Genomic DNA, 72089 nt, shown 5'->3' with positions numbered 1-72089 from the left:
AGCCACCTAAATACCTTTAAAAATCTGGCCCTAAGAAACTACCAGGAGAGGTGCCAATATACAATGCTAAACAAGAAGACAAAAAGAGAATCCAGCAGTTTCCATCTCTTCTTTGTCTTCTCTCTATCCTAAATAATCCTAATTTTTTAAGTGTCTCCCCTATATCATGGTCTTTCCATGCCTTATTATTACTGTTATCCTTCTCAGCATCTTTTACATTTATACTATATCAGTTTTGAGACAGTGACCAGACCTGAACAGAGTACTCATTAATTTATATAATGGCATTGTAATATTTACAATAGTATTCTCTATCCTGCTGTAATATAAGCAATGTTCTGTTTGTTTGTTTGTTTATGCTGCACATTAATATTAAATAGATGTTAAAACCCACAGAGAAAGGTTTACTCTCCTCTTCTACTCATTTAAAAACAAATCGTCAGTGATCCTTATTAACTTAAGTCGGGGTTTTATTGGGTGATTGGGGTTTTGTTTTACTGGTTGGTTATCTATTGATTATTTTCCTCAATTTTTGGTTATTAAAAATGTAGCACTCTCGTATAGGCTGGCAATTTATGATGAAGGAATTAATGTCTGTGTGATGTGCTAGCAAATTTTGGCTCTCATTTGTTGTGCGCACAAAAAAATGTGTCAAACTAACAGCAACCAGTCACTTGAATCAAGGTCTCTGCAAAGAGTATGGGTGGTGCTAGCAGAGCCTCGGGGCACAGGCTGCGTGACAGGGATGCAAGATGGAGAACAAAGCAGGGACTGGAACTGAATAGCCCACTGGAGAAACAAAGCTTGAGGCAACTGCAGAGAATCTCCAGCAAAGCAAGGTCTTCCCCTGAGCAGAGGAACATGAGTGCTGAATATTCCAGCCTCAGAGCCCTGAGAGGTGGGGGTGCTTCCAGCTGTTGTAGTCACACGCTCCGAGGGCTTGTCTACACAGTGGGGTAATGCTTACAAGGGGTATGTGATTTCTAAAGCACACTAAATATGTGCATAAAATATGTGTGCATAATGTGTGCATAAAATATGTGTGCACTAAATATGTGGTGCATAAATTGGTCCTTGTAGACTCTGCTCGAATTCACTAACGGTTCCTTAGTGCACTTCACACATTAGGGAACCTTTAGTCTCACCAGCAGGACCAATTAATGCAAAACACGTTAGTGCGCTTTAGAAATCACACCCCACAGTGAGCATTACCCCCACTGTGTGGACAAGCCTGGATTCTATTCTGGAAGCAGAAGACTCACTAGCAGCAACCGCCTCTGCTGCCCACACTCTCTCCCTCTGTTCTTTTCTCTTCCTTTTCTTGATTTCTGAGCTAAGAAGGGAGGGAAGAGGAGAAATTAGGAACAAGCAGCTGGGCCGGAGGTACGGGCTCCATTTTTCCCAGAACAGGATGCAAAGAAAGTCTAGAGGGAAGTGAATCAAATGGGACTTTCTACACAGGGCTTGACTGAAATATTCTTTGATTTGCTTCCAAATAGGTGGCATCTTTTCTGTCTCTATTGGTAGAGAGAGAAAAAAGGGATGGTCAACAAAATCACGTTGGGACAAATTTTTTAAAAATGCTCATCACCACAGCTGAGGCCATATTTTCCATGGGAGCTATTAGATACTGAACAGTTTTAAAAATCTGGCCTTTTTGTTTAGCTGTCTAAATGAGAGCCACTGGGTACTTCTGAAGGCCATTCAAATGCCAAAAGTGCCATTTTCAGATGTTGATTTGTTATGAAGTTAAAATATATCACTTTTGAGAAGTAATGCAACGTTTAAAACTAAAAACAGAAACAACTGCAAGATTTCAAAAGTTGTTTTTGTTTAAAAAAAAAAACACCTACTAATGGGATATTTGCCACATTTTGGTTGATGTTTTTAAGTGGGGGAAAAAGTCATACAAATTCAGAAGATTTTTCTATTCATTTTTATAAAGCAATCAGTTAGTTCTGTGCAGCTATATTCCTTAAAATACTATATGTGTAGGTCCTTAAAGTGCTATGTGCCATAGATCCTTGTGTACACTGGATAGTTCATTGTTATTCCTGCATGAATTTGTTACTGCTTTATCATTTAAGTGTAAAATTCAAAAGCAGGTGGTGGGGGAGGAAAGACTTCAATGGGATTTTTGTATGATAAAAAAAGACTACAGAATTTGACCCAAAATAAGGAAAGAACGTATATCTCCCAGTAAAATAAGTCATGTTGTTCAGACCATTGTTTGATTAAGAAAGGAACAAGAAGACAATATCTAGAATTAAAAGCAAGTTTGTTGAATTCACCAAGAAATTTAGGCCCAACGTTTCAGTAGGGCTCTGTTGAAGCACCTGCAAATTTTGTGGACACAGCCATTGGCACGTATGGACACCAACATTTGAGCGCAAATCTGGGAAGTGAGCACCAAACTACACAATTTAGAGTTATGATCTGTGAATGATTGAACATTACAAAAAAGGCCTACAGAAAACTTGCGAATACGAAGTTCCATCTATAAAGGATACAGCAAAGCATCATTTGCAGGAGACAGAATTTGGCCCAGTTATCTGCTCTCCGTTATATCCCTGTTGTGTCCTTCCTTTGAGACAGTTTTGGAAAGTTGTTTCTGCTCTAAAAAATAGCCTGTATGGAATCTCACAAGGTTTAGTCACGTTCTTATTCAATATCCATATTAAACAGTTAGGGAAGATTTTAACATGTTGTGTGCTATTAACTAATAATAACGTGCTGTTATTATTATGTTGCGTGCTCATTAATTTAACTTTCATTCCCACTAGCCTTTGTGGAAAGGGAAGAGCACACCGAGGTGGCACAGAAAGCAGTGACTGAATGACACTGGAGGCAGGAGTCCCTCTTCTTCCCCCCGCAGCATGTACATCCTTACAGTTAGTATTGGCACTCCTCATAGATCATGGGGATCCATAGGTTTTGCAGATGTCACCCTCTTCATGGGGAGTGAAGAATGCAAAGGAATTTCCATGAGAAGAATTTCACAAGGATTCTAGGGGAGTTTTTTCTCCTCCCATAAATTTTTGCATGACAGAAGAACATCTGGCCCTATGTGAGATTCCTCACTAGATGTACTATTACAAAGTTTTCCAAGCTTTAATTCTTCTATCCCTTTTCTATTATGCACAGCAGAAAGAAATGATGGACCCCTAATGCCAAACAGAGGGAAATACAGCATTAAACTGGCAGCAATAGCCTATGCCTTGGCAGACTAGTTAACACTGTTAGAGCTTTGGAGTTGCCTATAACTTGTGTCAGTGTGTTTTAAGTTGATTAGCTTCCTGGGTTGCTTTGGCTTCTGAGACAAGATTTTATTTTGACAACATGCTGAGGGTACAGCTGTCTGGGCAAGAGTTATTTGCAACAAAAAATTCTTAACTTACTTCTCTTCCAGTATTCCTCTAAATGAAGTATAACTGAAGCCTGCAGCTTTTGTTTAGCTATAAACATTACATTTGTTTAGAAGCTCTTCAGGGCAGGGACCTTGTCTGCTTATTGTCTGTAGAGTGCCTAGGATGCTTTTGGGTGCTACATATAACTATAATGATATGAGAGCAGTGTAACTTTTGCAAATGCACACTAGCATTGTGGGATTGTTTGTGCAGTAGGCCTGTGTTCTGATATCCCCTGGACCCCCAGAGCTCAGTCATCTTTCAGTGACATGTGGCATTGTATGTGGACTCTGTGTTATTTCCACACCACAAAATCACTGCATATTTCACTATGCTCAAGAATGACCCAGGCATGGAAATGCCAGGAGGAAGGAGATTTGGGTTTTAGGTTTGTCACACGCTTCTTATGAGATCTTTAATGAGTGACCTATGGCCAGATTTTTAAAAGTGGACTGTAACTTCAATTTTTAGATGCCAAATTTTAGATAAAGCAACCAAAAGCTGAGGCACTCCAAATTAACGGACACTTTGGAACATGTTGGCTTTAATCTTTCTATGCCTCTAGGTATTCATCTGTAAAATGGAGACAACAACCTACTGACAGGGTTGTTGTGAGGTTTAGCTCATTCATATTGATAAAGTGCTTCAGCATTCTCAGATGGAAATATCATTATTGCAGTTAGGTTCAATTTGCTATCTCTGCTCAAAAGTAGAGCTCAAATCTGGTTCTGGGCCCTAACTTCTCCAAAGTCTGGAAAGAAGAATGAGGGGAGGGGGGCTATAGATGGTGGATTTAGTTATGGTCAGTACCTAAGGAAGAACAGGATACTAAAGACTGGAAGCACAGGAGTGTTTCAAATCAAGAATAAAGTGCATTAAAAGTGATCGCCACGTTTTTGCCAGTTTCTCACACTTTTTTGACAATGATTAAAACAAAGGCCCTTTATCATTACTGATATTTTCAGCTTGACTATCCCAACCCTGGGCTCAGCAATCTAAAAGACACGCAAGCAACTTCTTATGAAGTGGCAGAATTGTTTAGAACTGGGATCCTTTCCCGTTATATGGGAGCTGCGTGACACTCGGGAGCTTTGGGGCCTGATCTTCAGCTGACGTAAATCAGTGTCTCTTAGCTTAGCTGAGGCTATGCCAATTTACACCAGCTGAAGATCTGGCCTGTGATTCAGAAGGCTTGAGTGAAAACCTTTTTGCCATTCCAGTTCTTGTAGGATTGTGTATCAAAAGACAAAGCAAAATTCAACCAAAACCTCAGCTTCATTTGGTTTCCACTTGAAATTATAGCTAGCCCAGTACTAACGTTCTCTTTTTAAATAATAGAATCATTATAGAACAACTACATCTAACAGTAGTACACACCCCATAGAAATCTTTCTGACCACAGCCTTATGCTGTGTTAAGTTTTTAAGTTTGCCAAGTTAAAGGCTTTACTGTATTGTCTAGAGTATACTGCACTCCCAATGCTAATACCACTTCCCAATATATATATCTGTCAACTAGGAAGGTACCTTTGTAATTAATTTATATGCTGCACATGAGATATAATTACTAACTGAGTCTCTCTCTGCCCCAACCCTTCCCCTCTCACATACACACAGGGAGTCAGAACTAGAAACCTGGTTCTTCATCTTAAAAAAGGCTTGAGGTAAAGGAATGAGAAATCTCTTACCTGGTCATTTTCTTTGGATTAGCAGCTTCTCTCCAAATTCATCGCTAATAGGTTAGTGCCTCCTACCTACAGAATTTGAAAGCGGTCCAATGTTGTTGCTGAAGCTCCAGGACTAAGGCCTCCACCTTTCAGCTCAGATCACCAGAAGAGTTCTTCTACAGCTGTAGAAACATCCAGCAACTGATTAGTAGCATTAAGACAACCACTTGATGTAATATATTAATTAACCTGACAACAATTCCAAATCCAAGTCACCCTTTTGAGAAAAATTTTCATTTGTATTCTGGTCATTTACCAGAATACCAGGGTAGATTAAATAAGGAGAGATGCTGCTAACAGAAAGCAAATCATCAGGCAAGAAATTTCTCATTCTAGTGCACAGCTTCTCTCCTCATTCATTAGTCATGGGAAGTAGTGAGCAGCGCATCACACAAGTAGGGGAGAAAGGATAAGCAGTGCTTTAATTATTACTATTGTAGAATAATAGGCTGGAATAGAAGTTCACCCACATATAAAGCAAGAGCTTTGTAAAATAATGAATTATGCGGGAACCAACCCATGAGCACCTTTCTACCAAATACTTTTCTTGCAGAGGACTGGTGTGGGAGTGTATTATTTGTACCCTGACCTGATGGCTACCTAAGTGGACACTTACAGCAGGCCTGGTGCTGGACACCGGGTCAAGTGAGGCTGCCTACAGGGAGCTGGAAGGTGGCCACTTTCACTCAGGCGCCTCACTGGCGGCGAGTTCCCGGGACTTGGCCGCCATCCACTAGATAGTAGAAAGTATTCAAGGTCGTAAACAAGATAGTTGTGTGAGCTAAGATGCTACCAGTAATATGTAAGCTGTTCCCGTGTGAAGTAGGTGAAATCATATAATAGCCAATCAGCAATTGTGTGACCATTGTATGCAAAGATGATAAAAAGGTATATAAGCTGGAGAACAAGATGGAATAAACGATTCTGCTTGCAATCATATTGGTTGTTGTGCTTTATCCGTCCTGCATCCTCTGTCATCAGCAGTGGAACTCTCCCTCATCCTCTGCTATCAGCATTGAAACCCGACAGACTGGAAACTCACTTTTGCAAATCATCGTCCGATAAGGCTCAGACACATTTTTCCCAATGTCCCTAAGGACTTCTGAGAATGACTTCCCAGATGCCCTGCATGCCAACTGGTGCAGGATTTTAAACTGTTACCTGCAGTAGATTTGAGTCTCTAAGATTGATATTTTGGATGAAAAGAGATGAACAGGGTACAACTAGTGTGTGTACTCAATATACTTGAAATACATCTTTAGAGCAATAGGAGTGCAGAAGAGTGTAAGAGTTGGAACAAAAGTAATGGGGGAACTATTTCCCAGGAATTATGGAAAGAGGAACTTACCATGAGCAGAAAGGTTTCTGGAGCTATCAGAATAACGTTTTCCTCCTGACAAAATCAATGTGTTTATTTTAGAGAGAGGTTTTGGATTTAGTACACTTGTCTTTTGGTGGTAATGGTGGCTAGAAAGGCCAGCCCAGGCAGGGTTGACTTTCAGCACGGTTGCACTTACCTGTCCATGAAGGGACATTTGGCTGTGATCTGAGAAGGACACTGCATCAGGTGTGTGGTTCCATGTCCACAGAAGGAATCTCTTTAGGTGCCTTTTGAGAAACCCAGTCAGGGAATGAAACCAACGCATGGCAGCAGCAATCCCAGTCACTAGAGACAACTGTCTGTGGATGACCACTGCTAGGAAGTGACTGATCCCATGAAGTTTAGGATCTTTGCAAATGTTTACCCGTGGTGGTAACACGATGGCCAGAACCATGTCTGTTTGACCCCTTGAGACACAGTTCTGTGCAATGAATTCACAAGCTCTTGTTGATTGTGAAGGACTGGCAGGTATGAATCCTTTCCAGTGGTTATCCAGTTATGAATGGGTCTGTTTCCCTGGATAGGGCACTGATTGGCATATTGTCTATGCATGGGCATACGTGTGCAACTTGCAACCTGAGCCTTACCTGAGCCTACCAGCCATTTCTTAAGACTCTAGCTGAGGAGGGTGGATCAGAAGGAAGAGGCTTGGACAGGAACTGTCAACTCTTGTACATAAATCCTCATTTTGTCTTTAGTTTTGCTGAAGATTTTGTTGGTTTGGAGTAAATTTTCTCTAGGCTTCTTTGGAAGCTTCTGCTCCAGATTTTTCCCCAGTTAAGGGAAAAGTCACTTCTTGAATATGCTTGATATATATATATATATCAACCAATGGATTGCTATGCTGGCTTTGACAGTGAGGGTTAAGGCCTCTCTGCTATCAATTTCTCCAATGTTTCCACAGCTCCTCTTCTATAAATTTGGATGCCATAAGTATCTGTTTAGGAAAATTGATTGCTGTTCATGGGAATAACATGGATTCCTTGTAGTCACTGAGTTAGAAGCTGTTGCTCGTCACAAATCACATCCAGGACCTGACCAGGACTGAAAAGAATCAGACATCTCACTCCAAGCAAGGATCGGACCCGTAGTGATAAGCTACGTGTTCGCCACCACATAGACTTTTCTACATAGATGAAAAAACTTTCGGTCTAATTAGCTGTAGCTGAGACTTTGAAGTTGCTGTGCAGTATATCTTTGGTTCTATGTGGCGTTTGGGAAGGAAATCACCTTCTGAAGGTCTGATTGTCTTTCATTGGTGGAGCTACTGCTGCTCCAACCTTAGGCTCCCAAAACATGAGATTTCTTTATGTTTTTCGATAACATTTTAGTTTAGCAGTTGGTTTTAATTAAAAAGCCTCCTTTGGAGCTTGTGCGGGCCTCAAAGGAGGTGTCTGCAGGAAACTGTGTCTCTGTCTTAATGCTTGAAAAGAAAAACATTTTGTTAATATTAATGAATACCGTGCAAGTTACTGGCATCCTGGAAAATCCTTCAGATTTTTTTGGTTGGTGTTTTTTGGTTGGTTTTTTTTTTTTTGCAGGGGGGCAGGTTGGAGGGTGCAGGGTGCCTTATGCTTTAACATGGAGCATACTGAGCCCCTTTCCTTGACTGAGCAAGGTTTATGGCTGATGATCAGAAGGCACAATTCCCATTTTGCTGCTGCCTGAAATGTGAGTCCTTTTCCCTGGCAGAACAAGGGGACGTGGCTGAAAGCCACACAGGCACAAGTCCCATTACACTGCAAACTGAGGCAGGGCTGTGCTGGAGGAACAGGCTTCTCTGCATGCCCAGAGATGCTGCTAGGTGGGAGAAGATACAGAGCTTTTGTGTAGAAGAAAAGCCCCAGCAAACACTATTGTGGGGGAGAGGCAAACGAGCAGGGGGTTAAGCTCCTGATTTTCACCCCTTTATTGTTTATGTTACCTTTTGACCTAGGAGCCCCACTCATGGACCAGAACCCCATTGGTCCAGGTTCTGAACAAACAGAACAAAAAGCTGGTAGATTTCCATTTCATTTGGCTAAATTCAGTGCCTTGCATGTTGATGAGTTCCAGAGGGGTAGCCGTGTTAGTCTGTTTTTAGCAAAACAGAGAGAGTCCTATGGCACCTTAAAGACTAACAAATTAATTTGGGCATAAGCTTATACCCAAATACATTTGTTAGCTTTAAGGTGCCACAGGACATTCGCTGTTTTACAGAACAAAAAGACAGTCTCTCTCTCTCCTCAAAACCTTCCAAGCAGTGTATAACAGAAGACACACAAATGGAGATAGACAGGGAAACACAAGGAAACCATGAGACAATCTGATCAGCAGTGGTCTCAGCACTTCAGCAGACCAGCCATTGTCAAGTGGTTCATTAACAATAATAATTGCTGCCTTGTGAAGATGATGTTTGCTTGGGCCTTTTTGGGACCCAGAGTCTCTAAGATTTGCAAGGCTTACCCTTGAGCAACATGAGAATCCCCTGCTTCACAGTGGGAGGAAGGTGAGCTATGTAGGAGGCTACTTCTTTTCCCCAGAAGTTGAGAACCCATTTCAACATCTTGGGGGCCGCATGTGGATCCTTTCAGGGTTTGGTTTCACCCCACTCCAGTCTGGGTCTGTCTTGGGACATTCCCCTGGCACTGGCCTTCATCCTTAGATTTTCTCCCTGAAATGCTCAGAAGCTCCTCATCTTTTTTTTTTTTTTTTTTGGCATTGGAGATGGGGGCAGAAGTCCCAGCATACCAGTTCCACTCTCAGCCCCTTACCACGGCAGTGCGAGCGTTACTGGCTGTGAAAATGCATGGCATAATTCATCCATAATTCATGGAGCCTGTAAATGCTGCCTCACATAGGGAACACCGCATAGATTTAGCCCACGGTTTGTGACTGTTCTGTCATTTCTGGGGGTAGGGAGGGGAGAAAGGGGTGCTGCAGTGATTGATCCAGGTGAAACCACCATGCTGCCAAATACCCAATTCAGGGGAGGAGGAGAACAGATTATAAATCTCTATTGCACAAAAACAACAAAAAATAAAGTTATGAAATGAAATGGCCAAGAGAAAGTGAAGTGCCTACTTCCGCTACTGCCAGAGGCAGAAAAATCTGGTTGCCTAAGTGGAAGGGCAGGGCTTAGCCCTGGAGCTCCCACTAACGAGACGGGACTGCCTCCCAATTCCACAGGTGAGGGGCTATGATTGTTCTTGGGGCACCCAGGAGTGTGAGCTGCCTTGTTACCCCATCTCCATTGTGAGGGAGTCTGCCTGTGCCTGGCTGAGTTTCAGCTCCCCACCACCACCAGCCTTTCAGCCACTCAAGCACTCTCTTCTGGGCTATGCCAACCCTGTCTCTGCCTCGCAGGCTAACAATAGGTACACCCCAGTCCCTGAGTCCCTTTGAAGAATTCCCCTGCACTATCCAACCCCTGACACTGGCAACTCCCAGAAATTCCAAATACTCTGCACCCAAAGGAGCAATGTACCTCAGTTTTATCTTAAACCACCATGCCTGTAAACTACACTTTAGTTGGGAGCACTTATAAGACAATAAAAGTAGGTTGATTTAAGAAAGGGTAGGATTTAACCAGAAAGTAATGGAAACAAGTGGTTTCAGTACACAACAAAATAAAAAATTGTGAAACTAGGTTACAGTTACTTTTCCAACCTGATAAAGTAGGTCCCCTGCCCCCAAACTTTAGTCCATTGCAGAGCTGACTGATGTCACAAGAATCTGGAGGATCCCAATGTCCATGAAAACACCCCACCACCACCAGCAGTGCTTTTTCTCAGTGAATAGATGTACAGTGCTTCTCCCTCCTTTGTGTTATAATGAAAACAGCCTTTTGTTTCTATTCACAGACAGGGCAAACTCCTGTCTTCTTATAAAGTTCCTTTTTCTTTTTTTTCTTTTTTTTTTTTAACCTTTAAGTAGTTTCAGTTGTTTGCAGTTGCCTCTGATGGTTTTCCACGGAAAGTCTTAGTATTGCTCAACACTAAACAATTGATCTTTGCATTGCATTACTGGCTAGACAGGGTGGGGTGATGGCCATCACCGAGCCACATTATTTCCTGGAGACTAATTTTTACTTCAGTTCCATAAAGCATACTTTCAATATAAATATATTGTTCCTTAAATATTATCCATGTATACATCTTGCAATGATTATGAATCTTGACACGTTACAAGTTTCATGTAGATACATGTTACCTAAAACACAGTTGTTTGATGTAATGAGTTTGTCAGGTCTGCAGTGACAGTTGTTTGCAAAGAATAGGGGACCCTTTGCCCAAGGGGGTATCTGTGTCACAGGGGCTTTAACCCATTAGTGATAAATGAAAAGAGAAGCTGGGCAACAGAAAACTAGATCCTTTGGTGACAGAAGTAATAATAGGTCTTTTATTCTTTGTGTGGGGAAACATCTTACATTAACAAAAAACTGCACCTGGAGGGATCTAGATAGTGTTAGTTAAAATAAAAGTGGATTGACATGAGCCTATTTATTTTGATACCCATTCATGACCAGTAATGCTACAAGGAGACTTGGAAGACTTATAAAGTTTTAATATTAAACACTGTCCAGATAGATCTTGAAAATGTAGCACTAATAAGGCACTACTGAGATATTAAAATGTTGTCCTATTAAGTTGCATTGAGTAAAATCATCATAAGCTTTCCAAAAATTCTAATGCTGAATATACTCAGATAGGAAAAAATGCATGCAAATTATGCTCTGGGAAAGTTATTTTGACTTTTAAAACAGACCCATTTCATACAGCATATGAAATGTAAGTTGGTGATGCTTATCTGAGACAGTTAAGAGAAGTTAATTTGCACTGCAGAATGAAATTGCATATACTATACAGGGTTGCCGTTTGAAGTCTTATAAGTGTCTTAAATTGTCAAAGATACTGCATGTTGCCAGTGTAGTACAGAAAATGAAGTGCAATGAGGACATTTGTATATTAGTTTTTGATGAAGTTAACAGTATTTTACATAGTAAATTCCTCAGGACAGTGACCTTGTGTTTCTCCTTAAGGGGTTTACAGCATCGTGTTCACTATTAGCATTGTGAGACAACAATAATATATGTTTTTTTCAAAATTAGTCAGTCTTAATGAAAATACTTAACTGCTGATAAGACCTAAAAATTTCCTGGTAGAGTTAAGGCTTAGTCAGCAACTAGAAAATAACTAAGGTTACCATTTAACATTTTCTCTGGTTACGCAGATAAATGTTTTGACCTTGGTTGCTATCGTGATTCCGAAAAACCTACCTAAGGGTTTGATGCTTTAACTAGCTCTTTTCAGTAGCAAGGATATTTAACATAATTAGCATATTCTGACAATTATCTAAAAGTCTTTTTATAATTATGATCGTTAAAGGCCATACTATAAAAACACTCCATACACAGCTGCAGATGTCACTGCCTATAGCTGTATCACTTTTCTTATAAATAAAGCAATTCCTAATTTTATTTGGACTTTAAATATATTTATAACTTAACAATGTACCTACGTCTTTGGTATGCGGTGATAAAACAAGTGTGTAGCAAGAAGGCAATCTAAGGAGAAGTCCATTAATTAGCTTACTTAATCCGTACATGAAAATAGACGTTTTCTGCCACATCATGTCAGGATGGCAACTGGGTTTTCCGATTCCAGAATGGCAAACAGGTACAAGTTTGCAGTTTCCAAACGTTCAGCAAAAAGTGGCTTAAAAAACTGAATTGCAACAATCTGGCCAGCACCTAGGATTGTGCCTAACCAACTAGTTCTCCCAACTCTTGGCAATACAACAGGAATGGGAGGCAGGATTGAAAGACTAATTTATACTAGAAACCTCGTTAAATTCTGCCATAATTTTTGACCATGTCTAGGTACCGCATACAAGGTGTAGGTACCCACCTGCCCACAGCTGGGGTAAACATTTTACTTTCTTGTGCACTATTCTTCCACCCACCTGAGGCTGTTTAGTTTAGAGCATCGGGTGAGAGAAATTCTTCCTGTGTCACATCACAGGAGGACTCCAAAGGCTCTCATTCCCCCTCGTTCCAGGCCCTCTTGCCTGGTGAGTCACTTAATCTATTCTGACTTCAGTGACTTCCTAGCATGGTTATGTGCTCTTACTTAGTAGTTTGATTCCAAGACAGGCAATAGCCCAACAGGCAAAAACAACCCTAACTGATAATGAACTATCAGGTATCTTACTGAATTACTTTAGAACAGGTGGTGAAATATCATGCCTATTCAATATGGTAGAGGTGGGGTTACAAGCTTTCCACAAGTGTTTTATGATTGCAGTCCTGTTATATATTCTTACAGTAAGGTAGATAGCAGCTGATTATGTCTGGCACAAAACAGTTACTCGAAGCTGGAACACTTCCGTTTTTTGAACAATTGCTTTATTTGTAAATCTAGCTGGAAATCCATGAGCCTGGATTTATATTTGGATCCACGAGTTTGAGTTTATATTTGTTTACAGAGTTCTAAACATTGGAAATCATCTACTGGAGCTGTGTCACAATAATAAGGACGAGTAAGTAAGGGGAGCTTATTTGAGCACCAAAAATCTTTGCCACTGAGCCGTAAGGTGTGTTCAATCCTATCCAGATGAATGGAATGCCTGCATAAAAGTTAATCTACACATAGAAGACAACGATTAACACAGCTGCTGTGATTTTGCTGTCCATTAAAAGTAATGAGAAGTATATTGCATTTATATAGTGCCATTGATGAAAATGGATTCTAAAGCACTTAAACTAGAGGCAATAATATGACTAAAAAACCTAGCATTTATGTGGTTTGTTGGGGTTTTTTTTTTTTTTTTTTACAGTAGACAATGGATGAAAGCAAAAGATTAGATTATTAAAACCTAACGAAGAACTATTAGTGAGAACTTCCATTGGTTTCAATGAGGGCAGAATTAGGCTAACCCTGCATGATTTTGAAAATCCCACCCTTAAAGTTGTGTTTGTGTAATTTGTGCCTGTAACAAGGCAGTCAGCCCCTTTAAGGGTGTAGAGGGGCCAGGAACAGCAGTCTGGAAGAAAGCCCAGCAGGCAGATGCTGAGAATCATTTGACCCAGCTGAACAGCATTTAGTGAATGGAGCTGATGATTCCCAGCCAGGGGATATAAACGAGAGTACCAGTTCTGTGACAGCAGGGGAGGACTAGAAAAGTACTTTTCCGTAGCTGGCTATGAGGGGACAGAAAAGCCCTGTAGAACCTCTAAGCTGGGGGAAGGTTCCAGGACCTTCCAGAAAGTACTGGAGGCCTGAGGAATCCACAATCTTAACTGAAGTTGTGAGGGCAAGAAACTGAACTAGTTTCAAGACTGATCTTGGTAAGTGTATGGAGGGGATGCTGTGATGAAATTGCTTACAGTGGTATATTGTCCATCTGCAACTGCTAGCAGCAAATATCTCTAATGGGCAGAGACAGGGCACTAGATGGGGAGGGCTCTGAATTTCTTTCCTGGGTGTCTTGCTGGTGGGTCTTGCCCACGAGCTTAGAGTTTAACTGATCACCATGGTTAAGGTTGGGAAGGCATTTTCCCCAGGTCAGATTGGCAGAGACCTTGGGTGTTTTTTTGCCTTCCTCTGCAGCATGGGGCAAGGATCACTTGCTACTATGAACTAGAGTAAATGGTGGATTCCTTGTAACTAGAAGTCTTTAAATCATGATTTGAGGACTTCAGTAACTCAGCCAGAGGTTATGGGTCTAAATTCAGAAGTGCATGGGTGAGGTTATGTGGCCTGCAATGGGCAGAAAGTCAGACTAGATGATCATGATGGTCCTCTCTGGCCTTAGTGTCTATGAGTCTGAGAGATTGGTGCTGTCGTCATTGTTCCAGTTTCTTTTCTTCTTATGTTAAAGAAAGGGGTACAACGGGAACTAGGAGTGACCAATTGTTTATCCCAAATTTGTGATCGGGTCCACCAGCCTACAGTATCAAAATGAAGTCCTGGATGTGTTTGGTGCTCAACTCACTCAGTAGCACACGATCAGATTTTGCTTAAACCCCAGCCCCCAAAAAAGCACCTTTAACCTAAAACCAACTTTGGAAAGTCTCTGCTTTAAAGAAAGACTTTATTTTTCCTTAAAAAGTTAGGAATAAGTAAAAACAAGGGATGATAATGAATTGAGTTCCAGCCATAACTGTAGCTGTTACCATGAAAACCTGTATCATAATCCTTCACTGGGTCTTCTGCCCTTACGGTGGGTCCTGAGCTGTGAGTCAGTCACCTCACCCTCTCTGCTCATCTCGTTCCACGGAATGGCACTGCTGCTTTAATACTACTCCAGCCAACCCAGGGAGTGCTTTCGCTTGCTGTATCAAGATGTCAATCAAAGTGACATTTGAACTTGTCTTTGAGGCTATAGATTCACACACCTGCTCTAGTTCTTATTTTGCTGGGTTTTGTCTCTTTTTTTTTGTCTTGTTCAGAAGATGAGGTGACATGCCATGTATCTTTCATTTACAAGCCTGCAAATAGTTCATCAGGCAAAAGACAATTTTCACAGGATGAGAAAAAATGTTTTGAAATCTCTTGCTGGCTTGCTGGAGCCAGTGAACAGTGGCAAATACCAGTTTTCCTAGCTACCATGCTCTAGGTCACAATATTGAATGCTCTTTTTCTTATGCCATGCCAAACAAAGAGTAAGAGTCACATTTCTGGTAACATAGGCAGAGCCCAACGCTAAAAAAAATGGAAGGTGAAATCCTGGCCCCATTGACATCGAGGCCCAGATTTCAGAGAGCTGTTACAAAACCTTTTAGTCTTGGTGAACTTTGGATCTTGGCTGGAGCCATCCTTGCAAACAAACCTAAACTTGGACTTCCACTTCTAGGCTTTTAGGTGCCAACCACTCAGTTCTGCCACTGACTTTTCTTTTTGGCAAGAAACTAACCTCTCTTTGACTCAGTTTCCTCATTAATAAAATAGGAATAGGTGTTGTCAATTTAAGCCACAGGTAAAGCTGCTAGCTATGGACAAAGACACAAAAATGAGCAGCACTAACAACTACTGAATAAAAGGAACCCAGCTAAAAATCACAGTTTTAATCAAAATTCATCAAAACCATGCTCTCATTTGGTATCAGCAAAAATATCTTTCCTTGAACAGAAAGGTTAGACAGGGACAGCAACAACATTAAGGGTATGTCTACACTCCACAGTAAACCTGGCCTAAGACTCCCGTTTAAGCCAAGCGTCTCCTCCTACTGTCCACACGCAAATCATTCTGACTCAGGCCAAAAAGCCCTCAGGACTCAGGCCTGACGTCATGGCCAGGATACGTGTCTGAGCCCAAGTCCTCCTGTGACGCAGGTCCAAGCACAGGCATTTAGTAGTGTGGTTACAACTCAGGTCAAGTCACCAGCCAACGCTGTCCCCTAGCCCTGTGTTTCCTAGCCCTTCTGTCCCAAAACTTCTTACTCAATACACAGGAACCAGAAGCAAACTCCTGTTCAAATACAGCTGTTTGTTGTTTAACCCTTTATTTTCATATGGATGCCTCAACTGGAAACACGGTTAACCTTCATGTCCTTTAGCTATAGCTGACACTAACAAGAAATCAAGCCCAAGCACAGTTAGCTGTCAGAGGAACACAAAGATTCTGGTGCAAGGTGAGCAAGACATTTCACTTCAGGAAGAGCACAAGAAATGACCACGTCTACAAGCAATACCTGAGTGGCTTGCCGCCTTGGGGATTGACTGGACTGGCAATCAATGCAGAGAACAAATCAAGTGGCTCAAGACTGACTATGCAAAACCAAAGATGCTAATGGCACCTCTGGCAACCTCTTCCTTCCTCCTTTACAAGTAATTCCACCAGGTTGAGGGAACTTCAGCGAGCTCTGAACTCACAATAGTGCATGACACTCTGCTGTACAGAGATGGCACCTTTATAACCTCCCAATCACTGGCACCTCAGAAGGAGAGCCAGCAGCTGCCAGGTGAAGGGCAAGAAGCGAACCTGATGCTCAGGCCAGTCACCAAGGAGGCTGTGCTGCCAGAGCAGCTGCAGCATATCCACGATCAAAATCCAGGAGAGCTGTCTGGGTGCAGCCCAGGGGAGCAGTCCACAGCGGGACTGGCAGAGGAACCAACAGGGCCAGAGCCTGGTCAGTTTCTGCCAACATGTTTGTTATTAATTTATGAATGTGAGGGGTCTCCAGCATATGGACCTATTCAGTTATTAATACAAGCCAAGGTTGTAATATGCTTCCACACAGGGAGGATCTCACACCACTTTCCTAGCACCCTCTTCCTTCCCCCTGAAACTATGTGGGATTCAAAATAGATACTGGGAAATGAGGGGGGGGAGGGTGGAATTAAACAAGCAGTTATGAATTTTTTTTACTAATTATTCATAGATGGTTGGAAATAGGGATTGGGGTACTACAATTAGTATTGTATTGGAGAATTTCAATTAATCATAACCTCACATACCCCTCACTGCTAATACAGCGCACCTTTATAAATCAGCCACACCGGCACTCTCTCTGACCACACATACAATAAATCAAATATTAGGGTTGAAAGGGACCTCAGGAGGTCATCTAGTCCAATCCCAACTAAATCATCCCAGCCAGGGCTTTGTCAAGTCGCAGCTTAAAAACCTTTAAAGATGGAGATTCCACCACCTCCCTAGGTAACCCATTCCAGTGCTTCACCACCTCCTAGTGAAAAACTTTTTCCTAATATCCAACCTAGACCTCCCCCACTGCAACTTGAGACCATTACTCCTAGTTCTGTCATCTACTACCATTGAGAACAGCCTAGCTCCATCCTCCCTGGAAACCCCCTTCAGGTAGTTGAAGGCTGCTATCATTTCATTGCTCTCTGCTGGTCTCTCTCCAGTTTATCCATGTTCTTTCTGTAGTGGGGGGCCCAAAACTGGACACAATACTCCAGATGTGGCCTGACTAGTGCTGAATAGAAGGGAATAATCACTTCCGTTGATCTCCTGACAATACTCCTACTAATGCAGCCCAATATGTCATTAGCTTCTTGGCAACAAGGGCACACTGTTGACTCATGTCCAACTTCTTGTCCACTCTAACCCCCAGGTCCTTTTCTGCAGAACTGCTGCTTGGTTGGTCCCTAGTCTGTAGCTGTGCATGGGATTCTTCTGTCCTAAGTGGAGGACTCTATACTTGTCCTTGTTGAACCTCATCAGATTTCTTTTGGACCAATTTTCCAATTTGTCTAGGTCACTCTGTATCCTAACCCTACTCTCCAGCGTATCTATCACTTAGAGTCATCCGCAAATTTGCTGAAGGTGCAGTCTAGTCCATCCTCCAAATCCTTAATGAAGATGTTGAACAAACCCAGCCCCAGGACCGACCCCTGGGGCACTCTGCTTTACAAGTAGCTGCCTACTAGACATCGAGCCATTGATCACTGAGTAAAAAACAAAAATAAACCTGGAGTGTATATTTGGTCCATAGCTGGCTGTAATAAGTCCAAACAAAACTAGACTGTGTATTTAGATGAGTCCAAACAGTACCAAACAACAAAGGCCCTCCAAAGTGTTTGAGCACCTAATTCCCATTGAAACCAATGAAAGTAGGTACTAGCCTCCACACTCTCCAGATATCTCTACAGTTCCTTGTGATAAAATTGCCCTCTTGCTTGAAAACTTACTTTTAAACTGAGGCCTGGTCTACATTTTAAAATTAGATCAACCTACCTACTCATGGCTTGCTCATGGCTGTGAAAAATTTTGCACCCTGAGCACCGTAGTTAGGTCGACTTAACACCAAGTCGAGATGCAGATAGGTAGAAAGAAGGATTCTTCTGTCAACCTAGCCGCTATCTCTCAGGCTATGTCTACACTGACGGTGGCAAATTCACCGCCGTCAGATCGATTTATGAGTGGAAGAGAATTCACCGCCGTCAGATCGATTTATGAGTGGAAGAGAAGACCCGCTGAATCAATCTGGAAGTTGATTTAAAAAACACACCTCTGGAAAAAGAGTAGCGCTACATCAACGGGTACGCATTACCTTTCGGCGCAGTGTAGTGGAGACAGCGCGCACAAGAGAATTTTGGAAGTTGTCATAAGTCACATGAGCTACTCTACATAGCTTGCGTAACTCCTGTCGACTGCCACTGAATTTGCCGGTAAGTGTACACCAGGCTTCAAAGAGAATTAACTACTTCAATAGAAAAATCTCTTCTGTTGATTGTAGGAATTGTCAACACTATGGCACTATAGCAGCTGTAGTGACATAGTTGTGCCGCTGTCATGGCTGTAGCGTATACATACCCAGAATCACTTGTCACCTTTTTAATCAAGTGGAGAAACTGCAACTGTCTGAGCCATGTACTTAACCCAGAGGAATTGGAGCCATGTCCCCTTTTTCCCAGACAGGCTTTTGTGAAGAGAATCCATTCAAAGTCAAAGGCCTATGTGGAAGAAACCCCCACAATTCAATGAGAGGAGAACCCTTGACTGTTCTCTCTCAGCTTTCCAGACATAGCCCTGGTCTACACTAGAGTTACGTTGACGAAAGGCTGCTTATGTCTTAATGTCTCCACCTGCACGAGAGGCATAGCGCTTAGGTCGATGTAGTTAGGTCAACGCAGTGTCAGTGTAGACACTGCATTGCTTACATCGATTGTTGCGGCTTTTCAGAAGCTGTCCCACACTGCCCCACACTAACAGTTACATCGGTGCAAGTGCTCCTAGTCAGGACACACACCACCGACACAAGGATCATCATGTGAATGTGCGAAAGTGATTTAATTACTGTGGTGGCTGTATGTCGACATAACTTAGGTTGACTTAATTTTGTAGTTTAGACTTTCCCATAGTCTTCCCACTATGCATCAAGTTCCTGCAAAAAAAAAAAAAAAAAAAAAAAAATGGTCTAAATTGACAGTAAAGGTTAAAATTACAAATCACATTCATAAAACCAAATGGAATGGATGGTCTAAATTGACAGTAAAGGTTAAAATTACAAATCACATTCATAAAACCAAATGGAATTCATACCTGGAGATAGGCATATCCTCTAAACTGTCAAAATAACCACCTTCACTTTCTTAATAGCTAAATGGGAGGGATCCTGGCTTTGTTTTCTTTGTAACATGCAGTCATGGAATGGAAATCTTCAGGAGCATGGAATGGTCTCCCTAGAGAAGTGGTGAAAGCCCCACAGCTTGGAACTTTTAATGTAGGTTGGATACAGCTGTAGTAAATTCATTGTGTGAAACATTCATGTCAGACTGGCAAGTGGATGGAGTATATGAACTAATAGGTCTTTTTTATTTCTACAATTGTTTAAATCTGTTAAATTGAAAGTGCAATAGATTCAACACATTCTCATTTGATTTCAGATGTTCAGAAAAGTGTAAGCCAACAATGTAGATCCTGATATTCCCTTAGACCTTATTAGTGGAAAGAAATTTGGTCTTCCTTTTAAGTTACCATTATATTCAGTTGAGACCAATTATTTATTTACATGTTGGGCAAACTCTGCAGTTACTACTCAGTGGGAGTTTGCATGACTCATGAGCGAATAGAGAGTACAGGATTTGTCTAGTTCAATATTTCCATTGGAAACAAATACAAAGTAATTCATTTCTACCTCAGTCAAGACATTACATTTGAAATTTGTCATTGATTGCCTGTTAACAACTATCGTTTGTTCTTTTACTATGGTGAGCTTGTAACATTAGCAATTATTATTCAAAAGAGAATGTGGAATGACCAGTTCATGCAGACTTTAAGAAGCTAATCCTCTGCTCCTAAAAAAGCCTATGCCATTAAGTAATTGCAGGTAGGGTGTCAGAAAACTACAAGTAAAACAAAGGAGTAGGAAAAGGTGTACAACTTATTATATCTTTTTAAGAGCTTGTCTACACCAACAACAGATAGCAAGCTGCTGTATGAATCAACCTTGCACCAGACTTCCATGCTCTAACCATCCACGTGCATCCTGCTGCCATACATTCAGTTTTGTTAACACACTCTGAAGTGGTCCTATTTCCGAGGCCTAGATCAAAGCAGACAGTTCGATGCAAAGGGTCAGCACAGAGCAGTCTCCAACTTGCCACGGACTAATTGTTTGTGTAGAAAAGCCCTTAGTAAATATTTGTTAGTTCTTTCTGAAGTCAGTGGGTAATATCCCGGCCCTATTGAAGTCAAAAAGAGTTTTGCCATTGACTTATATAGCACCAGGATTTCACTCCTAAATGCAACATGGGTTTGGTTTGGTTTTTTGGAGGATTCCATTTCTTGGGTCTGTTAACTGATCTACAATTTTAATATCAGTTTCTTCTTTAATATCATTCCTCCCTGCCTTACATTGCATAAGCATTTTCAGCAATCTAATCCTAGGTAAACAGTTGGAAAGCCATGGAAAACTTCTCATTACCTAACTAATTTTAAATGCCCTTGCGTTGATTGTTTGCAATTAGTCAAATTCATCAATCAATGAAAAGACAGATGTATTTTTTCACCAATCGAAAGAGGTTGGATGAATTAAAACTAACTGGTTTTATATGTTACTGATTGAATGAGAAACTTATAAGGCAAATTACAATGGAAGAGAGACAATATGCAGTGTTGTTGAAGTTCCCAGGATATTAGAGACACAAGGTGGGTGAGGTAATATCTTTTATTGGACCAACTTCTGTTGATGAGAGACACACGTTTTTGAGCTACAGAGTTCTTCAGACCAGAAGAGCTCTGTGTAGCTTGAAAGCTTGCCTCCCACACCAACAGAAGTTGGTCCAATAAAAGATATTACCTCACCCACCTGGTCTTTCTAATGGAAGAGAGAGTGACACTTAACTTTCGTAAATGAACTGCAGGGAATTACAATATATTAAAGGAATATTAGGGGTCAGACTCAAACCCAGAAAAGCAAAGATCTGTTCTATTGTGCTTGGATACTATACAATAAGATTCTGCATGCAAGAAGCCTGTGCAAGTAGTAGCACAAATGGACAAAAAGGCAAGTGTTTCTAATATAACTCAAATTCATTGTAAGTGTGGGTTGAAGTGAAACATTTAGGGGCAAATCTTCATCCTGGTCTCTGATTTGTATGCATACTTTTGTGCAAATTGACTATTTGACCATGCCCTTTCTCCATGTGCAAAAGTAAAGTTAAACATTAGCAGGCAGTCAGCCAACTGGCAATCAATTAAAATACCTCAAAGGTTGAGCAGGCCCAGGTAAGAGCTACAGAAATAAGCACACAACTAAAAGTGAAAAGCTGATTAAGTACTTTCAGAGATTTTGATTCCTAGCCAGTCAAAGAATGAGCTGCTCTTTTCCTTGTATCTTGCTTCCACTGTCTCTGATTTGGAAGAAGGACTATTTCTCTCTGTGAATCCCTTGACACTTAGGTTAAATTGTGTAGCCATCCATCCATATTTTTGAATAAGACACACCTAAGAGCACTGTGGGGAAAAGAGAAAGCCAAGAGCGAGTGCATATTAAGTTATATATCTGGAAAGAAATACTAGCAGTAAAGTAAGTTAGGCCTGACTCATCCTCATGGGGACCAGTTCATGACAAGGAGTTATCTCAGAAAAGGTGCTTTCAGAATGCAAGAGGCCACATGTTCCAAACAGCTGTCCACTGAAGCTGAGGGATTGTTGAACTTGGTTGCTAGTTATCCTGTGCCAATATGTTTGTTACCAAAGGGGATATGATGTACCTGAAAAGACTCAGGTTTCCTGGGTCTTTAAGGTATGCAGTGGGGCAGGCACCCTAAATGTACTGTCCCCTTGGACAAAATTCCCATTCTTTATGAATGCATATACACTAGGTGTAATTAAAACCCCTCTGAAAAGTAATTATTGTGCATAAGTAATAGAAACTTTTAAAGTTTTAATATCTGAACTGTTTTGATGGGGGGGGAAATGGGCCTAAACCATAATATATAGAACAATGCTCCATAAACCCCTAAACTATTAGAACTATAAATGGGGGGAAAGCACCTGAAACTAAAATCAGATAGTAATATTTGTAATTTAAAATTATCCACACCATTTTGAGAAATGTAGTATTGTATTAAACCCACCAACATCCCCCACTACACTGGTATCTTATTTCAGATCTCAGCTCAAAGAAAATCTTAATGGCCATATTTTAAGCACACAAAAATAGACTTTTTTAATACAAATGCTGAGAGAGCTTTAACTGTGACAACTCTAGAGGGACCTTTAGACAGAATTATTTTCATTTGAAAATGCTGTGTGTTCCTTACCATTCCTGCCCAGAACAATGTGTACCAAAGAATGAACTTTGTCCTGGCCAGTGTGTCCCAGACAATAGCCCCAACAATCACTTTGAACAGTACATCTCAGAACTACCCAATCTTTATAGCTATCTCCTTGTCAAGTACAAACACAAAGTGTCCTAAAGAACCATGATAGGCTGACCTGATTGTCCAGGTGCAACATCACACAAGAGATCAGAGTTTACAACAGCACACTGTTCATTGCTCCTCTGGCCAAAAGGGGTTGGGAAGCCACAAGCTTAACCTAGGAGAGGAAAGGGGAGTTTAATGGGAGTGTTTCATGTCAAAATTAAACCATTCAGACCCAACCTCAGAACTATTCACAATCTCTAAATGGAGCATCATGACAACATAGGGTTTTTGTGAGAAGGTAAGTAAATAGGGGAAGGAAAGAGCAGTTACCTTCTTTCTCTTATAACAGCTCAGTTATTACTACTGTCCCTATTCTACCCTAGAGGGAAAGCTGTTTTCTTCTCCATAACATTTTTTTCTTGGCATTTTAGCAAAGAGCAAGTATAGCAACAATTAAATATATGGTAAATTCTTTAAGGTGGAGGTGAACAAATATGTCCTGCTTTTGGGGACAGGAAATCTATGATCTACTAAATCTAATGTCTCTAACTACTATGAATTAAAGTTATGTAACAGAATACATTATTTCTGGAAAAGAAGCTGATTTGGCTACTATTTCATTCTTTATAACTAGCAAATAGTCAGGAGGGAAAAAAACTAAGGAGGCTGAAGATCTTTTTTCAGAGCCCTGTTGCTTTAATACAGAAGGGATAAAATTTCCTGAGTTAGGCTGCCCTATTTGTGCTGGATCTGCACTGCAGGAGGTTTACAGCAAGTTCTCTATAACTGCTCCTATAAAACTAAACACTGTAGCTAAGTCCTACCCTACTATATTACAGCTTCAGCCACTATTTAAACCCAGTGGAGAGCATAGGCATGCATTTTTAGGGTAGCAAAAATCCTAATGAGAATGCATTATAGAATTCCCACTGATATACTGTTAGGTATTGCTCAGCACCTCCGAAAATAAGGTCCAAAGTGTCTCAAGTTGAGTGGCTATTTTTGAAAATTTGCACCTATGGCTTTATAAAAAATGCCATAATTTTTTTTTTAAAATACCAAGTTTAATGGACAACGAACCAATCCAGGTGCTACCTTTATCAAAAGCTTTTTGAAACCATTGGGTTAGTGATGTGTTCAGAAGATCAAAGTGATAAAATGAGTAGCTCACACTTATTCACCGCAACAGACAATTAGGCATTTCATTACTCAGTACAAAAATGGAAGATGACATGAAAGCAAATGTGGCATTGCTCTCAGATGCATCTTGTTTTCCTCTTCCCTTTTAAAAGCTATGCAGGGTCTCAATTTTCAATTACATAGCCAGCTGTCAGTCCCTACAACACTTTTCCACAAAAGTACAGCTAGATCTGCTAAGCGTTTGCTTAAACATTGATCCAGAAACACTAGCCTACTTGGCCTTCTTGAACAACAAATGTGATGTATCTTCTACATCATCATTTATTTCCCATCTACATTGCACAAATAGTTTACACTTGTGTGCCACTAAAAACAATTCTCTTGTACTGACTTCTTGTTTCAGATTTGCTCTTTGAAATTTTTTTAAAATCTTGACAAGTGAAACTAGAGTGGTTGGTGCTTCAACCTTACCAAATTAATCTGCATGTTAAATGCCCTCAAGGTGTGGAAAGTTGTAGGTGGAAAGTTAGATATTAGCAGGCTTCACTGAGTGGTATCAGCAGTTCATTATCCCAATATCAATTCCCCAATAAATGTCTAATTTAACTAATATTCCATAGGGGCCAATAAAGTGGATTGTACAGTAACAAATGAGTATCAGAGACTTTGTATTACAGGTAGGCAGTTCTTCAGGTGATCACTCCTGCATTTCTCAATGAATAACTCAATCTGGCCAAAAGAGCTGCTGTTTGACATCTTTTTCCAAACTCAGATAAAATGCTATGCATAAGCAATAAGCTCTGGGTACTTTGCAGAGTCTATAGGACTTTATTCCCACCTGACCTCTAGTTCTTTGATAGAAAGAAAAATGTAAAGTTGAAGGTCTTGACAAGCCTACTACAGAATTTCAAGTCATCTGCTATTCCACGTGCATGGTAAAAACAATCAATGAAATATGTATTTTTCAAAGTACTTTTCAAATAAGTGGTTGTTTTTCATTTTTGCTAAAAATATATTTTACCATTTAAACAGCACAGACCAGCACTAAATTGCATCATGAAAACTATAAGGTTTGTTAATAATTGCAGAATACCATTGCTCTAATGCATATTTCAAGATGCCATCTAATGCATTTTAGTGAAAGAGCAGGCTTTGTGCAGTCACCAATCATCACAACAATGCTCTAATTATGTTTGACAAGCATATGTATTGTGATTACAATAGCAAAAGCAAAAAATAAAAGGTTTCTAGGGGATATTCTTTTTAAATGTAGAGCAATAATGCATAAATTGAAAGCAGATTCCATGCTGAAAATTTTCTATTTCTAGACAAAAGCATCTCCGAATTAGGAAATCTTTTACAGGTTATGTCAGGCAAGAAGCTATCTGCCTGTGGATGTGTATAACAGTTTTTATTAGATAAAGCTTTTCAATCCAATCCCATGTTAAATATTTCCCAGAAGCATTCAGAAACATCTTCATCTATTCCATATCACAAAACAAAACAAAAACATGACTTTCTCTCAAAGCATTGTCTTCAATGAAAAAACAAACCAACCTTACCACAATGATTTAAGGCTTGTGTTCTCTGGGCTCAGTCACACACTAGAATCAAGTATGTCCTTGCAGAAATTTCTGGAAACCACTAGGTAAATTTAGTATTAAACTAAAGGATATAGATGCTCACCCAGTTTTGAATACAGAATTTGGTTCATTCTTCTGAATCTTCTCACCTTACCTCTTGCAAAAGAGACAGAAGGTATTAAAGAGGGACCCTGGTCTCTACTAAGATTTCCAGTCTCCCCTTTTCCCATAGGTCCAAGGTCTGCCAGCAAAAATCCTAGGTCTCTTATTCCTGGGCACTGACCCTTTTGGCCGAACTAAACATTCATACGATTCCTAATATTAAATTTCTAACTCCTATTCCTAACTGGGTCTCCATGATGCTGTGTGGAAGGCAAAAATACTTACCACGCCTCAGCCAAATTTGTCCTCATGGGAAATATTCCTTCCTGACCCCCAAAACAGGTGGGTTCTGATGAGGACTTGAAAAACTCAGGGCAAGGGTTTAAGTAATGATTGTAGGGAACAAGGAACCAGTACAGGAGATGAGGGTCCTAACCCTGCCCACACACCTCCTTTAATTCTAAAGCTCTCCAGCACCTTGCAGATCCACTCATGTCTCCCACCTGTAACCAGTCACCTGAGAAAAAACTGTTTTAATATGTTCCATTGAGTACCTTCTGGGCCGTTCCAAAGACAAACATTTGTTCTGAAGAGGAGTTTGAAGGATCATGGGTAAAGGGTCATCCATCACTGGCCAAGGATGTTTTAGCTGTATTTAAAGAGAGGGAGGAAAACCCCTAATCCCATCTTCTATTCAACTATTGTGTGAACTCATAGGAGGCTGAAATGTGACACTTTTTCCTGACGAAGGTTAACATATTAATAATGTCATGTAATCTTAGCCTAGTTTGGGGGCTAAAGTTCACCAATTAGCATCTATTGATCCAGAGGGTAAATAAGCTTTCAGCTATGGGATTTTGAATGGAAGCATGCAACCTAAGAATGTGTAGCTGGTCCCTTTGGAAAGAAATGTATTTCTTTAAAGGTCATATTTTGCAAAGATTCACAGAAAGGTTCTGCTAGATTTGACATTTATTAGTATACTGTAAGCCCCTGTTATGATATAGATGTGGTGAGTTCAACAGAGATTATTCTGCCATTAATGATGCAATTGGGATAGTAAAATGTTTTCATTGAGATCACCCAGGAACTCTTTTTCCTTTATTTCAATTTTCCCTTTCCTTTATTCTCATCTTTGAAGGTTTATATCATGGTGATCTTTACAATAGCAAGGAGGACTGGACATGCTGAATATGGGTCTCTCTCTAAGGTCTGTATGGAAAAGCACTGACACCAACCCAAAGTGACATACTGCTGCAAAAAAACAATTAACTCTCCACCCATGCTGAGTACAGTGGGCCAAGTTTAAATGTAGTGTACATTATACACTGGAAGGCTGAAAGAGAAGAGCATGTAACTTGCACTGTATTTAAATTTGGCTCACTGTGCTCAGCATCAGGGGCAGAGTCAATTGTCTTTTTCCAGCCATACATATACCACTGCCAGGTGTTAAACTTCCTCAATATTCATTGTAGCAGCAGACAACTTGCAGGAATCAAGCTTCTTGTTTCTCAACTTTCTAAGGTTTCAGTAAAATGGTCTTAAAAGCAACAATAGTTTTGAATATTGTTTGTGCTTTTAAAAAAAAAAATCCAAAAGCCATAAGTGATTTTAAATACATTTTATTGGTAGCATAGATCTGCAACAACACTCTTCAAGCAATTAACATTTTCAGCACCTGAGTACAGCCTTCTAACCTGCAGCCTGTTTTGTGCGATGCAAAAAGAAAGAATTACTAGAAAGTATTTTTCATTGTTGGTCAATGTAGTGCTTTAACTTGTTGCTTGTCCCTCAGAATCTCTTCCTCATCATCTGTCTGGCTTTCATCACAATCTCTTAAAAAGAAGAACACACCACAATGATTGTCACCAGCTTGTGTTCAAATTTCTCAAGGAAACAAATCCTGGTAGTATTTGTTTGGTCCTGTTTCTCAGACTTGTCTAATGTTAGCTTGATTTATCATATTTTTAAAAAGATATGAACAGTGTGCAATTGGTAAATTGTAGTTTAAAGTAATGCTTTTTGCCAAAAGTACCGCATCCATTTATTTTTCTCAACTTTTGACTAGGCTTTTCTCAACTCTCTTAACTAGGCTTGGCAGAATTCATTTTTTAAAAATAATTTCAACAGATAGTATCATGTTTATTTTTAAGCTTTTTTATTTTTATCAATTTAAATGTTAATTGTAAAAAATTATGGAAGGATCAGACAATTATTTAATTACAACAGATATTGAGATTCAAAAAGTTAAAGCTTTATACACCCATGAAGCACAAACTGAATATTTTGACGTGATGCTGATAAAATAAATATCCTTAAAATCAAACTTTAATATGTTATCAAGCAGTTTCTTACTTTCTGTGTGTGTAAACTTTGATGATTACTGATGGAAATATTTTTATCAGTTTGTGTGTTTGGTGAAATCAACATTTACCAATGAAAATCTAAACCTTTCAAGTCCACTCTTAACTAAGTGGTAAGCGATGAGCCAAATGCACCTTCATTATCCTGTCTGAACTGAAAATTCCAAGTTCCAGAATGAGCAAGATAAGAAAGGGGCTTTCACTTGTACCATTATAATTTTATTAAATAATGATCAAAGAAAAAAAAAACACTAAAATGTGTTTGAAATAGCTTTCTAGAATCTTGAGGGTAAAATTACTAGTTCTACTGTTCTTATTTAATTTGCAAATTTTGTTTAATTCTCTGACATGCGGCTGCTTCATTAACAATATAGAAAATATAAAAATGTTTCATTTCCAAAACATTGTACAAAGTTTAACGAATCCTTTGGAGTAGAATCATTATTTCCATTTTACAGGTGGGTTAACTGAGACACAAAGAGGTTAAGTGACTTTTCCTAAAGTCATACAGAGGTAGTGTCAGACAAAGGATTTTCTGGTTTCCAGTCATGCTCAGTCCACTGGATCATGTTGTACCATGACTGATGATAGAGCAATTATGGAATCAATGTTTCTAATTAACCTGTGCCTTTCAGTTTGTTGAAAAACAGTTTCCGCAGCAAAGCATGAAGGACTTTCATTAACAGGTGCAATTTTTATGTCGTGACACAGGACAGAGTATTTTAAAACAAAAACTAACATTTATAATCTATAAGCATTAACCAACAAATTGCACCATTTTCATGATTTCTGGTAGCTTTTTCCCTCCCATGTAAGTTGCAACAAATTTGAGGGTTCCTATCACCTAGACCTATCCATTCCGTTCTTTCAGATATCTAGCAACTATCAGTGTCACTCTATTTTCCTGGCTACAACAATCATACAACTGTAACTGCCAGATATGGGATTCCAAATAACTTATCAAAGGGCAGACAACAGAGGACATGTTGGTCAAATGATGAAATTGTATAATTTTATTCATACCTCAAGCAGTGACTGAGAAGACAGAAACATCTGCACTGCAATGGGCCAGAAAAGGCTTAAAAACGAAAGATCAGCTCTGAATAGTGTATGAGAACTAATTTTTCTCAATAAAAAAAAGGAGATATCAATTTCATTATTTGCTTATGAAATTAAGATTGCATAAGAAAAATAAATTAGACTAGATATGCAAATTACTTTGCGTGGTCATGAAATTTCACATTTAACAAAGGGGTCCTGACAATTTTATTTCTAACAAGTAACTCTCTCTCCAACCAGAGATGTAATGAGTTGGCTAGAAATTACTTGGTTAATTTACACAAGTAGCATATTTTTACATTTAGATTACTTCTCCCCAATATATTGCTATAATCTTGGTGACTAGGAACTATTTTTTAGTTTGTATTACTAATAGATTATATTCCCTTACACTTTCATTGTTACGTGTTACGTTAACTCTGTGATTTAACAAAACACAATGAAGTGTAATTTTTTTACAACAATCACATCAATATAGTAAGTCATTCATATGACACACATATACAAATAACTGGCATGTAAAGTAAATAGAGTGTCCACAAGTAGATTGCCATGTCAAGCATTTTACTATACACCAAAAAAATCATCAGCAGGTTTAACTTACCTAAAAATATCAACTCTACTGTGGTCTTTTATTTCTAGGTTACTACAGAAATCTGTAATATTTTCACTTATCTTCTTTGAATGTCTGCTGAAGGCCGATATGTCTTCAGAGGGTAAGCTGTAAAGTTTTTCCTGAGGATCTGAAATATTTTGTGTCATTTTCAGTAACCTATGTAACAAAAATGCAGTATCTACAATATAAGGTCTCTAAAATCTCTCAGAACAGTATAGTCATACCATCAAAAACATGACATCATTAAGATAATAGCAATACAATACTCTGTCTGGTTTAGGATGTTACTGGAAACAAATTCTAACTTTGTGATTATATGGCTGTTTCCATGATTTTTCAAGAGTTCATAATAAGAACAAAACACCACAACTTATAGCTTGAAACACAGGGTCCATCAGTAGGTGCTACTATAATTTCATAAATTCCTATGGCCTTGAAATACCATAGATAGGGTAGAGAGAGAGTGTATTTGCTAGTGACCACAGTACTTCAAGAAGACTAAACGACATGGATCCCCACTCCTGGCAATGTGTCTGCACCAAAAAGCTATATGGTCATAACACTCCAGAAAGCTATGATCACTAGAGGCTGCACCACTTCTTTATGGCACTGAAGATATAGAAGATATATAAGCTAATATCCCTAACTATCCCTCAAGTTCTTCCACTTATTCAGAAACCCAAGTCTCTGAAGAAGTGGTGACAGAAGCAGAAAGGAAGAGTGTGAACATCTGACAATCTTCTGAAAAGTTACCTGTATTTTATTTCTCTTCCTCCTTTGAGTATTGTTAGTGTGCATCCTAACCCCTGGGAGATTAGCATCAACAGAAACCTACAAGGATATGGGTTGGATGAGAACTAGTTAAAAATGATGATTGCAGAACTGCTGGCCTGAAATGTGCATCATAACTTGAAACCAAAACCACAGTAATGCTGCATGAACATATAAAAAGGAACTCTAAAAAAACAGCATTACATGTCTCAATGATGTAGGCATCTCTTGAACCTGGATACACCTTTCATATATCATGATGCACCGCAGTCAGGAACTCCCAGGAAGCACCAATATGGCTCATCAAGAAGAGACCATACCACCTTATGAGAGAGGAAGCCTAGCCCATAGAGGAAATATGAGGCATGAAGTACCCAAACTACAACTCCCACGACGTACTGCAGCAGCATTCTTAAATTAAAATTTTTGGTTCAATTTTCCACCAAAAAGTTTAAATTTTCTGAAAGGAAAAAAAACAAAACTAGACTTTATCTAGCCATCTCTATTCACCATTAATTGACCTTTAAGTAAATGGCCTTCATAAAGGTGGTCTTAAAAAAAACAAAACTATAATCCCAGGACGGAAGTGGTGCTGTGTCAATATTGCCTGATAACGGGCATTTATCATCTGGAAGATGACGCATAAATAAGATTTCCTTCTTGGCCTCTTTTTTTCCTGTTTGATTTGATCTCAGTGGCAGTGTTCATTTGCTGTATTCATTATTAAGATCAAGGAAGCAGGTAGCTGCTAAACTCAGACTCACAGGAGGTATCTGATGCATCCGGTCAGATTTCTTTGATAGATGTGCAGGAGGTGAGAGATCCATAAATATGAGCTCTCTGCAGCTTGTTCGTATAGAGTTAAGTTGAGGATTGTGTGATAGGATGGCCTGCCTGCTTTTAACTATTAAGCCACAAAACTAGAGTTTTGCATAGCCCTAAAGGGTATGGGTATTTTGTGCTGGATCAGTCTTTAATTGTCCACAAATCAGAGCTCAAATAACGAACATCAGGACAATAATGTATTTTGCTTTACATTTTTGCAAGCATAATCACAGATGCATGACACTTACGTTTTCACTGTAAGTTCTCACCTGTATGACTTTTTAGTTCATTTTCCAAAGCAGCTAAGGCTTGTTGATCAGCAGTATATTCTAACAGATGGTCATTTTGTTCTGATACATCAATGCATTCAATTTTTGAAATTTCAGCAACAGCTCTAGATAAGGGCTGAATAGTTAAATTTCTTGGTTTTGTCTGAGATAGTGTACAGTGGATATGACCACACTTCATAGATTTAGAGGACGGTATGTTTGCTAACAAAGGTCTTTGGAAACGATTATCTGAAAAAAAAAAAAAAAAATCATGATTTTCCTCTAATTGTGAGTAAAGATTTTATTTGTAGAACAGAATTTGAGCTCACTAAATGTCATTTGCTGTAATTAAAATTATGAATTATTATTAGTCTTGGTAGAATTTGTTTTGTAAATAATTTTGACAAGATAATAGTGATGTTTAGTTTTTTCAGCATTTTTATCAATTTAAATTTTCAGTTGTGCAAAATTATTTGGAAGCAACCAATGAGAGATTCAGACAGTTCAGTAGATGCTGAGATTCAAAAAGGTTAAAGCTTTATAACCGTTATAACACAAATTATATATTTCGACCTGTGATGTTTGATAAAAGTAAATATTCTTAAATCAAATTCTAATTTAAAAGTTCTCAAGCAGTGTTGTTCTTACTCTGCACCTATACATTTTGATCATCACTGATGGAAATATTTTTTCATCAGTTTACATGCATGTGGTGACAACATGAAATCTATTCCTTCCAAGCCTAACTATTATTACTGAACTTGTACACAACACAATGCAAATTATAATGGGAGGTGGCATCTCTGGTGCTCCTTTTATAGTGGCATAGAACTTTCTGAAAAAAGTATTCTAAGTTGCAAGTTAGCATACTTGGTCTCAATGTGGCACAGAAATTATTTCTGCCAAATTTAAAACTATTTGGTTCTGCCATTTATTTATGAGTGTATAAGCAATAAAATATGGACATTTTCAGATTTTTTGCACTGAATTCAAAATTGACTGCTTTAATCTGTCATGTAATACTTTCTAAATAATGAAAATGTCAACTTGGTTGCTCAGGATGACAGAAGAAATATGTGAGCTGTGTGTCTTGGGAGGGAGATAGTTGAGATTGAGAAGGATAATTGATAAGATGAGAAGTGAATCACTTAAGGGCTCATTCCTTTTTTTTTTTTTAAAACAGTTGTTATTTAGCATTTCCAATACAATAACACCTAAAGACCCTGACTAAGATCAGTACCAAATTGTGCTATGCACTGTACAAACACAAAGAAATAGAAAGCCTCTACCCTGGAGAGTTTATAATTTAAATATACAAGACAGACAAAGGGAGAGAGTGGAAACTGAGGCACAGAGAGGTGAAGCGGCTTACTAAAGATCACTGTTGGTGGGATACGGAATCTAAGTTTTAATTCAAAGCAAACAAAGTTGTTATATTATATTCAACAAAGTGGCCAGAAGCATTTGCTACTGATGCCTGTTAAATGTTTAAGATGTGTTTGATACATATTTTAAGAATATGTAATATTGAAATGCAAATTTTAAGAAAAAGTTTTAAAAATGGTTAAAAACTGATTGCAGAATTTTATCTGTGGCTGCTAGTTTCAGTGTCACATTTTAGACTGGGATTTTTCAAAGGCTCATATAGGAATTATGCATCCAACTTCCACCGAAAAATCAACAGCTGCAAATTCTTATTATAACAGTGTTACAAACTGTTTCTTTGTGGCTTCTTGTAATATGCACAGTGTGGAAATGAGACAGACTCTCTTACTGAATATGACCTTCAAGGTTGAGAATGCTACAATGGTAACATTTCCACAGCCATAATGATGCAGAAATAGCTATATTATAACTATTTAAAAAACAGAGACTTAAATCATGCTTACTTTTTCCAGAAATGCTTATTCAATTAAATTGGAGTCTTGTGAGTAAAGTGAGCAGTGTCTGGCCCTAGAATATTTATTTACACAAAAAACTGTAATATGATTTGTTTTGTTATTTCTGGGAAGTAAGTGAACTGAAATAGTCAAGATGACCTTGGGATATGTGTCTGTTATACATATATCTGAAATATGGGGGCTCCAAATTGAAATGTCATCATTTACAGTATTTCTGGAGTATCAAGAGCAGAAAGCGGTACTTCTGATAATGATTAGACAATATCTGTAACAACATCGTCTGACATATTTCTTTAATAATAATTTTGATATAATTCTTCATTTAACCTATTGTAGAGCTGCTGCTTCCCTCGAAATAAAACCCCCCAAAATCTCATTTCCATCCACTACCCACCACCCCCTACTTTTCACATAGAAGGGGAGATAAATCTGTGTTTAGGACTAATGTCCTATTGATTTGTTGCAGTTTACTCCATACCATTCATTTTAATTTCTTATGTGCAGATTAGTGGAAGTTAATTTGTGAAAATTAGATATTTCAGATGCAAGGCTATTTTTAAGATTAGAATCAAATAATAAAAATTGGCTCTGAGATAAAGAAATAGCTTTCTAATATGCCAGAGTTCCTGTAAAGATTCTTCATTAAGCAGAAGCAATTTCAAACAATCAGCTGGTAGAGCGTGTGCCAGCAAAGTATATTGGCCAATATACACTACAAGCTGTTATAAGCTTTTTAAGATTATAAAGATTCCGAATGTATATTTACACTGAGTTACAATGAAAACTACAATTTTAAAAAATTATAGTTAAGGAAATATTTCTTCTGCCTGAAAAAAGGAAAGGCAGTGGAGATAAACAGTTCCTGCTTGCATAATACAAGAACCAATAAACCAGAGTGCTCTCAAGCCTGCCTGCCAGTGTCATAAAGAACAGTGATACAAGACCAAGATAGGCTGGTTATATTTATGTGACTTTTTTGTATTCAACTATAGTACAGTATATTTCAAAACTACAATAAAGTGAACATTCTTAATGACATCAAGTAGCAATTACTCTCTTCATACAACTAAAACTATCTTGGAACTTTAAGCAGTTGTCATACACCTTCAAATCTACAAGTTCCCTGATGAGGATAGTGAGTTAAAATGTAAAATGAAATTTAATCATGCATTCATTGTGTATTTTTTAACAGAGTAAGATGCAGAGAGAAAATAGTAGCTATTTTCTCTTTTTATATATTTTTATTACTCTCTCACTGGTACTCTTTACTTTTTAGATCAATTTTATGATGTTCTCTGGATTTTGGGAGACCAGGGAGTGATGCACTTGCTGATTTACTTAGTCACACTATCACCTGTACTAACCAAGTCTTTCCAGCTACTTCAGGGCCAGATTCAAATCTCATGGAAAAATTCATAGTTATTGGGTTTATCCATCTTTCATACTGAGTTTGTGTGACTCTTATTTCTGAAGCTAGGATTGAGGATCAAAATTGGGGATTCTGGTCTAATTTATTTTTTTCAGAATTCCTCAGATTACTTGAGTGACAACTGAGTACACGTCAGATTTTTTACTTTTCCAATATTCGAATCTAAAGTTAAACTGTGTAGACTCTAAAACTACCTATTTTAGAAGAGAATAATAAACTAGAATTAAAAAAAAAATGAATTACAAATTGTATCAGACAAATCTAAGGCCATGAGGAAACAAATCACTGAAGCATGTGTTTAGCTTTAAATCATAGGGGCTGTTGATATGTTTAAAATTAAGCTGGTGGTTACCTAATCTGCTAAATTAAGGCCTCAGAAAATTGTTATCTTGTCAATATTCTTACCAGTGGCTGCCCTGTGCATTAATGTCTGTGGCAAAACTCCAGCACATAAGTTTTGTTCTCCCAAACTACTTGAAGATCTGCTCAGTTCACTTTGCAAGACATCTTGTACTACAGAATCATCAGCATATTCACTTAAACTAGTGTCTCTAATCCAATGTCCTCTTCCTGAAATTAAAAATGCAACAAATAGCACCGTGAAAATATTTACACTTTTTCATACTAGTATTTATTTAGTTTGTGAGATTGTAGCTGCTATATTATTTAACATTTTTATGTCCAGAGAAAATCAGCAGCACTATAATTAAAAATTTCACACAAAGCAAATATTTTTAAAGTGATATGCAGATAATTTGTTATGGTTTTATTTTACAGGTTCTATATTTCAACAAGTAAGGATTTAATAACTGTTCATTAATCATTTCAGATGCATTCATGGAAGCCCTTAAAAGTAACAGAATAGGGATAATTTTAAGCAGACCACCACATTCAAATTTAGAAAAGCAGGAATATAGACTGGAGTCCAAATTCCCAGATGACATAAATAGAGAAATCTGTACAAGTATGTTGGTGTAATTTATAATTTAAATTAGAGGACTGGTGTATCCTGTGCTTTCTTACATTCCGTTATTTGCTTTTCTTGGCATAGCAAGTTATCATACCAACATTAATCGATTTATCATATTGACCTAAAAATTACACCATGGGACCTAGCACATGCATATTTACAAATAGAAATACATCTCTGCACAGATAAAGGCTATGACGCACTGCAACATATGTATTCAATATGTAAAGTTCAGTTGTGGAGGATATCCACATCCATATATCCAGATTGTTACCTGAAACTGAAGTACTGTTGTTTGTAGAGCTGCAATTTGAACAAGATGAAGGAATTGACTCAAGTGTTACTTGCTTAGAATTTGCATACAAAATAAAGAATCCCTCAAGTCCTTGATATTGTGTAAAAGTAGGTTTTTCTCTTAAGGCTATTTCCTTTAACAACTAGGATAAAAAACAAAATATTAAAGACAGCTAAAGGCTTATATTTTCTATTTATACTATAGCATGCCAAGTCAATTTTAATAAAATGTTCACATCATAAAACCTGAAATCATTTTTAATTAATATAAATGTATTTTGTGAAAGGTTTACAGTTATAGCTATGGAATATTTCTTAAAAAACTCCCTAAAAACCTATTTTACTTAGTAGTCACCAACGTAATCAGAAGGTATTGCACCCCACTGATCTTCACACTTCCACCAAGCCATTGATGGTACACCCAGATAGGGATAAAAACCCCATGACTGTTCCATGTCAGCTGCCTCAGGCTCATGTTCTGGGGCTGAAAAAATTACTGTGTAGACATTTGGGTTTGGACAGGACCCTGCAAGGGTGGAGGGTTCCACAGCTCAGGCTCCAGCCCAAGCCTGAACATTTACACAGCGATTTTTAGCCGCACAGCCTGACCCCCACAAGCCCAGGCCAGCCACAGCCATGCTGCAGGTCTTTCATTCATATGTGGGCATACCCTGTGATCTGCAACCATTAAAAGGGAATCAAGATTACTTGCCTTGATGCACACAAAGTCTGCATTCATAAATGGAAGCAAGCAAACAAACTTGCCCCTCAGGTCTACATTCAGTGAGAGATGTTCGGAGGCTGTAGGTTCAATGGGAGGGCGCATACAGCCTGAGACAGTCAAGTTAAGGGGAAATGGATGGTGCACAGTAGGATGCACAGAGCAGGGCTTCCGAGATTGCGACTAACTGTCTGTTCTTTCTTTTGCTCTTCCTGAACCATCCCCATAGAAGACTGAAAATGGGGGACAAGAGCACTTTTATCTTCCCCAGTTGAAAGGCTGGCGCAGTGACAGCCACCCCATTTCTTGTCCCACTAAAATTACATCCATGATAACCATTATTTTTAATTGAGTTACTTTGTTATTACATATTCATGTACAGTATTTCATGGTACCTATTGTATACAGTTCACTATTGCATTGTGCCAAGATAAGATGTTGAAATAAGTAGACAGGGCAATTATACTATATTTAGAGAACAGGTACATAACATTTTACCACTGATGCCTCTGTAGTTACAGGTAAAACCAAACTCTTGCTTGTGTGGAAACTGTTAAATACCAGTGAATCTTTATTGTCTTTCAATGATTTCATCACGGAGGAAGGTTCATTGCTGCCTAATTTAGGAAGGTCAAAAGTCTTCTCAGGTGATATATAAGCACTAAGAGTTCTTCTATAAGTCTTTGCTTTAATGCTTTTTTTTTCTGTTACAGCACTTTCATGACAACTGCTGAGAACTATTTCTTCTGTGCTAGAATGGATGCAATCAGAACAAATTCTTTCATGATTCACTGTAGATGTTCTTGCTGATAAAACTAAACAAAAATACAGGGAAAACTGGATGTGAAAATCTACAGACATTCTCAGGGAATTCAAAACAAAAATGTGCAGTCTTACAGCATTTTACTGTTGTCAAATAAGCAATACATAAAGAAAGCAATTGACTTCCAAGTAAACTTACAGCTTGATTTTCAGAGCACTGGGAAGCCACAGCTCTCATTGAAATTTATGGGAGCCACAGGTGCTCAGTTCCTCTAAAAACCAGACCTATAATAACTAACCTAATCATCCATTAATGTATTAAGCCATTTGTGTCTGACATTCCTAAAAGGGCAGCTAACTCCAAGAAAACACTTCATGAAATTGTAATTTTACCTTTTAAAATGTTATGAGATCTAATTGGAAATAGTTAAACAACTGCAATAGTGGCATTATATTTTCACTACAAAAAAGTGAGACAGCTACTTGAAAGAACATTTCTTTGACAGCAGTAGTAGCTATGGATACATACTCTTGGGACATATTGCTTGCATGCAGCACAACAGTAATGATTAAGGGATTTTTTTTCTTTTTATCTTAAGACACAGCCCCGCCTTTTCTTCTGTGCCCTCAAGGCCACACATAGCACACCTCACTGCCCAACTGTCAGTTTCTATTTCACCTTTTGGGCCTGAGCTTGAACAAAATGCAAAAAAAGACTGGCTGAGCAAGTACAAAGACTAGTTTTTGACAACTTGCAAGGAAGAAAACAATTAAATGTACATTAATATAACATACTAATAATTTAAACATTAATTATTAAAGAAAAATGGCATAGTAAAATAACACAGTTTTTTGATTCTGGAATAAGAAATAAATCGTTTTCTGATTCTGGTTCCTGAGAATGGATTTCACAATTATTGTGAAAGCTGCCAAATATTCAGACCTCTTTCACTGATATGTACACAAAATTTTGCAGGTGCATCTATTTAAATATTCCCATGTGCCTTTGTTCATACAAATCAGGTAGACAGCTAGCCAGTTACCTAATGTGCAAACATAATAGACTATGTGCACACGAAAACTGATGCACACAATCCGTGAATATATCAATGTGGTCCACTAAAATTTTGAGTTAAGAGGTCGTCATCCTGAGCTGTTGTATAAGGATACAGTCCATTTAACTCACATTCTCTAAATAAACCTAGAAACTTTGGACCAAATCCTCAGCTAGTGTAACTGAGTCATGGAATTGTGCAGGTAATATTCCCACACATTGCAAACACTATTTGTCCCTAATAATCAAGCTATAAGCCTGCATGCCATACAATAATGACACATGACCTTAAAATACAAATATTCAGAGTATTTTTAAAGAATCCATGGGTTTACTTTTAGCACCAAGAAAACATTGTATTTAATTGGTTAAACTGGTCTAGCTGCCCGCTAGAAACACAGAAAGATCATATAAAATATTGTACTGCTTACTTGAACAAAAGTTCTTTTTTCTCTCCCCAAGTAAGGAAAGTGACAGCAAAAAAATAATCTTACCAAAATTTACCTTTAGAAATTTCTTTAAGGGGAACAGTGCTTCTATCGCAAGGAATTAAAAGGTCTTTTTTGTCAGCTGTAGAAGCAGAATTAAGAGATGTCTTGCTAGTTACATCAGCAACTTGTTCTGATAAAATGTCTGATACTGTATCCTTCTGATTTTCAGGTACTGTACCACTTTGGATTTAAAAAAAGGAAAGAAATTTCATACACAAAAGCTCAACTCCTAACAGACAACCACATGCAAATATTAGATAGCTTTCAGGAGATCATGGACATTGCACAAGTATCAACGGCAGTACTCTATATGAACCTTAATTTTTAGAACACAAAATGAAATTAAACAGTATTTAAAATGTTAAAAGGGCCTGATTACAGTGATTCATAGTTTTGCCTGGACATACTAAATTAACCCAACGGTGTTTCTTTAAGAAAATAATGCAATCATAGAGCTGGCTTTAAAAAATATAGTCCCTTGGATTTCTTGGCATGCAAATCCTGATATGTAAGTACACAGAGGTAGTTGTGCACACAAGAAAAGATTTGCACCCATGCAAAAGTGTGTGTTGCACATTTAAAGTGGGTTTTTAAAAAGCAATTTACAGCCTCTTACTCAGACAGGACCTTCACCAACAAGTCATCTATGTAAGGTAAGTTGGATATCTTCCAGCAGTGAAGAAAAATGGAATAGTTGGGATCTTTAAAAAGACCCAGGGGAATGGTGGGACGTCAAATGACAGCACCCTGCATTAAAGATGCTAATCAACTAGCACAAACTGGATATACTTTTATGAGTAGGATGAGAAAATGTACATCCTGGGCAATTTTTAAATCAATTCATGCCAAGAAGTTGCTCAGGCTCCATGGCTGCTTTGAATGAGATGACGGTCTCCACTGAAACTTATGAAAAAATTCAGCTCCTTCAGATCCAGACAACTATTACCCTTCCTCTCCCACAAGGAACTCTGTTTTTCTGCAGCCTTGTATACTGTCTTTGGAGCTGCATATCCATATATAGTATCAGACTAACAGATCCACAGTATGTGCTATCTTTATGCTTTTGTTGCCTTCTAGATGGTCTGGGACTCATGGCACTGAATCACCAACTCTTAAGAGTGGTTGGAGAATCTTGATGGAGAGCACTGCCTTTTAAAATTTGTTTTGCATAACAAATATTTTACATTCTACAAAGGCTCTTATGATCTGGATTGGGTTTTTAAAGTGAAATATTTCCTTTAACTCAAAAAATAAATACAATAAATACTTTAACAATGAGGTTGACGGCATTATACTGTACAGTTATGGTGAAATATTTGCTCAACTATGATATGTCAGTCGTAACAGATCACTTGTTCAGTTCCTGCTAAAGAAATGGAATCACAAACTACCCTATCATGTTGTTCCATTTACCTTTTTTCATTACTCAGTTGAGTGGATCCAACTTCCATCACTACAGAGTTATGTGATTCATCTAGGTCCTCTTCACAAGACTAATTTTTAAAAAATACACACGCGCACACAGAGATATAGATTAGCTAAACAATTCAAAGAAAACATAGCCACTGTGAGTGAAACACACACAGTGAAACTGGACAGATTACTTTTGTGTGACTTTTATATGGTTGGTGCCATCAGACACAGCAGGGGAGAAATACTAGGAACATTTATTTACCTTTGGAAAACTGAACTTTCTACAGTTGGACTGACATCAACAATATACCAAAACAAGTACTTTAACAACATTTCTGATGATCTACTGTATCCCATTTAAGTTTGAACTTTAGCTAACTCAGCTTTTCCATTAAAAACGTAACTGCTCAATGTGTTCAAAGGATATAGAATATATTTAAACTGAACCATTTGCAATTTAATGCTAATAAACGTATACTTACATCACTGAGTACCTCAATTTTCAAAGCGGACTCAAGGTTCTCAGGAACCGCATCAGACTCTTCTGTTCTAAAGAGAGCTGTCCAATATTTTTTCATATCTTCAACTAGAAAACACAATTAGAGTAGTGCATTAACTTTAATTTTATTTTTTTAAATATTTTTATCTATTAAACTACAGGGTTTTTTGGTTATTTTTAAGTACTATAAGTTTCCGTTGTATCTTGACTACCCATGTACATCTTCAAGAAAGAGCAATCTACTTGCAGCTGTTCAGTGAATATGGATATGACACAGAATTGTAAGAAACTAATATTTAATAGTCAGACTCAAAACTAACAAACCTATTAAATCATCATCATCATCATCATCTCCTTTTCCTCCACTTAGAGCATCATAAGCTTCATTCATCAATTCTTGCTTAGATCTGAATTCATCTGCTTGAAGACCAGGTATTTGATCAACCGGGGTTCTTAAAATTAAAAGAAAAAGAGGAGTCAAGTATTTAAAAGTTACAATATTATTACTAGCATACTCGTGCTATTAAAGTCAACACTGATACGTCTTACGAACACTTAATTTTGGGCCTCATCATGCAAAGCTGTGAGCTGCCCGTAAGAAAGACTGAGAACCCTGGACTTCCACTGACTTCTGTAGACTTTGATAGTACTTAGTACCTCCCAGAAACAGAGGTTAAACAGAATTATGTTCTTTAATTTATATCATTAATTGGACTGAAGTTTCAGACTTAGATTCAGCTAATGTATTCTTACAGCAGTAAATTCCTTAAGAGTGAACTGAAACTTATACCTTTTTTGTTAGTAGTAACATCAAGTTCTACAAGAAATAGTTATTTTTGTATTGATATTAAAGAAAATATCTCTAAAATATTTCCAAAGTAATGATTCATCAAAATATGGACACAATCAGTAATTTATATTGCAGGAAAAAAGCTACACAGTCACCTCATCTATATTTTCCAATATTTGATCGGTTCTGAGAAATTCAGATAAAATTGCTTTATTGCTCATGTTAACAAATGCAGCTATTTCTAGATTCTTTTACTAGAAGTGTATGATTCAGTGGCTACCTTCTGTGTTTCTTAAGCCACAGTTTCTCCATATAGTTCAGGCTGTCTTCTTTGAACTCAATTTTAACAGGTTTTCTCAAAATTGTGAGATTGGTCTGTACCTCACAAACTCCCACGGATTCTGTAAGTATAAAGAAAAACTTCATATATATCATTCAATATGTTAACGATATACTTTCCTTTTATTAAACTGTAACATTCATTTTAATTAATAGCACATCAGTAGTCTATGCTTGGTTTAGATGTCTGCTTATTCACGAAATTTAAAAGGTTAACCATCTCATATTATTTATAGTCTGTTGAGAGGGTTATCTGGAACTTGTGATCCATATGAAAAGTGAGTTTGCAATCTAATTTGAATTGACTGGATTTGAGTGGGGATAAAAAAAAATCACTCTCTCTTAGGGCTAAATCATCATTTACCCTGTGTAAAAACAGGCTTTAAACTGAGGATTTATTCAGGGTTGGGTAGCTATCAGTCAGCTGACTTCTTCTCCTACTCCTTAACTGGTAGGAAATAAATTGGAAGTTACAAGGATATATGTAAAGAATCCACTAACAAGCAGTAAAGGAGAACTGTACAGTTAAATTTTCCTCAGGCCTAATGAAAGGAACTAGCTGTTTAAGACAAAGATATATTCTTCAAGATATGTGCATTATCTGTACCACGTAAGCTCGCTAATTAATTCTGAGGGTCATGTACTTGGAGAGATGAGACCTCAAAAACAGATTTACATGGGATAACTAGATGGGATGCCTAGATTGACATGTAAGGCCCCAAACCTGCAAATACTTATGTCTGTTCTTACCTTTATGCATTGAAAGGAACAGGACTGCTCACATGCATAAAGTTAATATGTACATGCACATTTGCAGGATCAAAGCCAATGGCACTCCAAATAAAAACCCAAATCACAGGAAAAGATATAGGTAAAAGTGCAAGATTACTCTAAATTTATCAAGTAGCAAGTCATTTATACTTCAGAGATAGAACAGCAACTGTCATCCATACAATAGTGGAGACACAGAACATCCAGCACAAATCCAAGCAAACAAGATTTTGTTTCATGGTTCATGATTAACCAATCACATCTCTTCACAGGAAAGGATTCAACCTAATACTCGGAGATTGATGGGTTTATGCTATGAGAGAAAAAGAAAATGCACTAAGATATAATGTACATAATCCTGAGGCATGTGCATTGCTCACCTCAATAAACAGGTTGTAAGCTTTAGGCTTTGAATTTGCTAGTATAGGGCTCTCAGATGAAAGCAAGAGACCCAAGGTTGGAGAGGTATATGACAGAAGTGCTCTGAACTCTTAGCAAATGCCTTTGATCAGAATATCTGTGACAGCTAAATCTCATTAAATTAGTTTTACAGATTTCACTGAAGAACAGCAGTTAAATGACTTGCCCACGGTCACACAATGAGAAATAGAATTCTGGTCTTCTGCACAATCAGTAGACAACACTGTCTGTATACTATTCCAAAGAATAAAGAGAATACTTCACTTCAAAGAAAATATATTCGCTATTCCTAGAGAATATTATCTCCACTAACAGTGTCTTTGAAATAATTACAAATAGTAAGCCCCCATTTGTAAAGTACATAAAAAGGCTATAATATTCCAATAACATAATGCTGCCTACTTGAGCAAACTGAAGTTACAGAACAGATTAACCAGCATTCAGAATGCTTCAATATACAAACAAAGGCATTAATATTTATTTGGTGTATCTTACATAGCGTATACTTGAGAAACATCATATAAGCATCACAATAACAGTATGAAAAAAACAACCTAACATTTGAAAACCATTCCAAAAAGTGAATACTTGGCTAGCACTACATAAATCAGCATGCCTGTTCTGTGCATCACCCCATAATGGTTTTCGTTTGGTTCTATGGAGCCCAGTGTCAGTTTCCCCTCCCCCCTTAGCTCCTCAATACGTCCACCAATGTCTGTATCACATATCAATGCTCTTTCTTAGGGACTAGTTTAATCAATCTACAATTTGCTCAAATACAGTCTCTTAAGTTTATATTACAGCTTCAAATAAAGACTCTTTCTGAGATCTTCCACTGGGCAACACCCTTCCTTTGTGAGACTTGTGTAATTCCCTTTGACAATCCCTCTTCCTTGAGGTCTGGCTTCAATTTCTCCAGCTAGCACAGCATTTCAGCCCTTCCCCATTAACTCCTTATTCTCTCTCCTTTCGGAGTGATCTGGATTACTCTGGCTATGTCTAGACTAAATCCGCTGCGTCGGGCTTCACGAATTGATGCAGTGGGATCAATTGAGCGGCCCTGGAGACCCGCTCAATCGATCCCAGAAGTGCTCTCCTTCAATGCAGTAACTCCACCCTCCTGAAAAGAGTAACGCTGAGTTGACCAGGGGGCATTTCCTGTTGGCACAGCAAAATGAAGATGCCGCTGTAAGGGAGCGTAAGTAAGTCCGGAGAGATGCATTCTACAGTAAGTAGCTTGCGTATCTCCCGTTGACCCAGCGTGGCAGGCCTCAGGTTTCTCTTCTTAAACCTATGCTCTCTGGATTCTGGGCCATGCCTCCAGCAGGCTTCCCAACCACTTCCCTCAGCAATCTTATCAGCAGCTCAGCCCCCAGTTCAAAACAGTTTCTCCCTTCTTTTTTGTTCACTCTTCCTGACTTTACAAAGCCTAGATACCTTACACTTCAAACAATCAGTCACAGAGACCTTCTCTTTCAGTCAATTGGGCATCAAGGAATCAGTCACACTTTCATCCTTTGACACACTAATATAATATTTGATCAATCTATTTGATGTATTGTTAAATCAGTGCAATGGGTGGATAAGAAATTATTTACTGTCTAAGAAAGATGTACAGCTTGTTTCACAAACTGTGTCACCTTCCAGTAGCATGATAATCAGTTGGAGATTTAGAAATAGTCATTTTAATAAAAAATTATAAATTCATATATAACGAGTTGATTCTATAAATGCTGATAAATACTCATCAGTACATAAGCTTTAAGAATGTGCGCTATTTACCAAAATGGGTGGAGTTTTGTTTTTTAAAAAAACTTTATTTAGCAGAAACTAATTCATACCTGGTTCAGCCTCATAAGAATTCTGTTCCTTTTTGTGTTCATGATTTCCATTTCTCCACTGAGCTAAAGCTTCTTGAAAGGACTCTGAAGATTCTTCCTCATCAAAGGTACCATATAGTAATAATCCATCACTGAGAGTCTCAAAAACTGCTCCTGTTGGTGTTGTGGAAACTTCCTGAATTGATTTCAGGAACATGATTAATCAAGTATGTCCCAATGGCAACTGTTTTCCCCATCACACAAACAAATACCTGACGACAAAGCATTAATGGTTTTGCATCTTTGCTGCAGGGATTGAATTCTTGGATGTGGTATGTTTGGGTTCAACTGTGGTCAAGGTAGTGCAAGACTATTTTAGTAAATCGCTCCTTTTGGCCCAATTGAACTGAGATTCCCCATCTACAGAGCTCTAAGACAGACTGCTAAACCAATACATAAAGGCATGCAGACTTATATAGCCATAGAGTTGAAGGTCACAAGGGACCATCAGATCATCCAGTTTGACCTCCTGTATATCATGGACCTGCAGCACCCACACACTTAATTCAACTAGGAATGAATGCAATTTCTAAATTAAGATATTACTTACTACTATTAAGGCCAAATATATATTAGTGATAAATATAAAAATGTATTATTAAAAGAAAACGGTGAATTCTAATGCTATAGATGTAATCTGCCAATAATCTAATAGAAGCAGGGCTTGTTTAATTACAAGCAAAGCAGTACCAATCTGAGGCTCTGCATCTCATGCAGACCACACACGCGCACATGAATCAGAGGGGTGAACCAACTGAGAGCCTGATCCAAAATTTATGGCACCAAAAATCACAAGGCTAATAGACCTTAAGGAATTATGAGTGTAAAAATGGAATTTCCTGTTGTTTTGCTGAAACGCACACAGCTCACAGAAATTCCTGAGCCTACCTCAGCAGTGCCTGTTGACATGCTTAGCAGAGATGAAGAAATGTCTGATGTGAGCTGATTCTTGCTATTTGCTTTCGTCCGCTCGTGATTCACTTTGGACTCCTCAGGATTAATGTCTTTCATGAACTGATGAGTAGCTTCTAATTTTCCAACTGATACATGGGTTTTTGCCTACGAACGATATGCATCATCAGATTAATTTAAAATAAACACACACACTTTCCACTAAACAACGCTCAAAGAATTACAGAAGCAGAAGCATAGAAGCCACAGAGCAGAGCGCAGAATGATGATGAACCAAACATATGCTATCTTCAACAGTCTGAATGAAATTGAATATTCAGATCAAACTGGAATGCAAGACTATCAGATTATTTAAGGAATATGGGAAATAATCTATGCAGTGTATGCCATGCATTAAAAAAAATTTATTATAATCAATGTGTTATAAAATTTGTAACTAATGAAGGTCAGACATTTTGGTTAGATTGGTTAGATTTTGCCTTCTTTAGAACTGCAGTCTGAGAGGTGAAGCTGATTTAAGGAGCTCAAACCATTACCAGTCAACATGTCAAATCTATTATGTGAGAGACAAGTGGACGAACTAGTTAAAAGATCTAACAAATTAACCTAGGTCAAAAGCTGGAAGTAGTTCTTAGATGAGAATAACAATTTTAATTACATTATTGTTTGCATTGTTGTTGTAGCCATGTTGGTCCCAGGATATTTGAAAGACACAGTGAGTGAGGTAATATCTTTTATTGGACCAGCTTCTGTTGATGAAAGCTTGTATCCTTCACCAACAGAAGCTGGTCTAATAAAATATATTACCTCACCCACCCTGTCTCTTTAATCACATTGCAACTTTCCTTTATTCCTCTGCAGCTTACATTAATATAAAACAATCTGCTACATAAACTTCACGTTATGAGGTTCTAATTGCCCATACCTGATCAATTATCTAAATGAGAAAAGATAAAATCAAAGAAAAATAGAAAAAAAATAATGCAAATCTCTTCTCTCCATTTGTCCTGTGGAAGTATTTTGTTTCTGAGCCACATCTGGGATCTAGATAACACAGTGGACCTAGAGCACTAAGTAAAAATATGTACGATTCCACAGAGATCCCTGTTTCTCTTCTATGTAAAAATATGCACAGAAGAAAAGGCTAATAAAAATACTCCTTGGGTCTGTAGAAACTTTGATTAAGGTACATTTTCCTATCTGTAGCTCACAGGACAAGCAAGAATGCATGCAATAAATGTGGCCAGAAAAAGCTGAAGAGCCTAAAGACCCATTGTAAACCTAGGCCCAACTACCATGGATCTGTGACTACATCCACTCCAGGGTATTCCTTCTAGCCCCATCTACCTGTGACAATACAGTTGATATAATATCCTTGCTGTCATTGGCTTGCATCTCACATACCATATTCTATGACCTTCCAATGAGTATGCAGGAAGATTTAAAGTTGCTTCAATCTACATTTGCTTTTTGCCATTTTGACTGCATATATTCTATTCAGATCCTTATCCCATAACTATCACTATCATATGGTACACAAGGTACATTTTCCCAGGGGAAATACACTACTTTGTCAAGTCCCCTAGTTCTGATTCCCCACAACTTCTGGCAACAATCTCTCTTCCACATGGGCAACAGATGACTAAAATACTTGGAGACTAGAAGCACATATTTAGAGGAAAACAGAAGATCTGCTCCACATAATTACATTTCCTCTTGGCAGGGCCCCTTAAGGCATTTTATGCTCATTTGCTCCCCTTCAGAGGTGAAGTAAAAGCCCAAAGAAAATGGGCTAGTCAGTTTCCATTTGACTTTTAACCACAGCATTCTGGAGAAACTCAGCAAGAGTGATGTTCTTTGTTCAAGAGACAAGTAGTACGTGGAAGCAAGTGGAGCAACTGACTGCAGTGTGTGGATCTAAATGGTACTATGATACATTTATATAAGATGTCTATCACAGATATTTGTAAAACTGCCACCTGGAGTTCTATCTATATATTTTACACACCATTACTCTCTTTATTTGGCATTTTGCTCATTTTTTCCAGAACAGTTTTGCAATTCTATGTAACTGATTTCAAATAGAATACTTAGATAAACAGGTTGGACTGCTCCCTATATTATTATTATTATTAGTTCCTAACAAGTGCATTAGATGCTCTCTGAGTTTCTTCTGCCTTGCTAACTAAACAAGATAAGATGACACTGAAACATTCCAATTATGGGGTAGGATTTTCAAAAGTTCCTACATGATTTCAGAACACAAGTCCAATCAACTTTCAATGGGACTTGTGCTTTCAAAAATCCTATTCATGATCTTTTCTAAACTTGGTATGATATGTAACCGGCTGTTTCCAGACCAATTTGTTGAATTTTGAATTAATAAGAAATGTATCTTAAATGCATAAATCGATTTGGAAAATAATGCAAACTGGTCTTGGTTTTACTGTCACAATCTCAACCTATAGACTCTACTGCAAACTGTCATCATACTAAGAAGTTTTTAAAAAAAAAAACCCTCTAATCAGCTATTGTTTACTTTAAAAAGAAATGCTAGTTCTTTTCCACTTCCCACCTTCTCCTGCCCCAAATTTCTATAGTTAACCTGGCATCCAGTATGATGGATTAAAATCCCAATTAATCCCAAAATAAACCTAATTTTGCTTTCCCAGCATCAAGATTCTATAAGTTACAAAAAGGTTAAAAAAAAATAATGAAAACAAGACAACTAATGAATCAAGCATTTTTATTTTGATACTCATTTTTACACTAACTTTGGGTCAGATCCTCAGCTGGTGTAATTACTTCAGTAGAGCTCTGAGAATTTACACCTGTTGAGGATCTGTCCTTCCTTTCAAAAGAAAATTTTGATGCTACCACCCATTTTTAAAATCAGATTTCAAGTTTACTTCAGGATGTGTCTATATGAATATTTCCTCCCCACTCTCTCACAAAGACCATTTCACTGGGCTTTCCAAATGTATTTTTGAAACATAAAGATCAATAGCACTTAAGTACTTAGGATGATGGCAGGCTGTCAATCTCTTGGACTAAAAGAAACTCAATTATTTTGGCACAAATGTCAGAAAGTTATTTTAATGTGAAAGCATTCCAGATAACGTAATGTCATAAAGATGATAATAGCACCAAATCCAACCTACTTCCATTCCTCAAATGTAATGTACCTTGATTGCCAATGACTTTCCTGAATCCCATTAAGGCCTAGGACTGTAAAAGCAGCAACCAAGGCCACGGCTGGATTTTCAATTTTCTCCTTTGTCACATTTAAAAAAAAAAACCCATATTCCTGTCATCCCATACATGCTGAACAGTTGAGACTGGATGTACAGCTACTTACTTGTTTTCCAAAGCCTTAGAAGCACACTAAATAGATGCCCTTGCATGTATCAATACATTCAGTGTTAGGCTTTGTAGATTAGCTAACACTTCCCAGAAATTAACTAACACTGTTTTATGTAGTTAGTCAGCTTAATTGTCACTGCCTTGCATTACCCATTATGTGCTGTACTTTTCCTTTGTCTACACTGCTGATACTTAGATTCTTTCTTGCTCGCTCTCATGCAATACATCTGTTGGCATGCTTTGCTAGATGTTTGCCAGAGTATATACTAAAAATCAAGGTTACTATCTATAAGTGCTTAGGTATTTGCTTTCACAGATCAGTCATAATGGGGATTTAGAATCCTAGTACCAGGAGCTCTGAACCATCTAGGAGAGCAGTTCCTTTTGAGGTCACATGAGCATACCTTGCTCTAAACCTTCAGATCCACCAGGCTGGATACCTGGAACCCCAACCTACCTCTACAATAGCTCAATCCAAACTGAGACAGAGCTAATTCAACCTACTGCAACAATTACTATTTATGAGGTGGGAGAGGGAATCCACAAAAATAGCCCTGTGCACTCAGATAATACATAATACGAAAGGCAGTGGAGGGGTACTTTCAACACTACAGCTGACCATGCTAATTAGAACCTCAGGTCCCTTTATAATCTTGCTCTGAACATTCAAATTAGCAAGGGGACACTTACGCATTTCCAGCAGGCCTTCCTGGATGGTTCTAAATTCATAGCATCTGCTTCCTATAAGCAGGAATGTGTACAGGTAATTTGTAATAGATATTGTGCCATATGTATTTACAAAGTGATTAATTGGGTGTTTTCCATTAAAAATGGCTATTTTATACACTGTGCCACTCTTAAAGTGTTTCTGTTGTGTCCAGTGGTTACAGCATAAAACTAGGAGTCAAGACACCAGTGGCAAAATCTTGGCCACAATGAAATCAATAGAAAAATGCCCACTAACTTCAAAGAGGTTCAGATGTCATCCATTTTTTTCATCCCTGAGTCTATGTGACACAAAGGCCCATTTGTGGTTCACTATTGTGTGTCAGCAACTCTTATCAGGCCTGACATACTCATTACACTTCATACACTGGTGTCATGATATTTATTTAAAAGGTGACATGTAATATATCGTTTGAAATCTAATAACACTGGTCATTAATACCACTGTGAAATGTTTGTTAACGCGGAAGGTGATATTATGGATACTCTCTGATATTATGTCCTGAAGACTGTACAGACAAGTGACAAAACAGGTTTCTTCTCTATAAAGGGAAAGAAAATATGCTGGCAGATGACCTGTCAAGGAAAAAGGGCTCTGAGCTACTGCCACCGGCTAACCCTCCTGAAGCTTTGTAAGGAAGGAGGCATGACTAAGTGCAACCCAGTGCCAGAGGGAAGGGGCTCACTAGTATCAGAGAATGACTTCCAGTGTATCAATTCACTGTACCGCAACTCACTATATGGTAATAATCTGTATCTAAAAGGATTTGTGTAAGATATCATTAGATAACTAATAACTCACTAATCATTAATAATCTTGCATGATGTATGTACGTGGTGTATACAAAAAGTTCTGAATGTGTGAAGAATTATATTTTTAAAATGTGTTAGGCAAATAATGCATAAAAACAATCTGCCTTAAACAAAGGAATGACTATTTGATTCTCTTACCAGCCCCGGTGTTCATGCAGACAATGAAAATCCATATTTACATATCAGGTAAACAAAGATATCAAGTTAACAAGTGGGGGAGGCGACAGCATGGCTTCTATGCCCCAGTAGGAGAGGGAATCTTAGTCTGAAGTTGATTTTTAAAAGAATACATTGCAACGGTTGACTGTGTATACAGATGGGGATGGAACCAACTGATTACATACAATATTATTATATTACAGAAGTGTATAGAGTGAGGTCTTCTCTGATACCACTGTGAAATGTATGTATTAACTCAATATGAGGAAATATGGTTACTGAATGATACTATGCTTCAAAATCTGTGGCCAAACTGGAAAGAACAGGTTTCCTCCCAGACAAGAGAAAAGTCTCCAATGATATTAAGCAAGATGCAACCAAAAACAATTGAAGCCCTATTTACATAAAAATCAGCAAGGAGATGGGGAGTCCACAGGACGGGAAGAACAGCATGAAATCATCTTGCCATTTGAAACAAAGTCATTGAACTTTGGAAGATATAAGCAAAGACAGAAGCCAGGTATTTGGCATTCATCATTAGACAAACACAAGGGAACATTTATGAACAGAGCTCTTGCAAGCTGAAAAAGATGGGTCCTTCAACCAAGGGAGGAAAGGGTGAAGTCTCTGGGAACTGAATATAGGTAAGAAAAAACATCTTGAACAAAAGCCTGTATCTTGCTAGATTAAGTTTTAGACTTTTAGATGTGTGTTTTTACTTTCATTTTCTTGTAACCTTTTTAACTATTTTTTTACTTGGCATCACTTAAACTAAATCCTAATGTTAATTATTTGGTTTATTTTTACTATTAGCCATCTCAGTGCAGTGTTTAAACAGAATGATGTATTTACCCCAGCAAAGTTAATAAGCTGTGATGTGCTAGAGTCTTTTTAGAGGAACAAACATTATTCCACTGAACTGTCCAAGAGAGGGCTGGACATTGCAGAGCCCAGAGATTTGGGGAAATTCAGGACTAAGAGTCTGTTGGGGTCACTTGGCTAGTTGTAACCAAGGCTGGTGGTAGTGGGGCTCTGAGGCTGTAGACAGTCTGCTGGGTCAGAGTTGCTGAACCAGGGCTGTCTAGAATACAAACACTTAAGGGTGTGACCGGCATGCTTGTAGGCTAGTTGTGAGCATCCCAGGCTGGGAGCTACAGCAGCAAAGTATTGTAACACACTAAGGGTTGCATGGCAAGTGGTGTCAACCCCTCAATTGGTCTGGACTGCATCCCCAAAGATGGGGCCAGTCTGCCACTAATTCACTGTATGACCTGATGTAAATCCCTTAATGTATACATCTCAATTTCCTCATTTATAAACAAAAATGACAAATTGTTTTCCTTTATAAAGCTCTTTGAGACGTATGAATGAAAACACTGCAAGCACTAAGACTTATCATTACCATTACCTACTTATTATCCACCCTTATGTTCTGAATGTACAAACTTTGAGAAATCTGATAAATCACCATTCAATGTGATGAAAATGTTTTTAAATCCAGCCAAAACAGCTCACAGAACACATATATCTTGCTGTATAATGGGGGTTGGAAATAGAGGTCCAAGAAGATGATTTACTACCTGCTTTTCAACACTACTGACCATCGTCTCTCAGCGTGCTGTGTTATCCTGTAACTGTCTTAATTTTTTTCTTCTTAATGTAATCTTTCAAATAATACACCATGGGTGTGCATCATGCTGACAAAGATACATTAATCAGAACAAGAACTTCGATGATTTACAGCATTACTAAAAAGATTATACTTTTCAGGGAAGAAGGTCTGACATCTGCAAATAAATTTCAGTGAGAAAGTATCGTAAGATAACTACAAGGCACATCCTGACACTCCAACATTGGCATTGTCCAAAAGTACAGCTTGTCTTGGTAATAAATACATGAATCAAATGGAAAGGAAATATTTAAATTTGCTAAGATTCAGTCAAAATGCTTTTACTCCCTATATTTACAATAATTTGCATACTTATCTTAAATTTCATTTCTCTCCACAGAAAAAAAAAACTAAACACTTCTACATATAGAACTCCTGACATGTTCTCTCCTTGGTTCATTAAACCAACCCATAAAAAAGCACAACCATAATTAATGTAACAACAAAAAATGAAAAATGGGATAATTATATATAATTTCAACAAATTGAACAGCATAAAAACACCACCTCATTAACAAAAATCAAATATAGTTTCATGTGTAAATTGGAAGAAATGGTAATTTAAAAATTGGACAAAAGTTACCACTAAAACCAATTTATACAATACAGCAAAATGTGATGTATGAGAAATAAAGCAGTTTTAAATGTGTGCTATTATAATTTTATGCAGAAATCCTTATTACAGTCGTCACAGAAGTTTTGTCATTACATCAAAAGAATACATTGCACAAATAAAGCTATGCTTTAAATGTGAATATTTTAATCCTGGTAAAATAACCAAAGACAACTCCGGTCCAAATGGCAATGAACTGTACTTCTTTACAAAGAACATTACACCCTTCAGATTTCACCATCATTAAATGATTTGTTGTTTTGAAAAAAATCTTTCCACTTATATCATTATCATGTTCACCAACACGTGATTGTTCATTTGACAGACAAGAGCTAATTGTACGTTGGTATTCTCTACAACTAAAAAGTATTAAAGCAGCAAACAGAATATTATGTTAATTAAGGTAGCAGGCATTTACTATTGTATCTGATTACTTTTAAGGTATCCAAATTAATTAGTTGCTTTTAGAGTTGACTCAAATATATCTGCACATGTAAATTAAAATTGCTTGACACCAAACAATTCGAATGACAAATTTGTAGGCAATATAACATAAAACCACCCTTCCCCCAATATATGAAGGTTTACGTATGCAAAGTTTCCTTAACCAACAACCTGCCAGCTACTTTTTAGAACCTTGTGGCATGACAATTATTTCAGTCTAAGTAATATTTTTTCCAAGAGGAATCAAAGTCAGCAACACCCATGAGTACATAAAGAAAGAACTGTACTTTTTTGTTTTTTTTCCCCTCAAACAGAAAGGTAGAATTAGTATGAAATACTACTGCTGCATTTTACAGGAAGCTTCTGTATAAACACTAAAGCTTATTTTGATTAAAATCTGCCTTAATTTTTCTTAGGTCAATTTTAAAAATTCAACACTTTTATAAACTGTAAAAAAAAACCCAAACACTGCATGGTACAAAACTCATCTCATATTTAACGCAAATGATCTTAAAATTTACTCCTATTTCTAACTTATGTAGTATAAATACTACTCGTGCATCAGTGTTGGTAGGATCAGGGCCCCATAAACACAGTTTGGTACAAATAAGGGTTGTGCAGTATTAAAAAGTGATTATGGCTTTATTATAAAACAAAATTATCTTTAGCCTACTGATGAATGAAATTGAAAAGTATATTAAAGATGTAACAATAAATACCTCTGCTACTAATAAAGGCAGAAAAAAACATCGTAGTGTGACAAAAGAAAAGGCTTCTGATGAATGAAGACATTTAAGAAATGCAATCATTTAAATTAAACAATTAAGTCTGGAACTGTTTACAGAGACATTTTTTATAATAAATACAGGACTACAAAAGTCTGTACCTGCAAAGGAATCATTCTATGGAGCTTCAATGCCCCCTTCTGGTGGACTCTGGCAAAGCAACTACCACAGTAATCTTCCCCACATTCTAAGCATACCTTGAATAAAAAGTAACAACAACAAAACGGTCTTATGATATACAATTACTGTTAAAAGTTTTTATTCTTGTTCATATTTTCCAAAATGTTACAAAACTTGAGGAAATAAAATTAGAACTTTTAGGGTATTCAACTAATTAATTTCCACACACCTCATACAATCTTAGTGATTGCAATTTGGTCATAATTAGGCATTTTAAAAGGGGATCATTTTAACTTAATCCAATCAAAAGCCTATTGGCTAGCATTCTATATTCAAATATTAATACCTTTTCCTGCCATTTACTCACCAGTAAAGCATTTTTGGTCTCACACTGTCCACATGTCTTCCCCTTCATTTTAGGTTTTTCAGGGGCAGCAACGTTTGCCATTTTACGTATAAATGGTTGTTTCATTGGCTCTGGAAAAATACAATGATAGGCAAAAAAATAGATAGATAGATAGATATTTTATAACATGTTAAGCATATATTCCAACTGATGATATTGCATATTTTGGTTCCATAAACTTATTTTTAACATCCTTATCATTCAATATGTTAGTGTCTTCAATACAACTGTTTAAATGTTTTTAAGAAAAAACATAAAATTGTTCATCACATAGGAAAATAAAATTCAGTTAGGATATTAATTTTAATTTCAGGTTTCTTAGAGGTAACTAAAAAAAAAAAAAGAACTTCACTGTTGTTTTTAAACTATGAAAAGGATCTTCTAAACTGTTTAATTAACAACCTCTAAGAAAGATAAAATATTAACTTATAATATTTTATTTTACTTGGTGAATACAAACATCACTTTACCTTGAATCTGTTCTTTGAGTATCTTCAACTTCAGCTTTCCTGAAGAAACCTATATTGAAACATTTATACATATATACACATAGAAAATAAAATAATTATCAATAACTATAAATACAAAATATAGCCACTAAATTATGCATGTTAAAATGCTAAGTTAATGACATTTTATATTTGAATAATGTTTTCAAAATATTGAGGTTTTCATTTTAAAAGATACAGATAAGCAATGTTTGTCATGGCCATGATTTCTGTGACAAAAACCATGAATTTTACCAGGTTTTCATAAAAAGTGTGGTCTTTGTCACCACAGCCATTCCAGTACTAACAAGATTTTTCCATTAATTTCTATAGCTTTGGCTTTCTATTGTACCAGTCCTGCAATTCTACTCTCTCTCTCTCTCTCTCTCAATAGCCACATACTGTTTATACTGGGGATTGAACCATAAATTGACAATAGGAAGAGTTATTAATGGGACTCTCCTTTTATCACTCAGTAGCTTTGTTACACAGATTTGCAAAGTACCCATCTGTCAAAACAGCACATTATTCTATCCTGCAGAAGCCCCTTATATTCACTAATGTTCCATACAGGTGCAGGAAGTCTACCTGCACAGTCAAATTGCAGCATCAAGGCCTGTAGTTGAATAAGTACAGTGGAATAAAGGTTTTAAGGTTTTTTTATTATTTTAATTATTTATATATTTATGTAATGTTTTAAGCCATTTTTATTGTAAAATAAAAAACACTTGACTTTGTTCATAATTCCCATGGAAAACCACTTAGTTCCAATTAAACCACTGTGTGACATGACTTTTAAAAAAACTAAAATGATGATTTTTACTTTTTTGCCATGGTAAACCATCAATCTCAGCCACAGCATATAATACAAAAATACATCCCATAATCTAGACTCCATTTCATAGTTCCACATATTTGGTATATATGCAGAACCTGTTTATAGATTAATTCCATAACTGACAAACAAAGCCAACTGTAGAACTTTAGATATGATCATCCAACTTGCATTTTCCAGGCCAAATTGCACAGCCTTCCCCCCCACCCAGAGAACATAGTCACATAGTGGACCAGCTTGAGGTCTGGAGTAATAAAAATAGGAGGAAATTTAATAGTACAAGTGCAAGGTCATACACTTAAGGACTAACAACAAGAATGTCAGATATAAGCAGGGATCCAAAATCAGTTGGAAATGACCTGAGTGTATTAGTCTATCACAGGATGACATGAGTCACCAATGTGATGTGCTGTGAAAAAGGCAAATGTAATCCTAGAATGCATCAGAATATGTATTTCCAGTAAAGATAGGAAAGTATCAAGTACAAGGTACTAGTAAGACCTCTTCTGGAGCTCTGTGTACAAATCTGTGTGCAAAACCCATGCTCAGTAAAGATCAATTCAAACTGGAACAGATATAGAGAATGGCTACTAGGATGATCAGGGGAATATGGAGCCTAATTTATGAGACAAGACTAAGAGATACTGGCTTGTTTATCCTAGCAAAATGAAAGCTGAGAGAGATACAACTGCTCTCTATAAATACATCAGGAGTGGGGGGATGAACACCAGGGAGGAAGAATAGCTATTACAACACTGACATGAGAACAAATGGGTATAAACTTGTCATGAATACATTTAGGCTGGAAATTTAGAAGAATGTTTCTAATCAAAGGTGTGAGGTTTTAGAACAGACTTTCAATAATAGTGGGTCAAACAACCAAACCAGTTTTAAAACAAAATTGGTAAATTTATTAATAGATTATATGATGGGGTTGCCTGCTATACCTGGGGACTGGACTAGATGGCCTAGGAGATCCCTTCCAGTCTTATGTTCCTGCGTAAGCCTGAATGGCAATTCACAATCTAAGACAGCTAGGTAGCCTCCAGTAACCTGACCTTGCTGCCCTGGACTGAGGCCTCTATTCCACCTGCCCCATGCTATCTCATATTGTCTAAATGGTATTCAAATGCCATTCACACTGCCTATTGTGCAGGGCACAAGCAGCCATAAAGAGCTCTACGTATCTCCCTCTTCAGCAGCCTTATGTGACTAGACCCTCATTTTCTAGGGGCAATAACTGATCACTTTTAAAAAATTCTCCTGCATTTTTCCTTCCAAAGATAGGGAAGTCTACAGTGCACCCACACTTTCCACCCTTTGTGCATGTTCCATTTTGACCTTTTTGAAAATTTTGCCCTGTGTGTCTTCACCAGAATTGATGTGTTCAGCCAGAGTCTTTGCATCTGCAGTTTGAAGTACCAGGAGCTGTGATTGAGCAACATGCCTCAAGAAGAGGAGGAAAAAAAGAAGGGAGGTTTAAAGAAAACCTTTTCATTCTCACCCTCTTTCTCAGATGAGAAGGTAATTTTATTGAAATTGAGTAGGTTAGTTGAAAACACCTTCATAACGAACAGCTGCTTCTTCAAAGACTTCAAATAACAAATACCACTACTTAGTCGAAAGTTGTAAATGTCTGGCTCTCTTTCTAGACTTACATGAATTTTATTATATAAAGTTTCTAATGAACTATATTAATTAACAGATAGCATTTCAGGATCAGGTATGTAGCTTGGCTTCCTGAAGAAACATAGCAAGAAACGCCTTCTTTATGCATTATTCAGCCCAATTTGTATGCATCTCTGGATAAATTCATTTGAACTGAAGGAATCAGGAAGCCTATTTTTATTTCTAAGTTGAATTCAAACCATTTAGATTTGGGTATCTTTTTAGGATTCTTCATACTAGTAGCTATAGTGAGCAAAGAAAACTGATTCTGCCATCAGAACCAATATTTTTAACAGTGATCATAAACACTGTTTGACTCAGTAGGTAGCTCTTGAATCACATGCAGTGCAAGCATGTATCAGTTAATACCTCAATGCCAAAATCCTTAGCTAACAAAAATGTGAATCTATTTTCCCAGAGTTGTAACACTCAGGAATGTACATTGTTATAGAATATAGATGGAGCTAGTAGCGCTGGCTACAATTAAGGTTCCCCAACATTTCCCATTATAAGACCCTGTTTTCAACTGCTTATAAGTTTGCCAAACAAACTGCTTGGATTGAAATTTCCCAAGCATGCTGCATATTTTTAAAAGTTTCACCAAAAACAGTTCAACCATTTCCATGAAGGAGGTTAGGGAAAAATACGTTGTTTTCCCTGTGTTAAATTTTTTTTTCAAAGATTTTGTTGAGAAGCTTTAGCACGTTGCATACTTTGGAGAAAAGACTTGAAATTTGGCATGAGGACTGCCTTTAGTATCTGGGAAATGCCTAAGTTATAAAGTTAGGGAAAATCTAAGTTTGCACATCTTCACTAAAGGCTTGCCAGAACTTTACAGCTAAAATCTGTAAAGATTCTGTCTGCACACTTTGCATGCTCCAGCTCACAGATTCAGGGGCTAAGCAGGATTTTGCCTGTAATTGCAGCAGCACTGGACACCAGAACTGAGAATGAGGAGAATGTCTCTCCTGTGCTCTCAATAATGCTGTCTCTGCTGGCACCCAGGCAGCACTGAAGACGAAGGAAACTGATTCGAATGTAGACGTTACAAGAGAAGAGCCAGGCTAGGGGCAGGTGGCAGAGGGAATAGATTCCAACCAGAATGAGGCTGGGGGTAGGAGAGAACAAGGCACTGAATGATGCAAGGATCCTGTGGTTTAAAAAAAAAGTGATTATTGTAATTAAAAAGACTATCATAATGCAGATGCACACGAGAACAAGAAGGCTAAATTAAGATTGCGCAGGCTACGTTAATTCTATTGTTCCTTAACTTCTGAGTGCTTGACTTTGCAACCATAACCATTTTGATGTAATTATTTTGTATGTACTTTTATACTGCACTATGCAGAATATGCCTATATTTATCTTTAATTTATCAGTAAGATACATTTTTAGCATCTCCCTAAAGAAAATTTAGAGGACTCCAAATTTTTTATAGAAGAAAAGTCTGAAAATGTTTCCTGTTAAAAGGTTTCTGCACAAAGAAAAAATATTTTGGACAATATATATGATAAATTTATCTCATATTACATACTTCAGTTTGATCACTCAAACAGATTTGTACTTGGGTTTTACCTAATGCCCACTGCAATTAATGAAAAGACTCCAAAATGACTTCAGTGGGCACTGGACAATCTGTGCCTGTACAAGTAGTGCAACCTTACCCCTTAAACTAACCTAATTTATGTAATACAACATATCATCAAACAATATTCCAAATTCTGTATTCCAGAACTCAATCTTCCTCTAGCTCAGTGGGATACCTATATGCTCTGTGCAGAAAAACTAGTACTCTTGAAATTCTACTTATAAAATGCTCCCTTTCTCATCTTAATAATTCAATATTTAAAACTTTCTTATTCATCCAGTTGTATTATGCCAATATAGTGAGTGACTATAACCCACAAAAATATCTTCTAAATCTTGAATCTTACAAGTATCTGCAAATCCAATGAAATATTTGTACCTTAACAACGTTTTCTTTATTCTGTAACCACACTTGAGGTTGAATTCCCATTGGTCCTGCCTGTCCAGATTCCCAACGATATCCACTTGAACTTCTATTAAAAAAACATCATCCAAAACTTAATTATTAAGCATATTTTTCCTGTAAATGGAAGTGGAGGAATTGTTTTCTCAAAAAGCAGATTTTTATTTAATATCAACAAACAGGGTACCAGAAAAAATGGGGGTTGGATCTTTTCTGAAGTAAGCATTAACTAGTGAAACATAACTCCTCTTTAATTTTGATTGCTTTCATGTCAGGATTTCAAACCTGAAATATTGACAAAGTATCTCTTGTTCCATAATTTAGCAAACTAACTTTTGTTGTTTGTTTTTTACTGTCACATATAAATCTGCACATTACATTAGTTTCCTGGATGTTTACAAGTAGTTTGCTCTAATGATCTGCCCCCAGGTGTAGATATTCCACTATAAAAAGTATCCAGACAGCTGCTCTGACCATATCGATCACCTTTTAAAATCCCTTCATTGTCTCTCACACCAATTTCCACTGCAGATTTATGCTTGTCCTCACCTTCAAGGTCCTGCACAATTTAGCTAGTACTTGCCTTCTTTTAGCTCTCTTTCACTTCAGCCATAACACAAAACTGTTTCCTTACCATCCATCTCCTTGCCTTCTTCCATTCAGCTCTTAAACCTGGAAGTTCCCTCCTGGACCTGGTCTTCTATGATTCTACACTCTCTTTTCTCAAAATACACTTCTTCCACAAGATCCAAAAATCCCAGCTCTTCACCCAGACAGAGATGGAGTAGGATGAAGTGCAAGAGAGATCAGCATAGCACACTATTGGTGCTACATAAATTCAATAATTAAGAACAGTAGTAGCACCTTTATGATAGCCTATCTTGAATTAATTAGTTTCGAGGTGCAGCCAAGCTGGTCGTCTCAGTTTCAACATTAGTCTTGCACCTTTCACAACTACTACATTAATTTTAGCAAAGAAGAGATAGCATAAAATCACTGTAAACAAAACTGGAAGCTAAAGAACTATCACATTTTAAAGCTTTTAGCTATTGAGATTTTGTCAGAGCATAAAAGCAACTAGAACCCAGCATTAATTGCTCTGAGAAAAAGGAATTTAGAAATTAATTACTATGATACAGTTCAGTTAACGGCACTTAGTACTTAAATACCATGATATACCTTTTCAAGTGCTATACATACATTAACAAATTCATCCTTGCAACACCTTTGTGAGATAGGAAAATAAGTATTATCCACATTTTATAGATAGGGAAACAGACACACAGGTTACAGTGATTTGCTAATGTCAGTAGCAGAGCCAAGATTAGTCTAGTGCTCCCTTCACCATGCTCACTTCCTAAGTGTGTTCTTTCTATCATACATAAAACTATTACAACTTCCTAGTCTTTTTGTAATGTTATGTACATGCATTTAACTGACTGAAAACAGCGAAAGTGAAATATAGTAAGAGATAAAGGGTATTGATTGGCTGATTTAACTTCAATGTTTCAATCTCACTGGGAAAAAGAAGAAAAAATAATGTGGGGTAAAAAGGGACACTGTTGGCAGTTCTGATGTCATATTCCCACTGGGGAGGAGTAAGGAGAAAGAGAAATGATTGTGACATCAGAAGAAATCAACCAATCTCACAGGAGAGACTGAATAAAATCCAGCAAGCAATAAACAAGCTTATCACAGGACAGCAGGAGGTTGTGGAGAGGAGAGAGAAAGAATATGGTAAACAAAGAAGAAAAGCAGGGAAAAGAGAGCTCAGAGGGAGTAGGACAAAACACTACCAAAATGTTAGTCTTTAGATGGGTTATCCAACCAGTGATTTTTCAAAAGAACACACATCTCACTGGGATTCCTTGATTTTGTAGTTAAATTCCATAAAAGTTTTACCTACTCCCTCCTCTCTTCTTTTTCTTTGCTCATATTAGATTGCAATTGCTGTAGTTTCTTCTCCATCTCTTTGTTTTCTAGTTCTAACTGTACTTTCTCCAGCTGCAGCTCTCGTACATTTCTGGAGAAATTAAATTGAAACATTTAAATGTGGATTAGTAGGAAAATTATTTAGACATTGATCAGGACATGAAGGAGAATGAAAACAGATATTTCAATAGATTTTAAGCAACAGGACACAATTTTAACAACTTTTAATATTAAAGGTGAATAATCCTCATCTCCCATAGCAAGCATAAAAATCCAGCTCTGACAATTGCACCACTTGTCAGACAGGACTGTTTTCAGGGCAAAAATAGCTACTATGTGCCCAGGAATGCCTAACCATTGAAGGGGAGTTTGCTGGAACTAGTCAGCTCCCTTGCTCCCTTGACCTTGTTGAGAGGTGACCAGGAGACATGAAGATCTATTCAACTCCACTCTCCCCAACTCCTGCATGACCCCGTAGTGGATTCAGGCAAGTAGGAGGGGAAAAGAAAGAGGGATGGGAATGCCCTTCCTCCAATCTAGGACAGGTCTAGCTAACTACCAAAACCTTCCTAGTAGGAACACCGTATATTGATTAAATTGTGTCCATACCAGCACTGGTATAACTATATCTATAAAACAAGCAAAACAAAATATACACCTAATCAACATAGCTATTTTGGTAAAAGTTTTAAGCATAGACCAGTCCCTTAATCCACAAAGAACTCTGAAGATCAGAGAGTAGATTTTGTGCTGCATTCTGAAGTGGACAGAAAAATGGACCCTGAAGATTTCTGAAGTTTGGGACAACACATTCAATGTTCAGTCATTGGGATAAACTACTTTATTTTGAACAGAATGAACTTTGGAAGACATCAATGGAGGAGGTAGAATATCAGCATCAAAAAAGTGAGGACTGGGCAAATTTAGGCCTTGCCTACTTTGAAAAGTTATATTGGTAATGTTATGTTGGTTAGGTTTTTTTTTTTTTTTTTTTTTTTTTTAACGGACATAGCTATATTGGTATATGATCTATACGGTATAACTGCATCTACACTCAAAGTTTTGCTGGTTAACTACGCTTGCAAAACCCTCTCTAGTATAGACAAGGCCTTAGTAAAAACAGTATATATTAAAAAATCTGCATATGAATAATACCCAGGATTGAGTTCAGTAAGTAGGTTAAAACCTAAGAAAGAGGAGGGGGATAAGAATAAAAGCCTGGAAAGAACAGTAAAAGAGAGACATATCTATGATTCTGATATTTTTGCAAACATAATCTCACACTTAATGTTGCATATAAACTTATTAAAAATGTAGAGTCAACATCTCGATCATGGTCAGAGGAAATGCACTTACTTCACTTTTAATTTTACGGAAGTTCCAGTTTTTGAACCTGGGAGTATTACAAAATCACTGATGTTCATGATTCCCAACGTGAACTCTTCTAAAAAAAATCAGAATGATTTGTGAAATTCTTTGTGGTTAGTAACCTGTCCAAATGGAACAAATGGAATAAAATTTAAAACTGTAAAAAAAAAAAAAAAAAAACCATTACAATGCTCCAAAATATTAATGTACAGAAAAAAGAGTTGGAAAGCAGAAATTCTTTATATAATATGGCAAAAAAATGCTAAAGCAAATTTAAAATAAACTAAAGTAACTATTAGAGCATTTCAGTTAAATTGTGGCCACTGTCCATTCTCAGTTACAACGATGCAAACCTACCAAATACAATGTGATTGCATGGATTAACCAAGGATGAATTTGGTTCAGTATTTAATAAAACATGGCTTTCTTGAAGACTATCCATAGAATGTAAACAGATGAATAAAAAAAGGTCCAAATACCAGGGCTAAAATGAGTACTAAATGGAGACAAAGTCAGAGTAAAACCACAATAAAGTCTTATATGATAGCTTTCAGCTTCCCTACCATGCACAAATCCATATAAAATGGTAAACATGTGGTTCTTATGGTTTCTGCTGTACTCTCCAGAATCCAAGATATTCATTTACTTTAAATAACATTTTTTATTTTTTTTATCTGGGTTATTACATGCTCATCTGGCCCAGTTACACCTTTTTCAAGACACAACCATAGGGCAATAGCCTGGGCACATCCATACTTATCAGGACACCTAACCATGTTTATTTTAGTACATTTTGTGAAAATTCTCACAAGCAGAAGTACCAGCAATCTGAGAGACAGTGCACTCTGGGATTTCCTATTACATAGATTGCTGGAATGGCTAAATATCATGTTGCGCAGGCACAGTTTAGAGAGTTCCAGCTATACAGCAGAATGATGTTGATACAGCCTAATTGCAGGAATACAGCCATTAGCCAGCCTAGGATGCTGGCAAGGATGACTCATGATTAGCTGACTGCCACGGTTTCTTCATGTGCACTAAACATTTCTGGTGTGAACACAAACCATTTTTAAAGCCAACCATGTCGCTAACTGGTTACAAACTTGGTAAAAAATCCTAGTACAGATGGCCTGAAAATAATAACCACTTTAATGCTGAAAGAAGTGTCAGAAACATGTACCAAATCCATTTATCTAATGTGGCTGGATGCCCTTAGCAAGGCTTGATGCTCCATTCATCTCAGTGGATGCTCAATAATAATAAAAGAGAAGAATCTGCTGTCAGAGTACACGTGTGTTCTAGCAGCAGTGAGGCAGTTAAACAAGCTGGCATAGCTACTCCAGTTTTGATTCAGACTCTGAAGACGTATGAAAAATTAAAAACCCACACAAAGGACTGAGGTCAGTTTAGTGGCCTCAAGTAGTATTTTTAAACTAAACAGCGAGAGTTCTGTGGCACCTTAAAGACAAACAAATTTATTTGGGCATAAGCTTTCGTGGGCAGTAACCCACTTCATCGAATGCATTTTCAAACTGTAATTCTAAGACATTGTTTAGGTTTAATGCCTTTAACACTGCTGTGACAGATATGGTAATTGTCTGCAATATTCCTGAAAAAACCTTATTGAATTATGTTTAAGTAGCTTTGAAGTCCATTGTATTAAATGCAAAGTTTATGTATTATTATTGGTTGGCAGCAGGAGACGGGATGTGAACCTGGGAAGTGTTATAAACTTCAAAGGACTATATACAATCATAGAATATTAGAGCTGGAAGGGACCTCAGGAGGTCATCTAGTCTAACCCCCTGCTCAAAGCAGGACCCACCCCAAATAAATCATCCCAGCCAGGGCTTTGTCAAGCCAGGCCTTAAAAACCTCCAAGGATGGAGATTCCACCCCTTCACAGATAACCCATTCCAGTGCTTCACCACCCTCCTAGTGAAAAAGTTTTTCCTAATATCCAACCTAGACCTCATGGAACAATGGGCCACACAAGAATGAATTTTTGGGACAAATAGTGCCAAGTGGTTTGCTTAAGGAATCTCTAGGGGGAGGAGAATGCAAATTTCCCACCTTCAGTCATGCAAAAACCAAGCCTTTTGAAGCTATGCCCTGAGGAGAGGACCATAATATACTAATTACCTGTTCCTGGAGCCTCAAAATCAAAGGCCCAAGATGTATAAAGGAAAAACTAATCTATTCATGGATATTCTAGTTCTAAATCTGAGACAGTTATCAATTTGTAACTACTGAGAAAACCCAGTTGTGAATATTGAAGGCCTGATACCTACCAAGGGTAGAGTTGGGGTGACCTCTGGTAAGATTTTTAGCATTGGATTTTGCCTTCCAAAAACACTAATTTAAGGTGTTGGGTGATAAAAAGGAGTCTGAATCTAGCTTAAAGGGAGAGAATTAAAATACATTTGAAAAGGAGAAAGATATAAAGAAGAATTTTAAGAGTATCACACTAGGGTTATTGCTTTTCAAGGATTTTCTAATGTTATCACATTATGATATGATCTCACATTATTAATTAATTATTATTATTTGTATCACTGTTGTACCTAAGAACCCCTAGTCATAGACTAGGGTTCCATTGTGGTAGGCAACATACAAACACAGAACACAAAGATGGTCCCTGCCCCAAGAGACTTGCATCAGCCTCCAAAAAATACTTTGTTATTCTTTTGACAAGACAATTCTATCAGAATCAGAACAAGTGGAAATCCTTAATGAGTCAGAATTAATACTTAGGTATGCCATAAAGGAGAACTGGATTAGATGTCAAATTCTGATCTTTTGACCTTGAGTGGAATGGGGTATAAATCAAAAAAACTATGGACTCTAACAAGGATGCAGGATTCCCCATATTTCTAACATTAAAACTTTCAGCCATCTGCACTTGCTCTAAAGACTTTCCCATAGAGAACCTTTGAAACCTACCTGTTTCTTAGAAATTCAAAACCTCAAGCAAATTAAACTCTTGCCTTTAGCAATTTCATTAAAACTAACTCTTCTCTCAGCTAAGTAAGGTTCACAGGTTTGGTTGCTCCTGGGATTAGCGCTAGGGAGACAGGAGGGAAAATTCCAATTAACTTTTAGAGAGACACAACATAACCTGAATCACGAGTTAGACTTATCAAAGTCTCATGTTTCTCGATCCATAATGCATATAGCACTGTAGCTGATTTACACAGCAAAAAGTAAAAATAATGTAAATAATGTGCAGCTGTACCTCCATCAAGGGTGCATTTCCATATATATATATGTGTAGGACTGAGTCTCTAGGGACATTGGAGTGTAGGGTCCCTAGATTGGGACCCTACACTCCAGTGCCCACTCCATCTCCATTCCCCTCCCAGGGCCCTGCACCCATGGTCCCCCACACACATCCCTCACCCAGGGATCTGCCGGAACTCCCCAATCCATCTCTCCTCCCTCCCACAACCTGCAGGGATCCGCTGGAGTCCATTGCCTGCCCCATCTCTCTTCTCCTTCCAGGGCCTCGTGCCCAGGCTCCCGTCACCTCGCCACGGCCTCTACTCCCCCCACAAATCCATCAGCCCCGATTGACGCCAAAGCTCCCACCCCGAGCCCCAGCGCCAGAGCAAGTCCCCTCCCACGCACAGCCAGAGACGAGACGAGACCCGCCCCCCACGTAGGAACCAGGCACCCTCCGCAAGGACCTGCACCCCCACGGCCCGGGCTCCGCTCCGACCGCGCCGCCGCTTCCCGACCCCGACCCAGGGCGGAAGCGGGGAGGGGCGTCTCCGGCTCCGGCCTCCGTGCGGGGGGGCTGGGGGAGCGACTCGTCAGAGCTCCGCACCTACACCTGCTGCCACTGCTGCCAGCCCGGCCGTGCGCGTAGCGACTGGTGTCCGCTGTTCCCATGACAACAGCGGCGCGGAATGTACCACTGAGACTGCCGGGGGGGGGAGAGAAGGAACGGGGAGGGGAGGGCGGAATAGGCGGGGGGAGAGTTCATTCTGCCCGGCAGAAGGGGGGGGGGAGTACTAGAGGAGAAAGAGAGAACCCATGTGATACTGGTGAAGGGTGGGGGAGGGGAGAGCCGGGCAGCCTCCCCAGGTTTCTCTGCATGGCCCGGCTGAGCAGGGGAGAGCCCCTGGGGGAGAGCATGGTCCCGGCCATGCTTTGCTGGAGACTTTACCTAGAGACTAGGAGTTTTTAGTCCTCGGGCAGGATTTGCAAATAAGCCTCCAACACCCCCTAGTGAGCCGAAGGACTGACTACACCAAGGTCCTGAGCCCTGTCCTGGCTTGATCTGGGGCCATGCTAGCTGGGTAACTCCCTCTACCTGGCCTGCTGCCCCTGGCCAAACACTGAACACCCCCCATCCCCCTTCTTTAATGCTCCGCTTATCACAGGTGCAGCCACTAAATCCATCCGTGCTGTGCTGCTACCCCCAGCCAGAAGGCATCAAGGGAGGGGAGTTGTTGCCCCTTCAATTGCAAGCATTGAGCAGGGATGGAATTTGCCCCCCATGCATGGCCCCATTGGCCTGACTGGAGCTGCCCCCCACCACCCCCAATATAGAAGTCAAACCATGCCTGTGCCTGGGGGAAAATTCCTTCCCAACCCTACATACTGTGAGCAAAACCTGAGTGTCTGAGCAAGAACCAGCCAGCCAAGTCCCAGAGAGAGAATGCTTGGAGCCGCTTCAGAGCACAGGCCCACCCCACCTAATGTCACAGGACCTGCCCCCACACACACTCCCATTGCTACAGAGCTATTTGCTGGAGCTCCCTTCTGCCCAGGCTCCTCTGCTGGTGTGGCAGGAGTACCCTGGAGACACACACACTCAAAGATCTCCACTGAGGCAGTCAGCCCACCCAAGATCCTCCTGTCGCATGGCACTCTACTCCAAGCAGTAGTGGCAGTTGATCCCCACCCAACCCCACCAATGGTGACGGTAGCACTGGACTTATCTTTCTACAGACTTTGTAACTGATGCAGTTCTGTGTTCTGCTTGGTTCACATTTGGAAGGTTTTCAAGTTCTATTTTATTTTAAAATGAAAGTTTAAATTCTTCAGCAGTTGATAGGACTTACCTGGGTGAATTCCTACAGTCCAGGGGAATGGATTTAAGTCCTGGAGAAGGAGATGTATTGGGCTGTGCTTCTGGCCAGAGTGATTAAGAAATTCTCCATCCTGGATAAGGTAGTAGATTGGCCGTTTCCAGTTGTGTCTCTGAAGGCCTTCTGGAAGCACCCAGAGTTCATTGCAAGTATGTTTAGAGAGTGTTGATGACCCAGATGGGGACTGAGAAGCATTCCATATGTGATTCTCTCCAGCTCATGATGGCTTCTGGGATATGCTTGTGTCACTTGTATGCCTCAGTTATGTCAAGGAAGATCCTCCTTGACTAACAAATCTTATATTGAAAGTAATAGTGTTTCTTCCATCTAAGCCAGGGTGAGCCTAGCCCATCTCCTATTTTCCCTCACTTCCCTAAGGAGCATGGTTGGGTCCATGGCTGCATGCTGCAGCCAGTAGCTACTGTAGCCCCCAATCTGTATAGGAAAATACTAGAAGTACTTTCCTTTCAACCACCCTTCCTTCCCCTCCATGTTCTCTACTCTATCTGTCCTCTCATCGCCCTTGAAACTTGCACTTATACCTGGACCCATTACAATGGTTAGTGTATCTCTCTCTCCCATGCTCTTTATGTCTTCTTTTTGTTTTTAAATCTGCTTAGGAGAAGGGTCTCTGGGTGCACTGTGTTCTAGGGAAGCCGATAAGTAGCTGGTGGCTCAGTAGCTTAATCCGCACCTGCTGTTTTAGTCATGCCCCTTACAACACTTAACTCCTATCTGGCTGAGGACATAGAAACATCTAAGTGCTTTTCAAAACCCCAAATGAGCTGCCAGCCCCTTAACTGCTCCCAGCACCAGGCTTTTGGAGTGCTCAGGGGACTTGATCATGATAAGCCAGCTTTTCTGAAAATCCCCTGATGCAGTGAGCCCCATTTGGGTTATGCAGGAAGCCCCTTGTGCCTGCACAAGCTTTTAAAAATTCCAGCAAGGGAATTTATATGCCTGCCAATGAATAATGACCCCAAACCATTTCATCAAATGATGGCTAAAATGCATGGCAACACACTCATTTTTAAATCAATCGTATTTCCCAGTTTATTTGCTTCAAGCCTAGCCCTGCCAATTTTGCTAGCAGACCATTATTTATAATTGATGTTCCTTTAGGGAAAAGCCAGTCTTTACAGAAAAGCTGGCATTTCAGGAAAAAGTGCTTCATTTAGGATCCAAGCCAAGCGTTAATAAGTGCAAACTACTGTCTGTTTGAGATTTATGCACTGTGAGTTGTACTTCATTTGGAAAATTTGCATTTGTCCCTTATGCATTCAAGCTTGGAGGCACAAAATAAGTTACACAATTTTTCTTGACTTCATAATATGTCTGGCAGTATTTTTCCTTCATCAACTTGGTTACAGTACAGTTCTGAAGATTTTACATCAACAGGCAATTTTGTGATGAGAGTCTATGGAAACCCATGTGATTACTTAATCTTAAAAAGGGACCCTATTTTGCATAATGTGTGTGAAGCTAAACCTATTACATAATTCTCTCTTCTCTCTGAAACTAATTTTGGATTGTTTTCTGTTTCACAACAAGTTTGGGTGAAAAAACACAACAGATCATTACTTTTAATTTTTTTTACACCAAGAAAAATGTATTTCCAAGGGTAAAAGAAACACATTGATTACAGCTAGGAAATTACTGCTCTATTAAAAGTATAAGAAAGTGAGCAATGTATGTCACTGGCATCAGAAAACATTTGTTTTGGAGATGCTATTCCCAAAACAAACATCTTTTTAAAAGTGTAAATAAACATATAGTGAAATATTAGATGAGGAAGCAATGGCCTCCTAATCCTTCTGTTTCTAGCTCCTGTAGCCCTGTGTACATTATAGTTGGATAGGGGATATTTTCTGAAAATGGCTAACCAAACTGTATTCCAGACCATACCTCAGGCATCCTAGCCAATGGCATAATTGTCTAACAGAGTTGTAAATAAAAAAGTCTTCTGTCCACACACTTTAGGGAAACCATACTACCAATAATTAGATACATGCAATTGTTAACTCATTCTCAGGTGTCTTTTGACAGTGACTTTCAGTGACATGTACATAGCTAAGCTGCTTGTTATTGTTAATGCATGTGAAAGTCATACATCATCCGTGATAATCCATTTCAAAATCATTGAAATAATGTTTAAGAATACCTTTATATAAAAAACTGAGCAGGTTGTGAAATCTTTCTTTCAAATTATATTCTAAGAGAGAAACCCACACAACACTCCTTTCTGGATGAAGCTGGAATCAGTCCTCATAAGTTGTAAAGATTCCCATTGACTTTAATGAGCTTTGGATCAGGACCCGTACCTGGAAGAGCCTCTATTTCCTTTATGTAAGGGGTTTGAAACACTAGATCTGCATACATGGAGCATTCAGTGATGCAATGAATTTAGGGCACTTTGCACTTCAGCATATTTCATTTTAAATATGTTTAGATCATTTATGTTCCAATCACAATATTTTTGTGCCTCTCCTCTGCTGCTCAATTTTCATTTTTCTTTTGTTTCAATCTGATTTTTACAATCAAATGCAATTTTTCATTTTTGGCACTGAGATTTCACAAATGCAGATTATATCAAATAAATAAATCAATAAATGCATTATTTTCTACAGGTTTACTTTACTTGAAAGTAAATATACAGTCAAAGTTCAGAAGGACAAACAACTGAAATTCAGCTAAAATCCATCTGGTGGAGTTGTGCTATAAGTTATAAACCATCCGTGTTTTTCAAGACTTTAAAACTGCCATTATCTATCTTTGTTTCTAATCTGTTCATGATAACAGGTAAAACCAGGTTTGTTATCCTGATGCTTTTTTATACTCACTCTATACTGAAAATATTTTGGAATAAGCTTTTTTAAACTGTAAACTGTAGTTAGAAAGGACTCAGGGGTACAGTGTCACCGTTCAGGGCAACTGCACCTGTATTCTTTCTCCGTGGTCCCTCAAGGGGAGGCAATCTATGCTGCTGGTGCCTCAGCTGTCAACTCTCTTGGGCAGAGACTCACATCTTTCTCCCTCTTGACCAGGGTGTTAAGGCTGCACAGTTTGCTACCTACACTGTGATATTCCCAGCAAGTCACATTGCCTAAACAGGCTAGTGTATGCACTCTGCTTTCTCTTCAAAGTCCATGAACAACAGTAATTACCCACGTTTATGTTACCACACAGCTCTTTCTAAGCAAGCACATTTATTCTTAAGGTGAAAGCACTACAGAGAAAACATATTAAGAATAGAAATAGAACCTACATGAATGTTAAACTCCAACTCCAGTGTCAGACACTGGTAGGTGTCAGTTCTTCAAATCCCACAACTTTTATGGCTGGGAAAAATAAGTAATCTTTCGGGAGAACTTTCACTGAAAGTCCCTACAGCAACCAAAAACATTA

General features: G+C 38.2%; 1 protein-coding gene and 1 long non-coding RNA gene across 13 annotated transcripts in view; both read right to left on the bottom strand.

Moving 5' to 3' along the window:
* Positions 1-5220, bottom strand: part of LOC137145684 (uncharacterized) — a 14827-nt gene extending 9607 nt beyond the window's left edge. For both annotated transcript variants that reach the window (XR_010917723.1, XR_010917721.1), the window contains exon 1: positions 5095-5220. This is a non-coding gene — a long non-coding RNA (uncharacterized lncRNA). The remainder of the gene's footprint in view (positions 1-5094) is intronic.
* Positions 5221-27266: 22046 nt separating this feature from the next.
* On the bottom strand, positions 27267-68212 carry ZBBX (zinc finger B-box domain containing). Of its 11 annotated transcripts, none has more exons than XM_067536548.1 (21): positions 66532-66756; positions 65880-65981; positions 63577-63664; positions 62195-62311; positions 60265-60358; positions 55778-55826; positions 55269-55378; positions 54883-54978; positions 46186-46356; positions 45259-45433; positions 42168-42288; positions 41422-41549; positions 41081-41184; positions 40599-40678; positions 39199-39365; positions 37377-37693; positions 36138-36300; positions 35299-35463; positions 31564-31812; positions 29687-29825; positions 27267-27495 (listed from the first exon to the last, which is right to left on the bottom strand). In XM_067536548.1, exons 3-21 carry the CDS (start codon positions 63642-63644, stop codon positions 27420-27422), a joined length of 2589 nt encoding a protein of 862 aa, XP_067392649.1. In that variant the 5' UTR covers positions 63645-63664; positions 65880-65981; positions 66532-66756; the 3' UTR covers positions 27267-27419. The 11 variants fall into 11 exon arrangements, 10 of the variants coding, with proteins under 10 accessions (XP_067392649.1, XP_067392654.1, XP_067392653.1 ...); XM_067536553.1 differs by having other exon boundaries at positions 37440-37693; XR_010917713.1 differs by lacking the exon at positions 27267-27495 and adding an exon at positions 30452-30529 and having other exon boundaries at positions 29691-29825; positions 66532-66761.
* Between the last annotated feature and the right edge of the window lie 3877 nt (positions 68213-72089).

Source organism: Emydura macquarii, unplaced genomic scaffold, assembly GCF_026122565.2.
Source record: "Emydura macquarii macquarii isolate MOO-44397 ecotype Brisbane River unplaced genomic scaffold, CSIRO-AGI_Emac_v2 contig_3603, whole genome shotgun sequence".
Lineage (NCBI taxonomy): Eukaryota > Metazoa > Chordata > Testudines > Chelidae > Emydura > Emydura macquarii.
This window is presented reverse-complemented; position numbering and strand designations above follow the sequence as displayed.

Bases quoted from the DNA above. Each gene is read 5' to 3' on its own strand.
- ZBBX (XM_067536552.1), bottom strand. From the start codon at position 63,644: ATGAACATCAGTGATTTTGTAATACTCCCAGGTTCAAAAACTGGAACT. The intron at 60,359-62,194 runs GTAGGTAAAACT...TTTTTTTAATAG, and splicing joins GAAAAAGAAGAGAGGAGGGA to AAGTTCAAGTGGATATCGTT. The intron at 29,826-31,563 runs GTGAGAACTTAC...AAAATATTTCAG, and splicing joins TGAACTAAAAAGTCATACAG to ATCCTCAGGAAAAACTTTAC.